Source organism: Uloborus diversus, unplaced genomic scaffold (assembly GCF_026930045.1).
Source record: "Uloborus diversus isolate 005 unplaced genomic scaffold, Udiv.v.3.1 scaffold_634, whole genome shotgun sequence".
NCBI lineage: Eukaryota > Metazoa > Arthropoda > Arachnida > Araneae > Uloboridae > Uloborus > Uloborus diversus.
The window spans coordinates 44,564-113,957 of NW_026558829.1; the positions used below are offsets into that span (position 1 = coordinate 44,564).

At 34.7% G+C, this 69,394-nt stretch overlaps 1 protein-coding gene across 1 annotated transcript; it reads left to right on the top strand.

Moving 5' to 3' along the window:
* Positions 1–30,835: 30,835 nt before the first annotated feature.
* On the top strand, positions 30,836–59,841 carry LOC129233696 (zinc finger protein 782-like). Its single transcript, XM_054867673.1, has 3 exons — positions 30,836–30,888; positions 50,719–50,866; positions 59,380–59,841. Exons 1-3 carry the CDS (start codon positions 30,836–30,838, stop codon positions 59,839–59,841), a joined length of 663 nt encoding a protein of 220 aa, XP_054723648.1.
* Positions 59,842–69,394: the final 9,553 nt, after the last annotated feature.

Genomic DNA, 69,394 nt, shown 5'->3' on the forward strand with positions numbered 1-69,394 from the left:
GCTGAAATTTTCACAGTTTGTTCCTTTAAGTCCTGAGAAGGTTTGCAGACCAGTTCGAATAAAATTCGATTAAAAGTTCTTTTTTTATTCCAATTTACGTCCAATTTACACATACATTCTCGAATATGGGGGTGAAAAATCACTTGCACATATTAATACTACATATCGTTAGAAAGGGTAGAATTTTCCACGTTCTACGCAATTTGTTTCAATGCTTTAACTTCATTACGGCGGGAGTTATTTGCGTTTTTAGCTCGATTTTTTTTTTGTCTTAGCTGAAATTTAGGCACTACTTTCTTCATGAAATCCGTCAATAAAAAGTGAAGGAATTGTCAAACAGCTTTCTTTTTGACGCCATTGGAAAAAGCGATCTTTTTTATTCCAGATTTAACTCGATCTATGGTCGAAAAATAAGCTTTTATCTCGAAAGGAAAAAAAGTTACAAGCCTTTTTAAATCAAGTTAAAGAAATCTCGATTCCATTCAAATTGTGAACCATTTTCTTTCGCATTTTAATTCCTTAAACTTATTTTATTTTGTGTTTCCATGGTTACGCATCTTAAATCCATCCTTCTGGATTTAATTTCTTAAAAGTATTTTAATATCTGTCGTCATTGTTTGGAAAGGAAGTCAGATGTTTTTTTTTTTTTTGTTTTGTTTTTTTTTTGTACGCCTGATTGTTGAATACGTCACTTGACACAATTTTTATTTTCAAGGTGGACCGGGCAAAGCCGGGCAACGTAGCTAGTCTTTATATAAATGAAACTCCGAAGATGTGTGCGCACGGGGTAAAGTCGTAAGTTACAGAAGGGCGATTTTCGAAAAAACGTCCCGTGCGTATCGCTTAATATTTTATTTTATTCAAGTAACTATTATTTAAATATGGGATTAACTATTATGCTTTGATAGTATATTAAGGGGTCACACTACCTTTCAAGCATTTTTTTAAATTTAAGTAAATTCTATTTTTTGTTAAAACTATAACATGCCTACTTACTTTGTAATCAATATTTTTTTTTTAATTTTAAAATATTGCTTACTTTTTTTAAAAATTCAAAACAATTAGGAGAATTTCAATTTTTAAAAATCCCTAAGGCTTTTTTGTTTTTAAACTAATATAAAAAAATCTTTTTGCTAAACGATCACAGTCATCATCTCTAAAAATCTGTGCCTTCATTTGCTTTTGTGTTTACTAGAAAATTTTCTAAGATCAATTACGGAAAAAATCGTAATTTTTTTCAAAACAATTTGGTTTTTAAAGGTATAACATGCTCTAAACATTTGAATAATTTATAAAAGGCTTATCCGATACACAGTTTTGTTAAATATATTATCTTAATTGCAAAAAGTATTACTTTAAAGCTGTATCCCTACATAGTATAAAATGAAATCCCTAAAAAGCGTCTGTGTGTTTGAACTCGCAAAACTCGAGAACTACCCGGTCGATTTCGCTGAAATTTTCGTAATTTGTTTCTTTAAGTCATGAAAAGGTTTGCAGCCCGGTTCGAAAAATAATCGATGCATAGTTCTTTTTTTATTCCAATTTAAGCCCAATTTTCACATAAATTCTCAAATATGTGGGTGAAAAATTACTTGCACATTATAACATTACATATCGTTGGAAAGGGTTGAATTTTCCGCGTTCTACGTAATTTGTTTCAACGCTCTAACTTAATTACGGCGGGAGTTACTAGCGTTTTTACTTCGAATTATTTTAGGCTTAGCTGAAATTTATGCACTACTTTCTTCATTAAATAAATCAATAAAAAGTGAAGGAATTGTCCCACAGCTTTCTTTTTGACGCCATTGGAGAAAGCGACCATTTTTACTCCTGATCTAACTCGACCCATGGTCGAAAAAATTAGCTTTTATCTCGAAAGGAAAAAAAGTTACAAGCCTTTTTAAATCAAGTTTAAGAAACCTCGATTCCATTCAAATTGTGAACCATTTTCTTTCGCATTTTAATTCCTTAAACTTATTTTATTTTGTGTTTCCATGGTTACGCATCTTAAATCCATCCTTCTGGATTTAATTTCTTAAAAGTATTTTAATATCTGTCGTCATTGTTTGGAAAGGAAGTCAGATGTTTTTTTTTTTTGTTTTGTTTTTTTTTTTTTTTTTTTGTACGCCTGATTGTTGAATACGTCACTTGGCACAATTTTTATTTTCAAGGTGGACCGGGCGAAGACGGGCAAAGCAGCTAGTCTTTAATAGAAAAAAAATCCTTAGGGATTCTTATAACACGAAAACACACACACACACACCCAAAAAAAAAAAAAAAAAAAAAGATCATTGAGATGAATTAATTTAAAGTTTTCACTTAGCGAGCATGACCTAAAACCATTCATAACTTTTTAAATATTTGGACTAAAGCAATGAAACTTTTCCCCTGTGTTTGGACTAGTGTTTAGTTTTGAAATAAGCAATAAAATTTTTTTTGATCGTTTGGTCATTTTTGAGGCACTATAACCCCTTAAATCATGCACTGTTTTCCTACAGCTTTATGTTTTGAAGGCTTTGGTGTGCTGGAAAAAATAAAAAACTTAGTTTTGCGCACTGGACATTTTTTCGAGAACCGCCCAGAACCATTTTCGCTGAATTTTCAGTGTTGTTGTAGTTGTTGTGGTATGCTAGTTAGGCTGGCAATTTTGGGTGCGCTGCTTCACTTCTGCAACTGTACCGTAATCTGGTGCGAAGTCCGACTTCTACAGTACGCCATAAGGACCCGTTTATAGGGTAGGCTACCAAGGCCGTAGCCGGGATATTTTTTCGGGGAGGGACATGGTCGAGGCAAAGGTGGTTCCAGAACATGTAATCAAGTGGGAAAACAGCATTTAAAAATTATGTTTATTACGTTGTTTGCAATAATTAAACAACAATGTATTTAAAAAATTTGTGTCAAATAATTATTTTAATTAATTATTTCATTAATATTTGATAACTAATTTATAACCATCGGAATTATTAATTATTAAGTTCACAAAATAAGAGGACTGCGTACGCTTTTACGGTCTATAACACTTGATACAGTGTTTATTACATGTTTGCAGTTACAAATGCATGCGTCGGGGGCTTTTAGAATAACTTTCAGGCAAATAAGTGAAAATAGTCGCAGTTGAAAAGTAATCTACACTCACCACCTCAAAAAATAGATTAATATTCTTAAAGGCTTACTTTATTAAAATCTACAAAATTGAGCATGTAATTAAAAGTATGATAGGATTAAAAATGATCGTTTTGATCATGCAAATCTGTTACGCCTCTTGTTAAAGTGTGTATCAAGGAATGGTTTTAAAATGTTATCCGCTAACAAGAGTCTTTAGCAATCAGTAATGAAACAGGGTGTAAAAAAATGAGGACTTTTTGAAATTTGTAAAAATTGTATGGAGGTGAGGAGGGAGGGGCGAAAAGAAGAAGATGTCTGAATTAAAGAAGATTTGTACAACAAGCCTAAGTGATAGTGAAGGAGTAATCGAAGGAAGAGTTTTGATTGGATTGTCTTCGTTTCTTTATTTTTTCGACAATTTAAAATATCGGGGGAGAATTTGTCCCGACCGTCCCCGCCCTGTCTACAGCCCTGTAGGCAACCATTCACAGCGTAACAACACATTCACAAAGGACAAGGACAAGAGAGAGAGAGTGCGTCCATGCTCGAGCCGGGATTTGAGCCCAGACCCCTCTCGCATCTGACCACTCTGTTTGTGTTATGAAGGTTTGTGTACTATTTCCTAAAAAAAAAAAAAATCGACAAGCAGTTCTTTTTATTACCTTTTACAAAAAAAGAAGTATTGTATTCGAGAAAAAAATTTCGCTCAAAAATTATCCTTAATTACCATTTTTCTCTTCCTCGAATGAATGTTGAGTTTTTTTTTTTTTTTTTTTTTCGACACGACCACACGTGGATACATGTCTACGAACCTACAGACACCCGAAATATCCGTTTTGACAACCCCCGAGTTAATTACAACGAATTGTCTCGTGACGTCCGTATGTATGTGTGTATGTATCTCGCATAACTCAAAAACAGTATGTCCTAGAAAGTTGAAATTTGGTACGTAGACTCCTAGTGGGGCCTAGTTGTGCACCTTCCCTTTTGGTTGCATTCGGATGTTCTTAAGGGGGTCTTTTGCACCTTTTTATTGGGAAATCATTGTTAATTTCGATGTAAACTCAAGTGGTGTTATAATTTGTCGGACACTTGGCGATATATCACCAATCTTTTGGTCGCCAAGTTTTTATCTCCAACTTGGCGACAAATTTGGCATTTTTTTTTTTTTTTTTTTTTTTAATAATTTGTTTCCAATTTAGCCGTTGGTGATATTTAGAGAGTAAACAATTGAATCACATTAAAACTGCCAATAATGAGAAAATGACATTAAATTGGAGTAAAAGGCAGTCATGTGATGCGCACATCACCTTGTTTTTTTTTTTTTTTTTCTGAACATCAAATACTGCAATATACTTCCAATTCCTATACTTTAACTGAATAAATTCTTTCTTTTTAGTAAAGTAGCTGCATTAATCCGGCTTATATATACAAGATAGCCATTTACGACGAGTTCTCAATTTGTACCCCCTCCCCCAAGTAAGGGCATGTAAAGATTTTTCCAAACCCCTCCCCCTCAGAACCCTTACGTAATTAATGAATGGTCCCTTACAGATTAAAATGCTCTCCATGCTGTTATCCGATAAAAGTGCGCAGCTCTGTCTAGTCCTACTTAAATGAATAGCAAACTTTCAAACCCCACATAATTTTGATAATAAACACATCGCTATGCGCAGAGCCTGATTACCGCAGGGGCATGCGGGGCACAGGACCCTCCTCTTAGATTTCATGGGGGGGGGGCGAAATCTCCTTAATTTATCATGCTAGTTAAAATAAATGATGATTTCACTCGGAATCTAGAGTACAATGGTATCATTGATATTTTTGCAAATGCCAAGACAAGGAAAAAATCTCTTATTGATAAAAATTTAATCTCTTTGCAAATATCAAAACCAATCCAAGTTTAGTCTGTATTTACTATTAAAAGTCATATTACAAATAACTTTGATATCTACAGTAAACTGCAACAAGCCAAGTTTAACGACATCTTTTACAATTATCATATGATATCTCTTCTCTTTTTACTTCCTTTTACGAAAAAGAAAGTATTGTATTTGCGAAAAAAATTTCACTCAAAAATCGACCTTAATTTCCATTTTACTCACCCCCGAATGAATATTGAGTTTTTTTTCGACTCGACCACACGTGGATAAGTGCCTAAAAACGTATAGACACGCGAAATACCCATAATGATGATTCCCGAGTTAATTACAGCGAATTTTCTCGTGACGTTCGTATGTACGTGTGTATGTATCTCGCATAACTCAAAAACGGTACGTCCCAGAAAGTTGAAATTTGGTACGTAGACTCCTAGTGCGGTCTAGTTGAGCACCTTCTCTTTTGGTTGCATTCGGATGTTCCTAAGGGGGTCTTTTGCCCCTTTTTGGGGGGGGGATCGTGATGATATCAATGCAGACCACTGTCTTAGTGTAACTGCACTGTACATGCACACAAAACTTGTAAATTGCTTTGGACTGCTAGACACAAAGATTTAGATTGGTAAACCCATCATTCGCTTAACTAGATTGGTGTTTTCTTTTGTTTTGATAATTTAACTCAGAATAAAAAATTAATTGCATTTATTTTGCTGTGTGAATGAGCTTAAAGATTATATTTTGTTAAGATTAAATATCTGAATAAAAAAAAAAAAAAAAAAAAAAAAACTTTTAAGCATGAAAATCTGTTTCTGTGCCATACATTGCACCACTTTAATGTCATAAAAAAGATAGTTTAAAGTGTGTACCAGTGCTTGGATATGCAAAACCTAGTTTGGAATTTAACTAGAAACGCAATCTAATTTTAAGCACTTTACAATTATTTTTATTTTATTAATATATTATTTTATATTATTATTATTATTATTATTCAATGGGAGGGGGGAGGCACTTGTCAAAATTGCCTAGGGCGGCAGAACTACTAGAACCAGCCCTGCATGGTTTCATACCAATCGTATTTCAATGACAAGAATGTGAAAGTTTTGTATATATTAGAGATATTTATTAAACAATGAAAACATTATAGTCGATAATGGGGTTTTTCCTTCAGTCAAAAGTAGTATTTTTAGTCACTGAAATTGATAGAATAAGCAAAAAAACATGGACCAGAAAAATTCTTTCATTTTCCCAACAGTTATTTTTTAATTAGTTTTTTAAAATATCCGATTTTTCAAACAAGGCGTGGTCTTGATGATGTCACAAATGATGCTCTTTGGCGCATCTTTCTATCGCGTTTCCACGTTATGATAATCAAGAAGCGAATTAAAATTGCGCTCTACGCTTGCTACCCACCATATCGTTGCCAACACACGTGAGTAAAGATGCGAATTAAATATTTTGCTCTGTGGATGGCAACAGAGAATGGCATTTCATCATTTGTGATGTCATCGACAAGAAATGTAAACAACGAAAGATCACCGATTTAAGTATTTTTTTTTAAAATATTCAACTTCAACAAATTATTAAAAAATTTGCTAGACCCTATGTTTTGAACCATGTTCTTTCATAAAGAAATAACTTTTAAAATATTGGAAACGACCCCATTATTCTCTGAAATGTTTCAAAACATAGAAGTTAAAAAAAAAAAGTTTTTACTTTTAAGTACTTATCAGTCACTTTTCTTTCTTAAAGTAACTTATCATCCCTACTATTCTGTATACCCATTAAACAAAGCAAAATTTTGACAATTTTCACTGTACAATGTAACGGATAACCCAATAGTCTGAAAAGAAACTATCTGCTATCTACCGTAATCAGTGGCGGATCGTGGGAGTGGCCGGAGGGGGCCTGGGCCCCCTCATTATTTTCAGACAATAATTTATTTACAGTATACTCCCGATTATCCGTGTGCGGATTATCCGGTTTGCGGATTATCCGTGAATCATTTCGGAATCACACTTTTCTAAAGCTTCGATGATGTTATCGATAATATCATTGAGAAAGTTAAAGAAATCGAAGGTTTCGAATCAGTTGCCTACACACATACACAAACCCTTACACTCAACACACATACCCCCACACACAAACACACACGCCTACATACACCCACTCGTCATTGCGAAAAACATAATTTGAATTCAAGATGTGAAAATTCAAATTAATTTTTTTTTATTCTGTGGAACTTGTCTTTCCCAAGCTCTCATTTGAAAGACAAGTTCTCCTACATAATGAATGTCACCAGCCTTTGAAGTAGTAAATTTCCTTTTCTTTCCACAGAAACTGTGACTGTGAACTTTGAAGTGATTCCACAATTCCACTCATAAGAGATGAGATTTCACGATCTGTCGCATCGGTTTAACTTTCGTTTTAGAGCTCCAAAATCTCGGTCGCAAGGGAGGAAGGAATGTCTTTGCAGAGGAAAGTAATGTGGGGCAAATTGAAATAGTTGAGATGACTTAGTTTTTTCAAAATACTCAATTTGGATTTTTTTTAAATTACAGTACATGAAGAAACAGTTTTTGATATGCCTTCAAAAAAAAAAAAAAAAAAAGCGGAAAGTTTTGATTTTTTTTTATGGGAAAAAGTAAAAAAATGAAATATTTTTCTGATGAAATAATTTCTATTCAGTTGTAAAAAATACTCTTGATCCAATGAATGAGTAAATAAAAGGATGAGTGAATAAATGAAACGATAATGGAACAGTCCACTAATGTGGGAACTAGCTGATAAGCCCCAACTCAACTACATGACAAGAGATCGTGCAGTGGCGCTGCCAGCGTCTACGTGTCAGCAAGAGTATCACCTTATCGCGCGGGAAAGCGGATAGAATGCAGGGTTGCCAACTTATGGGTTTCCCCCTAGATTTAGGGGGGGGGGATTTTAGAATGGGTTTTTTTTACGGGGATAAAATTTTTAGGGGTAAATTTAGGGGTTTATATTTTAGGGTTTTATCAGGTAAAAATGTTTTTTTTTAACCTATGGGAATGAAATGTTCGACTGTGTTATTTCATTTTTTTACTTACATACATTTTTTGAAGCTTTTTGAGCCATTTGTTTTGATCAAAAATGACATAAAAATGAAAAAAAAAGCCTTAACTCACTCTGCATAGAAAATAGCAATGGTCACGTGACCTTTTTATTTGCCATGTGTGACGTCACAGTAAAAATCACGTGACTTTATGACGTCGCATGAATCTATCCAATCGCATTTAGGGGTTTTATGAGTTGCGTTTAGGGGGAAACATTTTTAGGAGTAGGCAACCCTGATAGAGTGCGATTGACTGCGGTCTAGAGAGGGGACCTGTGTGGTTCGCGCCCCGTGAAAGACTTAGCTGAGGTCGAGTACCGCTTCAAGTACCAGTGCTGGAAGGTACCGTGGTACCATGTGCCGGATTAAGACCGGATGCCGTGGTATCCAGAAGTAGTTAGAAGACATTCATAGTCATGTGTAAATATATCATCCTCCTCGTTGAAGAATCATTCAAATACAAATACAAATGTGACGACCAGCAACAGGCTCTGGGCCCAGCTAGGCTGGTCCTAGTCAATTAATTAGTCCCCAATGAAGATCAATGGCCCTCATAAAGCTATCCACTCCCTTGCTCATGACCGCCTCTTCCGGTAAGCTATTCCAAGTGCCCACGACCCTGCTAAAGTGGTAGTTTTTCCTGATTTCCAAGTTAGCCTGAGATTTAAATAGCTTAAAACAATGACCCTGCTTTCCCCGCAAAAATTTAATCCATTTACATCTTTCATTTTGATAAATTTAAGTAACTGAATCATGTCCCCTCTGACTCTCCTTTGCTCCAGGCTATACATGTTAAGCCTATTAAGTCTGGTATCATAATTTAAATCTGAGAGTCCCCTTACTAATTTAGTTACCCTTCTTTGAACCCTTTCCAATACAAAAATATCTTTCTTCAGATAAGGCGACCAAAACTGAACAGCGTGCTCCAAATGAGGTCTTACTAAACTCCTATATAAAAGCAGAAGAACTTTCTTAGATTTGTTTGAAATAGATCTATTGATAAACCCAAGCATTTTGTTGGCTTTGTTACTAGCAATACTGCACTGTTGACTAAACTTGAAGTCCTGATTTATAAAGATACCCAGATCCATAACATTTTCTGCCTGATTTGTGACTGAACCCTGTAAGCGATATCTCATACACTCATTTCCATGACCTAAGTGTAGCACTTGACATTTCCCTACATTAACTGCCATACCCCATTTATCTGCCCACTTAGTAATATATCTAAATCCTCTTGCAGCTGTTTTACTTGTTCTTCATTTTCGACAATCCCCATAACTTTTACATCGTCAGCAAAACAATTCATACTTCCAGAAATATTTTCATTGATGTCATTCATAAATATAATAAACAAAATTTATTATAAGTTATTCGTAGATAAGCACCTAATAAATAATTACTCAGTTAACGTGGAAGTCTATGCGCCCCCCCCCCCCACACCAATAAATAAATAAATTTATCAAATTAATATATGAGGAAAATAAATAAGTGAATAAAATAGGGAATGAGTAAGAAAATAAGGGAATGAATGAATAAATAAGTAAGGGAATAAGAAAATAAGTAAATGAATGAATAAATAAGAGATTTAGTAAACTGTTAAATAAGTGAATAAAATAGGGAATGAGTACGAAAATAAGGGAATGAATGAATAAATAAGTAATGGAATAAGTAAATGAATGAGTAAATAAGTAAGGGAATAAGAAAATAAATAAATGAATGAATAAGTAAGAGATTTAGTAAACTATTAAATGAGTGAATAAAATAGTGAATGAGTAAGAAAATAAGGGAATGAATGAATAAATAAGTAAGGGAATAAGAAAATAAGTAAATGAATGAATAAATAAGAGATTTAGTAAACTATTAAATAAGTGAATAAAATAGGGAATGAGTAGGAAAATAAGGGACTGAATGAATAAATAAGTAAGGGAATAAGAAAATAAGTAAATGAATGAAAAAATAAATAAGTAAGGGAATAATAAAGTAAGTAAATGAATGAATAAATAAGAGATTTAGTAAAATATTAATTGAGTAAAGGAAATGAATTATTTCACTTTGTCCCGTATGCACTTGAATAAGGGTGTAAAATATTCAAAATAAAAATGAGTCTCATATTAACTAAATAAACACTGCACCAAATATTAGTAGGCCTCAATATTAATATTTAAAATGTTGATAACTATATTTGGGGCAAACCTAGCCTGACAGCCTCGTAATGCTGTGATTAAGGTCTGCGTAGCTTTCCCAATACTGCCAATTTAGGTTTGCCTCAACTATAAAACTTAATCATTCAAAAAAACAACAATAATTTTTGACTTACGACAAAATATTACAATTTGAGTATCGATACTTGAAAATTGATTGGATTATCATATGCTTTAATCTCTAAAGTATTTTTTCACTTCAATCGACTACATTTGCTACTACATAGTTAAAATGTTAATAGATAGGTGACGCTAAAAGCAGAGTAAATATTTCACCATCTTTTTTTTTTTTTTTTTTGACATTGTCAGGAGATCAAGAGATGAAAAAATCTTACTACCGTGTGGTTTTAATTTTGTCCGGCACATTCTTCCTTGAAAACACACAATTCCTTTCCAATGCAATCGGCCTGGTCGAGTCCTTAAAGTAAGCTACAGAATATCCCTAATTTTAGGAGGATAGGTTCCCCCCCCCCCCTTCCGTAAAATATTTTGAAATGGATGGAAAATTCAACATTTTGAGGCCTTATAAGGGTTAACTGGAACGATAAAAGTATCATGAAAGAAATAGGCAGACAAAATTTTTTATACAATTTTACATTCTTTTACAGAACAATATCAATCAAAATAGAAGTGTCTTTTGATTCGACAAATCGACAGAGAGAAACATCCAGGGATTTGAACAAAAAACGCCTCGGCACCTGCTCATATTGAGTTTCTGGAATGTTAGTTTTTGATCGTGTCACCAACAAATACAACATTGAATTAAATGTAAAAAAGATCAATAGTAAAAAATGCATAAAATGTTTTAAAAGAAATGGTTTAGACACTTATAAAACAGGTTACGATAGAGTAATATCCTGGACATCTGGACAGTAAATGCTTCTGATAAGAAATGAAATTGAAGCATATTTCAAATGAGTTTCAAAGACTTCTTTAATTCTTTTCAAGGACTCTAGAAAAGTTAAAATTATTTAAAGTACTTTCCAGTCTCTGACATTTTGGTTGCATTGTTTTACAGAATTGATCGAACTTTGCAAGAAGCACCTAATATGTATTCTAAAGTGCTATTCCAGGATTCCTTGTAGACAAAATTACTTCCATACTTCAGAGGAAAATGGTTCTTTCTACAGCAAGTGTTCTCGTGCACTTACATGATTGCAAGTAGAGAAAATTCCTATGAACAAATTTCACAGCAATTTCGTTCCTCGCCAGAATAGGTTTTCAGATGTAATTTGAAGTTCGCAACGTGGCAAAATGCCATTGAAGATTATTCACAGGAATACGGTTTCTCGCCAGAATGGGTTTTCAGATATAATTTGAAGTTCGCAACGTGGCAAAATGCCATTGAAGATTATTCACAGGAACACGGTTTCTCGCCAGAATGGGTTTTCAGATGTAATTTGAAGTTCGCAACGTGGCAAAATGACATTAAAGATTATTCACAGGAAAACGGTTTCTCGCCAGAATGGGTTTTCAGATGTTATTTGAAGTTCGCAACGTGGCAAAATGCCATTGAAGATTATTCACAGGAATACGGTTTCTCGCCAGAATGGGTTTTCAGATGTAATTTGAAGTTCGCAACGTGGCAAAATGCCATTGAAGATTATTCACAGGAATACGGTTTCTCGCCAGAATGGGTTCTTAGATGATAAGATAAGTGTGAAGCATTAGAAAATGTCTTTGAGCAATGCTCACAGGAATACGGTTTCTCACCAGTATGGGTTCTCAGGTGACTCAATAAGTGTGAAGCGAGGGAAAATGCCTTTGAGCAATGCTCACAGGAATACGGTTTCTCACCAGCATGGGTTCTCAGATGACTCAATAAGTGTGAAGCGAGGGAAAATGCCTTTGAGCAATGCTCACAGGAATACGGTTTCTCACCAGTATGTAATCTCAGATGTTTCTTTAAAGCGGAAGCATCAGAAAATGCTTTAAAGCACTGAACACAGGAATAAGGTTTCTCGCCAGTATGGGTTCTCAGATGATTCTTTAAATTGGAAGTGAGGGAAAATGCCTTTGAGCAATGCTCACAGGAATACGGTTTCTCTCCAGTATGTAATCTGAGATGTTTCTTTAAATCGGAAGAACCAGAAAATGCCTTTGAGCAATGTTCACAGGAATACGGTTTCTCTCCAGTATGTAATCTCAGATGTGTCTTTAAAGCGGAAGCAACAGTAAATGCTTTAAAGCACTGAACACAGGAATACGGTTTCTCGCCAGGATGGGTTCTCAGATGTCTCTTCAAACCTACAGCGTGGGGAAATGCCTTTGAGCATTGCTTGCAGGAGAACGGTTTTTCTCCAGTATGTACCCTCAAATGTGTTTTTAAATTGGAAGCGTCGCAAAATGCTTTTGAGCACTGAACACAGGAATACGGTTTCTCGCCAGTATGTACTCTCAGATGTGTCTTTAAATGGAAAGCACGGGAAAATGCTTTTGAACAATGTTCACACAAATAATTTTTTTCAGAGGCATGAAGGATCTCAGACTGATATGCCATTGCAAAAGAATGTAAAAAAAAAAAAGTGTTTGTTCATAAAACTCCCAAGATGATGGATTTTTTTACTCAGGAAAAATTTCCTCGTTTCAGTTTTCCTGTGTGAACAAATAGATCTTTACTTAAGCGAAGCAAGAAATACTGCTACACGAATTTTAATGCATGCAAAACTTGAAATAGTTACCCGCGATATCGCGAACATTGAAATCGGACATCCACGGCCTGCACTTCGTCCAATATGCTTTAGTCTTCGGTTTGCTGCTGCTGCAACAGGAATGTATGTGAACTTAAAAAATGGAGAAATTCACCAGACGAAAGCGGAAACAAAGGTGGAGGGCGTGTCATAGCCCAGCACCATACATGCTGCATTCCAACAGCATGTAATCTTGATTTAAGCTGAAATGAAATGAAAAGAATTAAGAGTCAAAGCACATTAAAATATATATACCTTTAAGCGCAAGCAGAGCGGTTAGGTGCTTAATATGCGAGTTTATCTGGTTTTGACCATGGTTTTTTCGTCAAGCCAAAAACTTGCCCGTTAAAATTTTCAAAAGCTTGTTCAATGAGCATTAACTGCTGCTGCCATGAAATTATGTATTTGCATTGAACCTTAATAACTTTCAGGAGCCAGAGATAATTGTCTATATCAGAGAATACAGCACTATAAAGTATGCATTTTTACGAATTATACTTTGTTACAAAGTCTCAAATTTTGAGAACATACTTCATTTAAAAAATGTTCACGTTAATGTATCATTTATGTTTTTTGGTGTAAAATACACTCTATAACAAAAAAAAGAAAAAAAAGACGCACCAAGAAGCAATCATCAAATTGCTTCTTGGCGATTCGAAGATGCTGGCAAGGATGGGTGGAAAATGGCAGAGTTCAGCGCCAGGATGGTAGCTGTCGACCAAGCTACACAACAGATCGTGAGGACAGAGTGATTGTCCGATCAGCTGTCACAGCGCCTTCTTCATCTCTGTCAACCATCAGATGTTCAACCTATTAAAAGAGATAGTTGAGACAGCGAAATCTTCGCTCGCGCCGATCGTTACGCCACCTGCCGCCGACGCCTGCATACTGCCGAGCCAGATTACAGTGGTGCATAGCGCGATCAGGTTAAAATGATGCCGACTGGGGACGTATAGTCCTTAGCGACGAATCCCGTTTCCAACTGTGTCTTGACGATCATCGAAGACGTGTTTGGAGACACCCACGGCGGAGGGCGGATCCTGCTTTCACTATTGCACGCCGCACAGGCCCTCAACAAGTCATTATAGTCTCAGGTGCCATTTCCTTTGATAGCCGGACCCCTTTGGTCGTAATTAGAGGTACACTTACTGCATAGCGGTGCGTCGACGACATCCTAAGACCTGTTTTGCTATCGTTCCTTTTGCAGTAGGGTAGACCGAGGCACGTTTACGCAGTGCCCTTTTTTTCAAGACGAGTTATAAATGGAGAGCCAGCAGTCAGACCAGATGGATGCTACTCCCTAGCAAATATTCTCAAATTTTTGAGCATCAGTCGAGCTTCCGTTTAGCAGGCGGATAGAAAAATCTGTTTTCTACCGAGCCGAGTAAATTTTGTGTTGAACGTTTTAAATCTTATTGTGAATAAATAACGCTTTCTTATAAAAACAAGTAAATATATAAAAAATAGCAGAATTTTATCTTTTTTTTGAGAATTGTAATTATATGGACAGAAAAGTTATTACATTTTGTTGCACGTAAGGAATAAATCCAAACTTTCTGACGGGGCCAGTTTACGCATTTTATCGGGGCACATTTACGCATGTTCTTACTGTGTCTTACTAGTTACTACTCTGTCTTCTAACGTGCTCCGGAAGCACTTTGCCATATTGTGTACCGGCGCAGGGCAGAACAACTAGGCAACCCCTAAAACTACGAGACCTTAAACCCCACTTTTGCCGGACCCTCTGATTGGACAATCTACTTCGCTGCTCCTTGATGGAGGTTACCATAAAAAAATGTTTATCGCTACTTTTGGCACCGTTTTAAAAAGGATAAAAAATGATTTCCCGACTTAAGTTGAGGTGAACGTTTTCTGTTTCTTGCATTATCCTATAATAACAACTGTGGCTTGGCATAGCAGAACATTTTTTTTCATGATTAATTTTAAAACAACGGTATAAGTGCAGTTATCTTTTTTTTTTTTCCATTGCGGTATAAAAATTATTTTGATGCAAATTAATTTATTAACAAACGGTAAAAAAAAATTGAAATTTAATTTAATTATATTTTGGGGACTCTTCTGAATAAATTATGAAAAAAATAGCAACGAAAATATTTCAAATCTTTTGCTCAAAAATCAAAACCAACTATTTTTTTTCTTTTTGAGCAATCACGATTGCTTATTGTTCTCATTTGACCGTTTTTGGCGTCCGTGCCTTTTTCAACTTGCATCAGAAGCCTCTGCAGCACCACCGCCCACCGTCCTCTGCTGGCGGCGCTGCGCGGCTGCTCCGGTTTTGAGCTATCCGCTTCTCCTGGTCGGAGGCGTCCATGTCCTACACACACGCACGTTCACACACACGGCTTCACATTCATACACTCACACACGCCTACGTGCATACACACAGGTCTACGCACACACACAAGCCTACACACTTACACACACGACTATGCCCACGTAACCGCCCAGGAGGAGAGGCAGGCTTGGGGGGACAGGAGCCGTTTCTAGAAACAATAACTCCAATGAGTAGGGTGCTGTCTCAGTTCGTGATTGCGAAAATGCATATTTTGAATTCAAAATTTCAGAATTCAAATTAATTTTTTTTTTAAATTATTATTATTATTTTAGTTTAACAGCAATGTCTTGCACAATATGCACGACGGAAATTTTAATAATACAGAACAACCTTGCCTCAATTTGACGATTGCCAAGGGACTGGAAAAAGTTATCGTTAAATCGAGGAGCATAGTCATTTAATACAGTCAAATGCATCATTAAATTGAGGAATTCGGGTATCGTTAAATCGAAGTTATACTGTAATAGCTCACACACGACCAAATCTAGTACCCTAAGACCCCGCAATACGAAGGTGGGGGGGGGGGGGTACCGAAAATAAATTGTAAAAAAAACTAGCATTATACAAATAGTATATTCTGCTGGTCTCTGGGGAGCAGAATTTTTGCAGAGGGGCCCCAAAATTTATTTATCCTGGCCTGTATTTCTCAAAACGAAATTTTTAAACACAGTAGCTCAATTTTAAACTTAAACGTGGTAAGGACGAAAAGTTGTAGTCTTCAAATGATGAGGAATGTGGGATAAAAAGTGCAGGGCTTAATTACGCCATTGTGAAGCCCTGGGCCTAGAGTTCATATGCAGGCATTACCCTCTCTCATTAGCGGTTTGAATACAACTAGAAGTGTTCTGATTTTTTTCTTTTTTCTTGTCAAAATGCAATATTTGCTATTTGTCCCATAATATCAATGCAATATTATTGAAAATTTTGTCAGGCAAATACTATACTGAATATTCAAGACATGCCACAAATAATAAAGAAATTAAAAAAAAGACACAAAAAATTTAACAAATATTTCGTTCTTAGTAATTGTATTTATATTTAGAACCATGGGTGTATTGAGGCGGGGGCAATTGCCCCCTCACTAAAAAAAATAAAGTGACGTTCAAACTTAATTGCTCATTTTTTTGCAAACGTCAGTTTTAGGGCGCCTCTCCCCCCCCCCCCCCCCCTCCATACCTCCTTTTTTGGCGCACCAGCTTTCTCTGTTTTAAACCTACTGTTAAGAAAAATTCAAACGAAATACCCTTAGACAATCAATTCATTAGTCAATTCAGTAATCAGGCCCTTATTCATACTGTAGCATTATGTATGTTGTTTATGTTACAGTAAATGTGATGAATTGGTGAATGTATATAATTACCAGTGATTATACACAATCGCCAAAAAAATTGGTAAATGTGATCAATTATTCAATATTTATCACATTTACCGGTTTATTCATACAATCCCCGACTCGTAATGGGGAATGTAATAAATTTGAATAATTCTGTAGAGTAACAAGAGATTAATTCCAAAAAATAATATTTTCAACACTTACAATTACTTTGAGCATTAAAACAAGGTTTAATATCTATCAAAGCGCATATAAATATTTCAATCAATAAAAAAAAATAATAAAACTGGTTTTCCTTTGCTTTACTTTAATTAAATATCTAAGAACAAACAAATTAGATGATCTATCATAAATAATGTAATCGGGAGCGTCACTACAGAAGGGGAAGGAGGGAGCGGTCCACTCCACATTACACCTTCTTGGGGGGGGGGGGGGGGCTCAAAATAGTCAGTTTATAAAAAATAAAAAAATACAAATATTGCAATTCTGATAAATTTTCTCAAAAAAATCTTAAATTGCGAAATTTATCGAATATTAAATAAAATTGATTACTGTATTGCGGGGACAATTTTACAAAATACGTTCATAACTTTACTTGTCTTTTATTAATTTAAATTTTCGATTAACCACAAAAATTGAAATTGATTTCTGACAATTGTATGAACTTCATGTTTGCATGAAGATTTTTATTTATTTATTTATTTATTTTTTGGAGCGTTCAGGCGAGGGATTTTTTGTAAATATGCAGGTGAGCCAAATGACATTTTAATTTTCTACTACGGGCAAAGCTGTGCGGATACCGCTAGTATTTAAAATTTAGAATGCCGTTAATGGAGATCTTCAGAAAATCACCCCCCCCCCGTTTGTTCAAGCCAATGAACACGATAAGAAACCAGAACAAACGCATTCTGACATACTTTGACATCGGCCGACTGTTAAGAAAATTAATGTGTGCATAAAAAATGCCAAAATCGAGATATTTCCAATCACGTGGAAAATGTGTTCACTTTTAGAATGTAACAACACTACAAAAATTGAAAAAGAAAATACTGCTGACATTCATTAAGATTACTGTCAACAGTAACAAAATCGTATTAGCGGAAGCGAACTAGGCTTATTACATTTCAATTCTTTAAACGCTAAAAAAAGGAAAACTGGAGTTTTGACGAACGTTAGTTTTGTTTCTACCAGCATTTTTGAGATACAGTGGTCGTGGCTTATTTGAATCACGTTTCTTGTATACAGTTTTGATTCCTTAAAGCGGCTGATTCAATAAAGCAGGATTATTTGTTCTGTTTTTGACATAGTGATTCATTAAAGAAGTTGATTCAATTAAACGACGTCCACTGCAATTATATATATTGAAATAACAGATTTAAAAAAAAAAATACTAAGCACTTTTCATAATGCACTCAAAAGGACAAAATAAGTTTTCTGGGTCAGAAAGTACATTATTTAAGTATTCCTGTAGTTTTCAATTATTCCAAGAAAATGACTCCACAAACGAGGAAAAGTGCACCTCAAGTTAGGTGGAGAATTTCTTATCCTTATCTTTCTCTCATAAATTTGAGTGTTGAAACATGCTTATTTTTCTGGGAATGTTTGGTTTGAAGTGACTTGAGCCGCACTTTTCCTCGTTTGTGGAGTCATTTTCTTGTAATAATTGAAAACTACAGGAATACTTAAATAATGTATTTTCTGACCCAGAAAAGTTATTTTGTCCTTTTGAGTGCATTATGAAAAGTGCTTAGTATTTTTTAAAAAATTCAGTTATTTTATTCTTTGTAGTGTAAATATATTTCATAAATAGAATAATATTACCACCACAAAAGTTCACCTCTTTTTTTCATATATAAATGGAAAATATATATATATACGTGTCTAAAACTGTAAGCATTTGGCACTAAAAATGAATCCTCATTCCCCTCTAGGATTTGTTTGTGTGCTAAATTAATTAGAACTATTTAAATATTAAAGGTTTATGAAACTAATTCATATTTCACAGTATACAAGTTATTGGTAGGTGAAGATAAAAATCCTAAGACCAACGATCATAGTAGGTAAATTTCATGCTTGCTCCAGACAAGACTTGAGTCAAAATTTTTATTATGATTAGTATTAATATTACTGTCCCAACAAAATTTGTAAAAATGGATTTATTTATATTAAACATTTAATGGAGAAATTAAATGAAATTTGCTGTTTTCCATCCTAACCAAAATAATTTTGTTTCGTAATTTTAATTTTTCAGCGTAAAGTTGTTCCTTATTATTAAGCAAATCGTTTAGTGAAATCCCGAAGTATCTTAGTTGTCTAGTTGCTGAGCTATAAGCAAAATCAGGCCTCACATTTCTCTGACAATCAGGCCAAGTATAATAAAAGTGCTTAAAAAATAGTAAATTATTTTTGCACATTTTTGTTCTTCTTCATATTTAAATGAGACAGAAATACTCAGGTTGATGTAATATATCATATTTAAGAACAATTGAAAACTATCACCTGGACATCTTCTCTAGATTGTTCTGGGTGTGTAATAATGTAAATTCGCAAATATGAATCTTGACTTTTTTACCCAATTGAATCTCTGTGTAAGTGTAACCCTGGTAATTCAATCCTCATGAAATTCAATTTTTACAATATTTTATATAACTTTTCCCCATTTATGTTAAGTTAGGTTGATATAAAAACCAATTTAAACCCCACCCTCCAAAAAAAGGTTTTTTTTTGTTTTGTTTTGGTTTGAACTCAGTTTATTTGGTTTTTATCACTATTTGTAAGGAAAACAATTTTATTTTAGGAAAATCATGGACGATTTTATAAATTAATTGTTAAGTAATGTTTTAAGATTCATATTTGTACCCTATTTCTTAATAATTAAATAATTAAGAGTAAAATCTTATAATTTCATTTCCTCATAATTAGAGATTTCTATTGGATAATATTGTTTATGAAAACATTTTGGAGGGGGGGGGGGACAGTAAAATTTTTCAAAACAACCCTGACAAAATGTATATGCAAGTAAAAAATATCTTCTTAGACAGTCTTGGCACGAGAATGATATTTTGGTGTTTTAACACACATACATACACAAATATATGTAGCAACAATAAAAAGACAAAATGAAAACTCTTTTTTTCAATCACATTTTATTTAAGAATTCAACTTATGTTTTTGAATCAAAGCAATTGAATGCAAGAGCAAAGCAAATCATCATTACAGCATTGCTAAAAAATATTACATAGTCTAGACATGAGATCATATCTTTTTTCCTATTCCAGAATTAATAGTAGGTAATGTAACTATTTTAATGCAGTGGCAACAAAAACTTTTATTTGGTGACCTTGAAGCTACCAATATTTACATGCGACAAGTAAAAATTACGAAAAAGAAATTACCTCATCCTTGGTATTGGAATTTGTAATGGGGAATACAATAGGGGTGATTGTGAGTTCAAGAAAATATGCTAAAGGTAAAATGGGGGAGTGTTTTTTTAAACTAAAGCCTCAAACATTAAAGAATAATAATTAACTAACTTAGTGTTTACAAAGACAATTGTGTCTCTAAAACCCAATACATGACAATAAATGTAAAATTAGCTAAAGTTAAGCTATGATTTAAAAAAATAATAATAATAAAAGAACTTTTTTAGTTTTTTGAATCAATTGTTGAATCTAATGAAAAGAAATAGCACCTGCATGCTTTTGGAAATATTCATATCAGTTGTGCTGTATCAAAGTCGTACACATTAAAAATGAGAAAAATCCAAGTCAGATAACAGATGAAAGAGAGATTTTTTTTTCTTTTAGAGATAGGGTCATAAAAAAAAGCATAATGGATGATATCAGCCTTCCAGCATTAATACCAATGTTGGGTTTTGGACATCCTATAGTATCTCGAAGTATGCTGAAACTAAAGGGGACTAATCTAATCAATTTATACTGACAACGATATTTATAATGCATAATCTAAAAATCAATAAATTTTGATCAATGAGTATTTGATAATATATTTTTTAAAACTCCATTACATAAAAACTTCCCTTTAAAAAGTCGGTAGTGCAACGAGAAGATAAAAAAAAGCTTAATTTTTTTTAATGGTCAATAAGTTTTACATTATGTTTTAACAAAAATTCTTTTTCAAATCAGATTAATGAACAATAAATTGATGTTTAAAGATAAGCACTTATGTTTTGAAACGTGTGTACATTTTTTTAAATTCATATTTCTAACTACAATTACGAAATAGCATCATAGTCAAGAAAAAAAATGTACATAAAACTGTAAGAAAGAGACTTATAACTATATTTTTTTTCCCTACAGGTGAAAATTTATCATTTATTGAATTAAAATCAATTATTGCACTATACTTTGAGCACTTTCAATAGCACACATGCATAAAAATGGGCAAATTTGGTTACTATTTTTGTAAAAAAATAATAATAAAAATAAACTCATTCAACAAACAAACTGAAACTTTTAATGAAGAATTCATCTTCTATGTAACTGAACTAGAATCAGTTGCAGAAATGTTAATATTGAATACCTGTCAAATGTAAAATACATTCTTTGATACCTTTTCAATAAAAATATAGTTTGGGACACTTTTAGACAGGAGGGTAAAAACTATGATTTTACCTTGCCAACTTTGATTATCACATAAAAAAAGTGCCCTAATTCAAGTGTATAGCTGACACAATCACTCCTTAAACAAGAAAAAGTTAATAAGTGTGATCAAAGGTTGAATGAATGTAAATTGGATCTTCACCATTAACTGCTGAATCAATAACTGAATTTTTAAACTCTACAGATGGCTTTGATAAAGCACTAGATTGCAAGCGTTTTCTTTTTAGTGGAGAAGAAACGTGGCTGCAATTTAATTTTTTTATTTGCAGGCTCTTTGCACTTTTCTGTTATTTGACCCTTACTGCTGAAAATATTGATAATTTTATCTAAATGTAAGTTAACTTGATGATGTTCAGCATCAGTTAAATTTTCTGGAATGAGAGATAAAGCATATTGCATTTTTACTCTTACATCTGAAGCAGGAATTTTATTGCTGTTAGAATAATCCTGAAAGGATTTACTTTGAGTGATTGCCATAACAAGATCAGGCTCATTTTCTTCACATACAGATGGAATTGACTCTGGCTCAATATCAAGCTGGCACACTGCATGAATATGCTTACAAATATTCATTTTCATTATGTTATCCACACAACTACAAGTGAATGAATGTATGCACATTTTGCAAGCATTGCATATGATGCGACAGTCTGTACAACTTGCATTTATTTTCTCAACCCTATAAGTTGCTTTTGAATTTGAAGTTGAAGGAACTTCCCAAATTTCATTATCTTTGATAACCAAAATAGTTTCCCTTGAGATGTTTTTACTTTCCCTGTGCCTTTGGTTTATTTCTTTTAACTTGGTTTTGCAGCCTCCTTTAATTAAATTAGTAAACCTTTGAAAGGTTTTCCCCCGTACTAATTGAAATAACAAATCAATACACTTATCTAAGCGTTTATTTACTTTTCCTTCCATGTAAATGTGCTTTAAGACTTTGTGCACAGCTTCAAGATACATATTGGTATTAATACCCGATTGCAAGCGGAAGCAATACCCCCAAAGTTCAGGCCTATTTGCATAGTGATTTTTAAAATAAAAATAAAAGCTTTTTGTGTCATCATCATTTTCCAAATCATTAAGAAATCTTTTCATTGTATCGTGAAATTTTTTTTCATCTAAACATTCCAATAGAGTACGAGCTGTCTCGTACACTTGTCTCCTTTTGGATAAAGATCTTATTTTGTTCAAATTGCTACGCCAACTCCTGTCCACATGCCAAGTGCACAAAAGCTGCTTTTCAGCTGTGCCCATTACACGACACCAAGCATTATAATACACAGGAGCATCGTCGGCCATAAAAATCTTCGTGGATATTTTTCCTGCTTTTAAGAAGATACTGGAAACAAATTGTTCCATTTGGTGTGCATCTAGCTTGTTGGATATACAAAATGCAACAGGAAAGCCAGAATTGAATTCATCTACAACCAGCAAGGTTGTCAAATTAAAATCGTAAGCATTGGTACCGTGGGTGGTATCAATGCAAATTTTTTTGTCACCAAAACTTTGGAGCATTTCCACTTGACCAGGTGTCATTAAAACGAGCATGAAGTCACTGTGTGCAAAACCTTCCATGACTGCATTCTGATCTTTGAAAAAAAGAACAGGAGAGTCATCTCCTAAACTCTCCATTTGCTCCACAAATAATCTTACACTATGTGCATCATTTGAATGCAATCGTTCTGGGTGTGATATTTGGCTTGCATTAGCCATATTGCGCAGGTCCTGCTTTGTGGTGAGATGCACACGCTCTAGTGTGTCTCCCAACGAGCTTCTAACTTCATTTAGAACCTTGTCCATTGATGCCCCTTCAGCAAGCTTGGCTGAAACAAATAAATGAACAAAGAGTGAGTAGTTTTCAAAAAGAAAAAAATAAATAAAACATATTTTACAGTGCAAAGTATTCAATATTAGGAACTACAATGCCACAAATAGGCAAAGATACACTTTTAAAACTCATTACCTGTTCTTTTTTGCAACGGGGGGTACAAATTCGCTTCTGAAATAATACCTTATAATTTATATAGGGAGTAAAACCTAATTTAAATGGAATTTAAGAGTCTTTTATTCAAATATTTAAGAATTTTTAGAATAGAAAATCCGTTTAAGATCCGTCAAAAAAGTAACGGATACGGAAACAGATCTTTATTTTCCCTCGGATATCCGGAACACCACTAATACTCAATGTTATTGGAAAACATCAAAAACCACCTTAATCACAAACATTTTACCTGTCTAAATAGACAATGGGAATAGAAAAATCTTTTGAATCACCGAGATTTTGCAATATGTCTGCGGCAATTCAAATTCCATGAAAGGCTTGCACAATGCAAATGTAGGTGAAAACTTTTTAACCTCATGTATCTTTCATTGGTTTAATTAAGCTCAAAAGATGAACAAAATCACCCCTCCCCACTGGAGCAATTAACGTCAAAATTGAATCAGTGCTCGTCTCTGTGCAGGTTTATTTTCATTCCAAGTTTCATTCAAATCATTGAATGTGAATCAGGGTTCGAAAATATCATGATATTTTCAAAAATATCGAAAATATCCAATATTTTCAATTAGCACAAACTAAAGTCTTTAAAATACTAAATGTGTCCTCAAATTACTCTTTATCTTTTATATTATAATTACAATTTGCAGAATTAAAATTAATGTTTCTGAATTTTTTTTTTAAACTAATTTTTCATTTTATTTTTCTATCAATTTTAATGGAGTTAATTTAGAATTGGCTGTTTTACTCATTTTTCTTCTGTTACCTACTTTTAAGTAATATGATTCAGAAATAAATAATATGCATTTTATTAACAGTCTGTGCACAGTCATAAGACATTTTCTTTTTTTTCTGAGCAGTGTTCAATATTTAATTAGGCACTTTAAATATGAATTAAAATTGTTACATTAATAATAATTTTATGAATATAAAATACAAATAAAAAGGAATATTATATTACTTTGTTGTATTAATGATGCATATAATAAATCATAAAACTCTAGTACATAACTTTCTGCCTATTTTTAATAATAAATTAACAATATTGCTATGATTAATATACTTTTTATATTGAAAATACCATAGTTGAAAAAATAAAAATAAAAAATATCATGATATTTTCAAAATAAATATCGGATATATATCGTGATATAGATCAAGTGATATATACTGGTGAACCCTGAATGTGATACTTTGCTTTTCCACTCTGTAGAAATTTCTTAAACTATCTTTTCTTGCAAAGGAAACCTAAATATTGTAAATAAAGATTCAAACTTCCAAAAGATGCAGAAAATTATGATGCTTATTATTTTTGAAAAAAAAAAAAAAAAAAAAAAGTTCATTAAAAGGATACGGCCAAGAAAAGGCAAGGGCTGGAAAAAAAATTCTTGAGAAGGTCAGGGCCCACCCAGGGCTGTCGTGCCACTGAGGAAGGAAGGGAAGAACAAATTTAATTGTTTAAGAAATCAGAATTGTAAGTGTAACTTCTTAAGCAAAAAAATTGTTACCTTTTAAAACTTTCTTTTTTGTGAAATATAGAAACCGTCATGTGCGGGTCAAAATGGCCCTTTTCAGTGGAATGGCCACTTACATACATTTTTTAACGGTTTAAATTATTATTTCTCAACAAATGAGAAATGTTTCCTTTATGTTGGAACCATAGCTTTCCATTTGTTTCATCATTGCTGTATTAATAGAACAGATATATTAAGTAATGCATGAAGCAAACTACAGGTTAACTTTGGATGTGCTGCATGTGACACATGCAAGCAATTAACTTCACTGGTCCAATGGACTACTAAAAATTTATATACTACTGGCCCAATGGACATTTTAGTGGTCTGGGACTTTCCTTCACGCAGGAGGGTCCCCTGTTCTGATTAGGTGGTCCGGGACCAGTGGATCTTTGTTAATTTCAAAATTTGTTTACATGTAACTAAACATTGAGTAAATTAGTTATAACCAGCAGCACTCCCCAGGGTGAGAACTGCTGGTATAAACCATGTTCATGGAAAAGGTAGACCACTGAAAGTAAAGAATCAGGTTGCCAGAAAGTTATCAACTGCTGTTCACCACTAAATAAACACAATGAACTCTATGGAATTTAATTGACTACAAAGGGGGGGGAGGTCAACAGGGTTTTTAAAATACAAACAATAAAAAAAAAAGACTAAGTAATTAGTTTACTAATGCACAATATTCTCTTACCTATTAAAGGCTTTTTATCTAACTTATGAAGAGGCAAATGTTTCAGCTCAATATCATGCCCTACATGAGTTTTGAAGTACGTAACTGTAATAATATCCGCTTCACAGCAATCAAGTGCTGCAGTGCAGTACCCATTAATTTTGCAACTTCCTTGCACCTTTGTCTCTCGCATCGACGGCGCTGCATTATTACCCTTGATGTTAAAATTCGATCGATGACATGCATAGTAAGTTTTCTTTCCAGCTTTGGTAGTTGAGCTTCTCTGTAGTCTGAAGAGAACATTTTCTTTTTTTTCTAATTGTTCCTTCCATTCTATAAAAGCTGTATTTAAAAAATACACCATGAATACAGGAAAGTACAAGTTACTGAAAACATATTATGAAACATTGAATTTGAAGAATCAACATTCACTGCAAATAGTGGGTGATGATTTTCTTGCGTCAATTGGCGACATTTACTGGTGATTGTCAATATTCCAGGTTTAGATCATTTACAATTGCTTAGCCTATTGAATTTGTTATTCCACAAAAATTATTTCTTCACTTAATTGTGCAACAGTATTGCTATTTAGACCTAAACCATTTTTAATAAACAGTATAAAAATAAAACAAGGGTTTACTTATATAGCGAAAGCACACATCTCTTTACTAGGTAAGTATAATAAAATTATGCAATACTTTTTTAGGTTGGAGAGCAAAGCGAGCGAGGGCGAGCCTATTATTTTGATAAAATTAACTTGTTTAGAATTTTGTCAATCCTAATCAACGATTCAATTCTATACTTCCAAAAGTCATTGGAGGCCAATCGTCATTTCAAATTTTTTTCAGTGTAGACTCCCCATGGAAGGGAGTATGTTTCCTTTCTCTGTGTGGTTACAGGTAGAGAAAAGACAAGAGGGGGAGGGGGGGCAGACCCATCATTTAAACATTTCCTAGGAGGGCAAAAGGTATGCACCCAATGTATTTTGTAGGAAAAAAGCAAATTTCATGCATAATTTATAATTACATTACGTTTTCAAATTACCTTGCAACTGCCTTCACCTGATTGTCCAAATGAGGGGACAGGGAGGCTTTAGCCACTGGTTAATCATGAAATTCTGATAAACAATCTTCAAAACAATAACTCAATACTCAAATGCAGAAGTAAACTACAGCGGGCTTAACTTAGTTGAATCACTAGTTAATTGAATCAACCACGTTAATGAATCAAATCCTAAAATAACAGACGAAATCCAGCTATATCGAAATTGTTGCTTTACGAATCATAACTGTTTAGCACAAACTGAATTCATTTCAGTGGTAACCACCATATAATCTTATCAGCATATTTTATCCATTTTAATTGATTAATGTCTAGGGGAGCCCATAAAATTCCTCACTGCACAAACACCCAGTTCCCTAAACCCTACTTGGGGTACGTAGCAGATGACAATAATGAATAAATATGAGAGGTGGTTTGATTTTATTCTTCTAGCATTACATTTTTATGGCTAACGGGCAAACATTTTAAAAAGTAAGTCACCGGTAGGATAGAACAAGAACTAAAAGATTTCCCCCAGTCCATACACTTTTGAACACAACAATAATATGAAACAAAAGTAATATGTGAAGTCAATTTCCAATAGAAACGTTTGAACAAAGGAAGAGAGAGAGAGAGAAATCTTACGGTACACCAATTTTGATTAAGGAAAATTTACAGTCCCCCCTCGCCCCCTAAAATGCCGGCCTGAGGCAACAACCCAGGGGTTGCACCCCCTTCCCCTCTAGATCCGGCACTGAGAAATAATATGATAGTTTAAGCATCGGCATTTCATTGAGTTTTAGAATTGTTAAAACAGGACAGCAAGGATTAAGGGAATGCAGTATTACTCACTATTAAAGTTTTCGAAAACCATCACTTCAGATTGTACGTCAATGTCGTGCTCATCACGCACGTGGTCCCGCAGCTTGGCAGTAGTAGAGTTTACCTTCTGGCAGATCGGACAGAAAATTTTATGTTTAGTTACGACGTCTACTTTATGCACCTTCCTTTGATGTTCATACAAATTTCGCCGCAATTTAAAGGCTTTGCCGCATATATCGCATTTATTTTCGGGATCCATTAGGCAGAGCCGTATACTGTAGCTGTTTATCAAACACTATTGCTTTGATGAACAACTGAAATCGTGTCGCCAAGCATTCATCATCCGCCGCGCCATATCGCCAGTCCACTTTTGCCGGAAATTTTGAAAGCAACCCCACCTACTCTGAGTAGCCAATCAGATTGTCCGGCAAAAGTGGGGTTTAATGCCTCGTCTAAAACCCGTCTTATTTTCGCCACAGTCAAAAGACAATGTGGCAAAGTGCGAAAGAGACATGTGCGCTTGGTGAAATGCGATAATGTTATTTATTGCCGTTCAACTTCGATGGGTTCCTTGTGCCTTTTTCTGAAAACTGCAGGAGGAGGAGGGATTTGTTTCTTTTCTTTTCTTTTCTTTTTTTGAGGGGGTAGGGAGGACAAAAAAAAAAGTGCGTTTAATGTCACTCTTTGCATCTCAGCAAAATTTAAACCTTGATTAAATTAATATTTATAACTGGAAGCCTTACACGGGGGAAATATTATTTCGGAACTGAAATTTTCAATTTAGCATGGAACATGCATTGAATTTTACAGTCAACTTTCATTATAAACTTCTTTATTTCTTGAAATTTGTAAATAAAATAAAGTACTTAATAACTTACAAAATTCGCACAATACATATGAAAAAAGAAAATAAATAATAACAGCAAACATATGTAATTCTGAAAAAAAAAAAAGTATAATTCCAATAGCTGCAGTGCGTTTAGATTCAGTTTTCAATTTCAGATATTAAACATGTTTCGCTTTCCAATAAGTTTTCCAAAAAAAAAAAAAAAATGCGGATTTTTATATTTCTTACAACAAGAAATTTTGTTCGGGATTTTTGAAAGAGTAAACGTGACTTAAAATGATTGGCATGAAAGTTTTAAATAAATATTTGTTTTCATGACTTTTTTTTCTTGTGGTTCCTTTCTGCAGTTTCAATGTTAATGAATGCTAATCAGTGGTGCCATACCTATGGGGGAAGGGCATGGCGCAGACACCGCTAATGAAATTTTTAGGGGGGGGTTGTTAAGGGGTATTTTTCTCACATTGGAGGGCTTCTGATTTTGGGGGATATTTGTGATACTTGGGAGAGGTGGCAACGCTTTTTCTCGTGGAGGAGATGGGCACCCCTGTGCTATTTCACCTTTTTCTAAATTGCAATGATATATCTAGCTAATAGAATCGAGTTGGAGCAAATACTTACAGTTGATTAGCTGCCAAGTTACTCTGCTTGATATTAAATATCCTAAGGGGGGAGGGGGCATTTCTCAACATCAGTAAAGGACTTGCTGACAAGATATCAGTTTTTTTTCTTACTATTTCTTTTATATGTGTTATGTCCACTGGAAATAAATAGTAATAAAAACAGAATCTTCATCAGTATGATTGCAATCTAGTTCTTTTTAAACATTTTGATACAGAATAATTTTTTCAAAAATGTGGTCAAACCCATATTAAAATATTTACTAATTTAACAAAGTATTCAATGCTTTTTCATGGAATGCATTTTTTTTTCATAATTGTAGCATGATATAGAAACCAACAAAGTAGCCCGTTTTATTTTTTCTGAAAATGCTAATTTTTGGACACGTCATGATTGATGATGGGACAACATCAAAGTTTTTAGATTTTCGTTCATTTCACAGAAAGTAACCACATTACTTGAAAATAATAAAATATAAGGGTCATTCTTCAAAAAGTGTAACTTTTCAGTCAAACGATTTAAACTGCAGTAAAAACTTGAAACAATTCATTTAATAACGTCTTTTAAGTTCATCAAAAATATATTTATTTAAACCTACCAGCAACCTGCCAACAGTTTTTTAATAACAATTTATATTTAAATGTATGTTTGGAGCACATCATGTGAATTCTCACCTCCGTGGCATGTCACACACCTGGTGTGACTGTTTGTGTTGCTTGACAACTTCTTTAATTGAAAGTATATATTTATTTATTTATAATTTCTTTCACAGGTGCCTCAAATACTAATTGTTTAAGTACGTTAAGTTTTTTTAATATTCTGTGGCAGTGATGAGATCACAATTTACTTCCCAAGATACAAGGGGGCTCTGAAAACAAAAACCCCCTTGTTCGTTTTCAGCCATAAAGAAGTTGTGAGATTTTTGACGAAATGCAAGAAGATAGATTTTGTCTTAAAAACTGAGTGAAGTTACTGGGAATTCTCACCTCTGAACTCGAATCTCAGGGATGTAAATTAATGTTAAAAAAAATGATTTTTATTTCGTTCAGGAACGTAAAAGCAAAATGGTAAGCTCAAAACTTTGTAGTGAATAAATAAATCAATTAATATTTGCCGTGAGAATATGGATCGAATATACTTTAGATTTAAAAAGGCAAATTTTCATTTGTACAAAACTAAGACTGAATAATAGAGAGGCAAAAGTGCCCATCCGAAACAAACCAACTAACATCCCTATAAACTAATAGATACGTCCATTTCCGCCTGTAAACCGGATATTAGCCTTTCCATGGAATCGATGATCAAACAGTATTTGAGCCGCTTGAAAAATTTACATTCTATTCTATTCTATTCAAGAGTCACAACTGACTACAACTGTATTTATGTCGAGGACTGCATACTAAGTGCCTTGCCTCCATTATTTTATATACCGACAGATGACAGCACTATCACCGGATCGAACAGTTAATGAGAATTTAGAACTAGTCCAAGAGCTAATAGCTACCTGGTACTAGCACCCCCAGAGGTATCGTTTCACTTGGAGGACATTGAGACCACGAGCCTATTTAACGTCGCCCAGTCCCCTTTAATGACGACGGTGGGTCTTCGACCAGCGGGGATCGAACCCGAGCCCCTCCGGCCCCGAGTCCAATGCCCTACCGATCAGGCTACCACGGCCCAAACAGTATTTGAGCCGCTTGAAAAATTTACAGCTTGAATTACTGTGGAAGATGGCACTTCAGTTTGTCAGATGGGTCAGTGCGCTTTACGAATAGTTTTTCCTCCAGATGAGTACTGCACTCCTCTCCTCCGTCCGTCGTCCGAGAATCTCTGCTATTTAACTGCAACCGTACCGTCAGAAAAATGCGTTGTTTACTTTCCAAAGGGAGGAATTAAAATAAGATTGTTTACCGGTATAAATTGATAAATGCTGCATTTGAAGAGTTGAGCATGAAATTTTGATGTCTTCTTTTCGTATTCTGAACCCAAAATTGGAAACATTTTAGACAAAAAGCTTTTTTTCGTGTTTGTTTGACAAGCAACAGGATCGAAATGGGTGTTGTTATTGAACTTTCCATTCATTCTAAACGGTGGCTCACTCTGAAGTAAGTCCTGATATTCTTTTTAAAAAATGATGTTTCTGAAATATGTGGTTTATATGCTGTTTATGTGGTGAAGAATTCGGCAAATTAGTTCAGTGGCGAAGCAGATGAGGGCTATGGGGGTTGCAGCTTCCTCGTGGACCAGCTCCCCTGTTCCCCTCAACGTCCTTAAAGATTGAGTTTAGTTTATTCTCCCAACTTTTCGGGAGAGAGTCCACAAATCCACCTATCCCCGTCATCATCTAAAATCTTCTAGCATTTCATTTTCAGAAGTGCAATTTCGAAAACTTTCTGGGGGAGAGTCTCTGTTCCTCAATCCTTTCCCGAATGTCATCAAAAATGGTCTACAATTTCTTTTTAAAGTTTGATTTTGAAAATAACCCGTTTAAGAGTCTCAAACCCCAACTTTATCAAAAGCATATAATTGAATTTTTAGAGTTCAATTTTTGAGCAATCCCCGGGGAAGTGCTTACTTTTCCCCACCACATGAGTAAAAATCGTCTAAATGTTCGTTAAAAGGACTGCAATTTGAACATTTTGGGGAACATTTCCCTTGTTACATAAGATTACCTTCAATCTGTTTTTTTTTTTTGTTTTTTTAGACTTATATTTCAAAATTTTCTGGCAGTTTACTCCCAATCCTTCTCTCTCCACGTCATTAAAGCTCGTGTAAAATAATTGTCTCGGAATTTAAGTTTTGAAAAATTTCCGTGGAAGAGTCTCGAAATGTAAACTGTTCTCCTTATTATCAAACAAGGTCAACGATTTCATTTTAAACTCATTTTTAAAGTAGACACAGAGGAAGCGTGGCAAATCCCATTCATCTTTCAACTTCATCGAACGATGTCCTGCAATTGCTTTTATCGGACTTTGATTTGAAAATTACATAGAACGGCCTGGATCCCCCCCCTACCACCCCTCTTGTACTCGGTTATAAAATATCATCTTAGCTTCAATTCTAGCACTTCAATTTCAAAAGATTTCCAAGAAAGTTTCCTAGGAAATTCATAAAATGTCAACCTCTCCTACCCCTAACTTTACCCGAGATCGCCGGATTTTCCATTTTTAAAACTACTAGTTGTTGCAAAAATTTTGCGAGGGAAGACGCTTTCTTCTTTGAACACCGCTATTCAAAGACCGCCGTATTATAGCCGTAAGTCAATTCGTGTCCCCACTAGATGGCGCTGGCGCTTAACAGGCTTTGACAATTTTTGACTTTTCTGTGTAAAACTGATGCATCCACCAATCATTGTCAACGTTTCAATCCGTCTCATGCATAGACTAATAATAAGAGTAGATCGAGCTTTTGCAGACTTGCTGATGAACAAAATGGGTTCATGGATACAGCATGTGACTGGTGGAAGGCTTGGCGAAAACTTTGGCGGCATGGTTGCTAGATGGCAACATTATCTATAGTTTGGCACTCGACATGTATTTTAAGACCTAATGTGTTTTCATTAAAATTTTTTTCTAGGTGCAGAGATTGAACTGTTTTTCTTTTAGTTATGCATTATTTTGACATTAGCAATTAGTTTTTGATCACAGTTTTCAGTCACTTTTATTTCATATGGAACTCCTACGTCAGCGTTGGCGTGAACGTATTGGCGTAAACGTTTTGCGTTAACGCAAAAATTTACTAATCGGTATCTTAAATTGAAATTGTAGGTAAAAATCTTACTGTTTGCTGATTCTTTTTTAAGCGCTTGCACCTTTAATTGCTTATAGAACTATTGAAATTGACTAAAGAAAATGCACAATACGATCTAGACGAAAAACTCACTATATTAACAAAATATTTACAACTTAGAATAGCAAATTGACAAATCGGACTCCGAAAAAGATCATTCTTCCGTGTTCCATCAATTCTATTTATTTTATTTCTCGCGAACGTTGATCGTCTGCTACGATCAACGCCCGCTGTTGCTAGGATATCCACCAGTCACATGATTTGGTTTATGAGCAGCAAAAGGGTTGCCATAGCTCGGTCTACTCTTATTATTAGTCTATGGTGTCATACATCCACCAATCATTATCAATGTCTCAAAGTTTGTTTATATTTTTGATTGGACGTCGCCCATTTTGACCACAAGAGGCGCCACTTCGCACCCCTGCATCCACCAATCAATGGCAAAGCATTGGAAACAGGGGTGCACTGTAGCGCCCTCTTTGTTGCCATGGATTTGAGCAATTGCCACGGCCCGTAAGTATTTAGTGGGGCCAGGATCAATTCTATGGATTTACGGCTGTACGTTAATTTTAAAAACTCTTTCTCTCCGTATATAACCTATTTCGGTACAGATGTGATATACCCCCCCCCCCCCCCCCATTTGGCGACATTCGATTTTTTTGCACAAAATTGAGATATTTTTCTCGCCAATGAGGCGATACTTTTTTATGCATGGCATCCCTGGCCAAACTAACCTGTGTTTAGCAACCCGAAGGCAATCTTACAGATCTGTTCAAACTTGTTTATTTGGGTTGTTTGGGTTTCACGCAGGAGAGATACGTGGTGTTGTTTCGTGCAATATACCTTACAGGAATGCTTATTTTGTGTTAGTTTAAATTCAGTAGTTGTGTTTTGAAGTAAAAACAATAGAAAATGCCAGTTTCTTCAAACTTGAAGGTTAATTAAAAGTTAACTCCAACGTGGTGTGTATCTGTAACGCGCCATTGTCAGATGATGTATTGTTTTAGACTGAGTGTGAATATTTTTACCATATAAAAAGGTAAGTTCTTTATTTTAGAATTCAAAAAAAAACCTCTCACTTCCAAAATTCTTTGTTTTTGCAAATCCTTGAGGGGTTCTTGTAGTTTTTAACTTTATTTTTACTGTATGTAAATTAATTTTACAGAAATAGTACGGTTATTTTGTTCTAAAAGTTAATTCTTATCGATGCCACGAATTATTTAGACATTAACGTGCCTCCTTTAGGTACTGAATTTTATGTTAACAATTGAAAGTTGTTTCGGTTGTACTCTTAAAAATGCTGAATTTTATTAATAAATCTGCACAATAATGGTGCATATTTCACACTTAAAACTGTGTCATTATTGTACACTGAACGGAAGGAGCCACCCTTGGGTGTCTCCATGAAAATATGCATAACTGTGACCATACTCCGACTGTAATGTATATTAACAGTCGGAGGGATAACTGGCGAGCCAGAGGTCTCATTGTACTTTCGTAATGAGACCTCGGCTCATGAGACCGAGGGCTCGTATCCCGGAGAAATGATGAAAAAAAAATTAATTTCGACTTGTAATTAATACAATAATTTATTTCATTGTATTTTAATATGTTTACAAAAAACCCTGTACATTTTTGAAGCATATATTCGTCATGTTTTTTGTTGTGCTTTTATGTTGTTTTTATACATATTGTGTTCTGAAGTGCTTTGATCATGTTTTTTTATCTGATTTTTTCCTGTTGGCGCTAAAAAAGCATCGCTAAGAACGATGTATGACATATGTCGTCATACATCGTTTTCTTGGCGACGCATTCTTGGCGCCAACAGGAAAAAGTCGCCAAGGGTGGGGTATATCACATCAGTTCCAATGTCGAAATTAAAAACGAACAAATAAACAATAGATTTTATCACTCAAGAAGTAACTTTGCTTTAACTGTTGGTAATCATGGAAACTAAAAAAATCTGAAACTTCACCATTCTTGAATTTTGTCGTCTTTTATACCTTTCTTCAGAAAACGCTGAATTTTCCAGCTTTTTTTATCAAGACAATTTTTGTGCTTTGTCCATATACTTATGCTACAATATGCTATGAGTACCCCACCTTTCCCCTAAAAAAAGACAAAAAAACCCAGCTTTAGTTGGGTTTTTTGGGTTTTATTTAAAAAAACCCAAAAAACCCTGGGTTCATGGGCTTTTTTAAAAAAACCCGGGTTTTTGCCAACTCTGGCTGTATTTGATATGTTGAGAAATTGAACGCGGATTGAAATTCCGCCCAAGAATAATGTTTGTTCTCTTAGTTTCCGGAATTGAATGTCGAGAGAGAACTTTAAATTGCTGCAGTCAAAATTTCGAAATCTTTACATATTCATCAAAACAAGTAAGTGGTGATTTCATCTAAACAACGTTTTTCCGAATCGCTCGGCTATGACTTTCAGATTCCTCACCAATTTTCTCATGAACTGGATATAGATACAGGACTGTCTACTTGACCTCTTTTTTTACTTTCTTCTATATCTAATATATAGAAGAAAGTATTGGATTCGTGCAAATTTTCGAATTTCGAATTTTGACGGATACGAACGTTTTGAGGTGTGCTGAGTCCATTTCGACCATTTTTGGAAAATGTCTGTCTGTCTGTATGTGTGTGTGTATGTGTGTGTGTGTGTGTATGTGTGTCACGTCTGTGTGTGACCAGTTTTTTGTGGCCGCTCTACAACAAAAACTACCGCATGAAATCGAACGAAATTTAGTACACGTATGTGCCCCTATGTGAACTTGTGCCCATTAGTTTTTGGCGCGAATTCCTCCAAGGGGGGTATAGCAATGGGACGTTTTTCGAGTTATGCATGCTTGCTATTCCTCAGGAAGTAACTGGAGGAATCAAACAAAATTTGGTCCATATGTTGGTATTAACAGGAACAGATGCTGATTCAATTTTGGTGTCAATAGCTCAAACGGGGGTTGAGCTATAGAACGTTTTTTGTCGTCAATTGTGACTGCTGTATCTCAAGAAATAATGAACGGAATGAAAGAAAAATTTATCGGCAAGTAGCCCTTAGTGGGTATAAGAGCTGATTTTCTTTTGGTGTCAACAGCTAAAAAGGGGGTAGCGCAATCGCCCGTTCTTTTTTTCCATTGTGAGTGCCCTATCTCAAGAAGTAATGCTACATTCTGGTTGAAATTTGGAATATATGTGAATCCATATGTAAACAGGCTTTGGTTCAATTTTGACGCCGATCGCTCCAAGAGGTGTTTTTTTTTTTTTTTTTTTTTTGCGAATAAAAATAGCTTTATTAATGCAACAATAAGAAAGATAAATCGTAATAGATTGTCGTCTGCGTATTTCTCGTGATTTTAATTGAATGGAAATGATCGGAAATATTATCTCAATGAATTAAAATTTTTAACTGTTGCCATCTTATGTTTGTTAACAAATAAAATATTTGTAATTAATTCAAGCAAGGCTTTTAAAATAACTCTCAATTTTCGCTCTTTGCTTTGCTTTTGCAATAATTCAGACATTGGGATGGTCGTCAAGTTTTTGCATGTGTAATTTTGTTTTTGTTGGGAATATTGCTTTCTCGTCAAGCATGGGGAGGGATCAGAAAAAAAAAAAAAAGAAAAATATAGAAGAAAGTTTCGTGATGGCCACAACATACTAGTTTTTTATAGTGAACTGTTTCATAGGACAGGCAGAGTCGTTTTTTTTTTTTAAATAAAAATCTTAGTCCCAAAATTAACTTTTCAAATCGTACCCCTTTAAGAAGAGAACCCTTTATTCACAACCCCCCCCCATTTCGAATCATTCCCCTTTATTCCCCACCCCCCCATTTCGAATCATACCCCTTTAAGAAGAGAACCCTTTATTCAACCCCCCCCCATTTCAAATCATGCCCCTTTAAGAAGAGAACCCTTTATTCACCAAACCCACCCCCCCATTTCGAATCATACCCCTTTAAGAAGAGAACCTTTTATTCAACCCCCCCATTTCAAATCATACCACTTTAAGAAGAGAACCCTTTATTCACCAACCCCCCCTTTCAAATCATACCCCTTTAAGAAGAGAACCCTTTATTCACCAACCCCCCCCCCATTTCAAATCATACCACTTTAAGAAGAGAACCCTTTATTCACCAACCCCCCCCCCCATTTCAAATCATACCCCTTTAAGAAGAGAACCCTTTATTCACCACCCCCCATTTCAAATCATACCCCTTTAAGAAGAGAACCCTTTATTCACCCCCCCCCCATTTCAAATCATGCCCCTTTAAGAAGAGAACCCTTTATTCACCAAACCCACCCCCCATTTCGAATCATACCCCTTTAAGAAGAGAACCCTTTATTCAACCCCCCCATTTCAAATCATACCCCTTTAAGAAGAGAACCCTTTATTCACCAACCCCCCCCCCCCCATTTCAAAGCATGCCCCTTTAAGAAGAGAACCCTTTATTCACCCCCCCCCCCCATTTAAAAATTAGAAGGTTGAGGTGCACTAGGGTACGATTTCATATATCTCTTATTAACATTGATAACTGAACGTCCAATCCATGTGCTAATTAGTGCTTGACATTGTTTACTATTGTTGTTTCACTTCCCCTTGTCATCATGTATGCTCTTTTTCTAATGTTTCATTTAAATGGAAGATTAAAATGCAATGATCGAAATGATGTTTATTGATTATTTACGAATAACACAAGAGTGTTACTCGTAACACTTACTCTTAATTCAATTAATTACCGCCCGTTCGGCAGGGCTAAAGCAGAAATACATGGAATACACAGCCAGCTCAGTCATTTCCAGCAGAGGACTGCTGTTTCGTGCTTATTAGCACTCATCAGCCCGGCATAGGAAAGCGACTGAGCCGCAGATGGAAAATCTCTCGAGGAAGCCAAGAGTGGCAAACAAACTGGTAGCTAATGCAGAATCAGTACAGACCAGACGAGTGACCGAAGCAATGGTTCGGTTCAGTAACTTACTGAATATACCATGTCTTGCCTTCAATCTTCGATTTGAACCGAACCGACTAATACCACACCACAGGAGAGTTTTATAATATTTTGAGTTGTAATCGAAAATCCGAAAAGGTCACGGTCCCCCGCATTTTGGATTTAAGGTCCCATTATGGCCTTTCCATGGAAAAGTCACTTTGTCCCACACGTGACGTCTCATATATGTCTGCAAAAATAATACCTCAAAAATATCATTGAACAAGTTTTTTCTGCTTAACAAATTACAAAATTATGTATGATATCTTAAGCAAAAAAAAAATCGTCATTACCATTTCAAAGTATTATTTTAAAGAAATGTTTGAAGCATCACATGCAGGACAACGTCGCATTCATTGTACAAGCTATGCAAGAGTACATTAAATCAAAATAAAAGTGAATGTTCAATTACTTAACTAAAAATTACCTACCTGATCGGGTTTTTTGGGAAGCTACAAATTTTATTTTGACAAACGAGGGTCGAATACACGAGGTTCAACTGTTCCTCGATTTCTAAATGAACATTAAGAGTAAGTACACGAAATAACACCGCCAGCTCGGTCATTTCCAGCCGAGGACTGCAGTTTCGTGCTTATTAGCACTCATCAGCCCGGCATAGGAGAGCGACTGAGCCGCAGATGGAAAATCTCTTGAGGAAGCCAAGAGTGGCAAACAAACTGGTAGCTAATGCAGAATCAGTACAGACCAGACGAGTGACCGAAGCAATGGTTCGGTTCAAATCGAAGATTGAAGGCAAGACATGGTATATTTAGTAAGTTACTGAACCGAGCCATTGCTTTGGTCACTTGTCTGGTCTGTACTAATTCTGCATTAGCTACCAGTTTGTTTGCCACTCTTGGCTTCTTCAAGAGATTTTCCATCTGCGGCTCAGTCGCTTTCCTATGCCGGGCCGATGAGTGCTAATGAGCACGAAACTGCAGTCCTCGGCTGGAAATGACCGAGCTGGCAGTGTATTTCGTGTACTTACTCTTAATGTTCATTTAGGAATCGAGAAACAGTAGAACCTCGTGTATTCGACCCTCGTTTGTCAAAATAAAATTTGTAGCTTCAAAAAAAAAGAAAAAATCCTCAATCAATTAGATAATTTTTAGTTAAGTAATTGAACATTCACTTTTATTTTCATTTAATGTACTCTTTCATAGCTTGTACAATGAATGCGACGTTGTCCTGCATGTGATGCTTCATACTTTAAAATAATACTTTGAAATGGTAATGACAATTTTGTTTGCTTAAGATATCATACATAATTTTGTAATTTGTTAAGCAGAAAAAACTTGTTCAATGATATTTTTAAAGTATTATTCTTGCAGACATATATGAGGGGGCACGTGATGTGAAATACCCGGGTATTTATTTTTTGGGGTAAATACCCTGGGTAACCCAGGTAAATATCCAAAATGGGTATTTACCTGGGTATTTATTTCAAAAATTTATATTCAACTAAAATGCTTTTCTGTATGTATTCCACTATGTATATATATATATAACCAACCATATACAAAACAATATATTTTTGCCCAAAAATTGTATTTTGATTCCATATTTAAAGAATTATTGTGAGAAACAACTTAGCAATCTAATATGATATTCACATTAAATGTGTTGGATATGCCTAATCAATGTTGATACCCGGATTTCAGATATAAAAAAGCCATTCTTAAAAAAGTAAAAAGCTTAACTGGTTACAAAAAAAGCAAACATCAATTTTTAAGGTCCTAGTCTTTTATAAACCAGTAATATGTCCTTGCATGACATCAAAATGTAACGAAATCTTGCTCAATTTATTATTACCATTTATTTACCTATATCTTTTGCAGAATGTTAATGTGAAAACTATTTCTATATTTGCCACGTTATCACGTAAACAGCAATAAAATAAATAAATAACATCATAGTCTTAATAACTTCTCAGTTTATTCTTCCAAACATCCCTCATGCTCCCTTTTTTTTTTTTCATTTTGGGCATGACTAACCTAGTTTGTGATATTGAATTCCTGAAGTTTATCATTGAATTGCTTATACTTCTCCAATTATGACATTGAAAAGAAAAATATATTATAATTTTCTATAAAAAATATTATAAACTGTGCAATACATATGTATGTATCAGTTTTACGAAGTATTTCATATTTAGCTTTAAAAAAAAAATCCCATTCAGTTTTGCATTTTTTTGTAAAATACCCAGTTTTTGGGTATTTACCCTGGCCTTGGGTAAATACCCAAAAAATATTTACCTACCCGCTGGGTACTTACCCGATCCACATCACTACATGGCACGATGGGGATTAAGATTCAACATGCAATGCACTAATAAAGAGAAAATCGCAATTTTTGGACTTCATCAGTCTGGCTCTGAGTTACGGAAATGACAAATTTATTATTTTAAGCAATCCTTCACAGTTAATTAGTGTCGGCCCCGCTTAAAAGAATACCATCAGTTCCAAGAATTGTTATTCGATTAAGCAGAAAATTTTATTTACCTTTCCTGGTTGACAATTTTTGTCTTAAAACATTATAAGAAATCAATATCTATTAGCAAATGAAGAAAAAATGCTATTGATAACAGAGTTTTAAATTAGCTAAGTAATCAACAAAAGAGTATAATAATTAAATATATATAATACAAGTATGTATGAAAATTATAAACATCTAACTTACTATTTGAGGTATTAAATCTTCATTTTGCCACTTTTTTTCAGTTCATATATATATATATATATATATATATATATATATATATATATATATATATATATATATATATATATAAATATATATTTTTTTTTTTTTTTTTTTTTTTTTTTGAGAAAGTCCATAATAGTGGATTCCTTGCTCAAGGTATTTTGAGAACTCATTTCTAACTTCAATTACCGTGTTTTACTTGATATTTATCAATTTTTTATCGTCTGGCAATGTTTATATTTCGTTGTGTTTTTTAAAACTTAATTATCGACTGTCTTTTGGTAATGGCAACTATAAAAGAAACTAGATAGAATAATGGAAATGCTTTGATGGAATATGAATGTTGTTTTTCCCGCCCGTTGTCTGCCGAAAAATACTAATTTAAATTTTTACGTCAATAATTGCTCTTATTGAGCAATCACAAAATGCTTATTGTTCTCACTTGACCTTTGAATGACGTTCCTATGATTTTATTCCCTCCCCCCCCCCCCGCCTTCCTCTGCAGCACCAAGTCGACCAGCTCATCCCGATGCTGCTCCTCTAGCGAGCATACATACACACACATGCCTGCACACATGCACACATACATATACAAACACACACAAGCCTACATACACATACACGTCTGCACACACACAAGCCTACATACACATACACGTCTGCACACACATATGCCTACACACACATGCACACATACATCCACAAACACACACAATCTTACATACACATATTTGTCTGCACACACGTATGCCTACACATTCATTAATGCTTACATACATGCGCGTACATACACATACACACGCGCCTACATATACACACACGAACGCCTACACACATACACACGAGCGTGTACATACACAGACATGCGCCTGACACGCTCGTGATTGCAGAAAACATAATTTGAATTCAAGATGTCAAAATTCGAATTATTTTTTAAATTTATTTTGAACGTATTCAAAACTTTTCTCAGCAAAAATATATGAGGAAGCTGATCACAATTATTTGATTATCTGGGGAAATAATTCGATTGAGCAGGGATATTTAACATTACACTTTTGGGGAAATATTCGGTTCTGGGAGATTTCATTCGTATGAGCGGGGTATTCGTTTATCCGTTACCCGATGAAGCGAGGCTGACAATATATTTAGACTTCTTTGATCATCTGTAATCAAATTTGTGTTTTACTGGGAGGTGGAGTAAGCCGTCCGGGACACCGGGAATTGGTCTGAAACCGGAGCATTTGGCACAGACCATGTGTGATTTAAAAAAAAAAAAACAACAAATATATCGGTCGCTTAGCCAAAGTATCGGATAACTTAATTTTGTAGGGTTGCCACGCCACAGGGGAACCTGAAAAAACAAGAAAAATACTGGGAATTCAAAAATCATTAAAAATCAGGGAATTTTAAAAAAATCTTTAAAAGCTTGGAAAATGCAGGGAATTTTATAATTATTTTAAATTGAAATTCAAAAATCAATGCCCAAAATTTATAAACTTCCAAAATTAATAACTGGCAAAAGTATCCGGCGTTGCCTGGGTCAGTAATAATTGTGAGAAATAATCGCTACATTCATTCGCGTTTCTTGCTTTAACTGAAAGAACTCAAAACACCCAGCTTTGATGTGATTAAAAATCGAGCTTCTTCCTTACCCATAAAAGTAAAATAGCAATGAGTATAAAGAACGAAATAGTATTCAGTTAGAAACGAAATCACGACATTTAAGCCTATAAAAATTTGAAGACTTTCCAAAATATGAAATTTCACCTGTCATACTTGCCAACTCTACTGTTTTTAACGGGAGACTCCCGTTTTTTGCTTCCATCTCCCTATTTCCTGTTTTTTACCATTTTCTCCCGTTTTTGTAAGAAGTCCCCTTATGTAAGAAGTTTCAGTTTCTTCTCAATAGATGGCGCCCTTTTCTTGTCATCCACCAAGGTCAAGGAAAAAGAATTTTTCCAACTGATAACTCATCGAGTAAAAATTTATTTTTGGAAGCTTCCCATATTGCATGTTCAACAAAACATGTGCTTTGCCAAAAGTTGCAGCAGATTTCAATCCCTTTGCATCTTGAAAATGTTTCAATTATTTTGTAAGTTTGAAGTTATTTTGACATGTACTACCCCATACCTACTCATTTTATATTTTATTTTCATAAAGTATTGATTTTTTTTGGATATAAGTAATTAAATTTTTGTAGCGACCTTTTAGGTACAGACTATGGAATGTACCAAACTTTAAGCAAATTCTCTCATTATTTGGTTTTTCCTTTGCAGGATTTTTTTTCTTGCTGCTACCAATTAGCTTAGATCTGCAAAAAATCCCCATTTCACTTTAAATTTAGTATTCATGTTATTTAAAAGCATAATTTAATAATTTTGTTGTGAAATATGTCGCTGGTGAATCACCTATACGTACCTCTAGTGGAATCTCCTTTTTTTTTTCTTCAAAAGTTGGCAAGAATGTCTGTTTAAAAAGATTTATCAGTTAATTTTTTTTGTGAATATAGTCTAAAACTTTTTCTATAAATACAAACGGTTTTAAAAAATGTTGCCGCCGTTGTTCCCACTATGCTTGTCTTAGTTGTTTTTTAAAATTTCAACTATTGTGAGTTCTTGTTGCGACTTGAAATGTTACCAACGCCAAATATCGACGTATTTTTGCTCACCATAAAATGATGCTAAACATTATTTTCATCCGAAATGAATCCGAAGTAAGTTGTTAAACTTGGTGAGTGTTTGAAATTGTGCGCAAAGAGAAATTAATGGACGTTTTTGTGCTGTTAATAGATTTGCCTAATTTAGTTAGCGGATTATTTTACATTTTAACAAAAGTTTTAAAGATTCTTCTGATGGCGATATTTTGGTTACATGGTCAGGGCCGGATTAACTTCTAAGTTTGGCCCTTCTAAGTTTGGCCCAATGCCAAACTTAGAGATTACACCCCATCTCACATATCCGAACTCTATCGAAATTTTATCTCTAATCGATTGCGCTTTTTATACTTCCTCAAAATTTCTTTTCGATTTTCGAACCCAACGGAGACTGCAACTAAATTTTAAATTTACAAAAGATATTTAGTGGAATAATCTGTAACCTGCTTCACAGGAAATAATATTATTATTTATTATTTCAAAAATGAAATTGTTGATTGATTTTTTCGAAAGTTTGAATGGAATTTGGAACAAATACTTGATTGTGTAAAATTCTCGTAATTGAACTATGTAATAGCAGTAAATAAACTATAGTTGTTCAATAACTGCTCAAAAGAAAAAAAAAAGTTGTGTTACGTAAAATAAAAGGAAAATTCATCTCAAACTAAAAGTGTAGCTTTAGCACCCCCATAAAGTTAACAAGTTCGTATTTTCATCTCTGATTGAGAGATGGTAGCTAACTTACAGAAAGATACACTGTGTAATATAACATGAGAAATGTTAAAATTATGATACCGATACATTTTGTTCAACTAAAAAAAAGCTATTTATAAAATTCCACTTACACAGTCAACTAAGGGCATCAATAATGTAACAAATCCGCGATTTTCCGCTTTTTTATTTTATTTATTTTTTTCTTTTTTTCATTTCCCGGCCGCCAAGCATTTTCAAGCGATCGATCGCGATCGCCTCGTCAGGATTTTTGCTGACTCATGTGTTCTTTCTTAGGTAGAAAGAAGAAAGGAACTTCGTTTCGTGGGTGTAGAAAGGAAATGGCTCGAAAATGACGCAGAAAGCGTCAGCTCTTATGCATTTCGAAATCCGATTGCATCTGCTTCCATAACACTCGCTCATTTTTGTCTACTAGTCCATCCCATCACTTAAACCTTTAAAACTTTTTGTAGACTATTATTTTCAACCCTTCTCGTTATTTTTTGCTGAAGACTTGTACGCTCATTGTTTTGCCACGCCCATTTCACAGCCACTTTCCGGCGATCGCACATTCCCCCTCACCTTCCTTCTGCCCCGACCTTCCCATCAGGATTCTTGCTAAGGCACACGTTCTTTCTTGAGTGGAAAGAAGTAAGGAACTTTTTGCTGTTGGTGAAGAGGATGAATTAGGAGTGGAGGTGGAAATGCTGGAGGGTGACGGTGGATGCAATCCTTAGATGTAGCTTTTGAAATCCGATTGCATCCGCTTTTGTAACACTCTCATTTTTATCTGCTATGCCATTCTACTGCTTAGTCATTAATACCTTTTTGTAGACTAATATTTTCAACCCTTCTTATACTTTATTTATTTTTTTTTTTTATGAAGACTGCCACGCCCATTCAAAGATGTTTATCCTATTCCATTCGAGTTAATTTAAGCCAATATCTAATTTAAGCCAAAATCGTTCTTCGAATCTAGTTTTAATGCTTATCACGCTTACCAAAGATACAGCTCTTGAAGATCTTAATAAATTCAAATTTATTTTAACTATACGGTGCTATTTTATTATGACACACATGTAAATATAGGAAATTAAAGATGCTTATATTCTCAAATCATGACATAGTGTTCAACACTTTTTTTATCAATTTCAAAATAATCGTTAATTTTTATGCTAGCGTTTAAAATGACCATCAGAGCTTAAAAAGTTTTAGATTGGGTTTAGTTTTTTAATGATTTTCATAGAATGTACCCAGGTGCTCCCCAAAATTTCAAAATGCTCCTCAAATTGTTTCTTCAAGGTTAGCCACTCTGATAATGTCATTTTGTAATTATGGTGTCCAATGATTCAGCTTGTATTAAGTGTTTAATTATGTGGAAGTTGTATAGCACTAGATGTCACATTATAAAGTTTTAAATTCACCTGATTTGCGGGCTATGGGAAATTGAAAGTGGTAAATGGAATTGATATATGTGTTAAAATCTTAAATAAATGCAAGCTTATTTTATTTATTCATTTGTTAGCATTTCTACTAGTAAAAAAAAACAACAAAAATAAATAAATAAAAAACATTTATCTGTTAATATTTAAAAGACAGTATAGTATCAATGTAATTTCGCGTAATATATATATATATATATATATATATATATATATATATATATATATATATATATATATATTTATATATATATATATATATATATTCAAATTTTAAGTCTCGCAATTTTTCCTCTTTTTTGATTTCGGGCTGTTTTTATCCCTGGCAGTTGAGAATAGGGAAAAAACTTAAGTTCCTGTGTAGAAAAATCGATTATTGTGTTTATTCTGTGATTTGTATTTGGACTGCTGTTGTCGTACAAAACTTGGATGTAATTTCACACAAATATTTCATCTTAAAATTTTCGTTACGGTTACTGAACAATTTTATTACAAGAAAAAAGAAATAAGCAAACAAAATATACATAAATAAAACAAGGAATATGTGTGTATATTTATGTATATATATATGTGTGTGTGTGTGTTTATATGTTACCTAAACAAATCCACAGTTTTCGTCGGATCTGGACCAAATTTGGCAGGAAGTTACTTTTGCACCCGAGAAGGAACGTAGGTGGGTTTTCAAACGCCAAAAAAGAACCGAACCGTTCGAATTTTAATTTTAAGTCCCGAAAATGGCATTAAAGGGCTCTTGCTACCCAATATAATTATCCGATTTCTTTGATTCAGGTCCCATTCGAAAGCCCGTGAAAAATACCCATGAAGTTCCTTCGAATTAAAAAAAAAAAAGGTGTAAAATCACCGGGAAAATATTAAAAAGCACTGCTATGCCTAATAGAACAAAAATTTTAAATCGGAAAATTATCGTTTGCGTGATCTCAGGGCATGCAGCGCCTCCTCTGGACTACCCCTGGTAGATAGCGATCCGTATACAGATCGCTAGCTGCACAATTTCCGTATACGATTTGATTGAAGCAAGAAATCAAAAGAGCTTTCCACCCCAAAGTGGAAAGACGAACACCTGAAGAAGAACCGGTCAAATCTACTGCCTACCTCCCCCAGGTTGAGGACTTCACCAACAGAATTGAAAGACTGCTGCGGAAACACAACATCAAGACTGATTTCAAGCCTGCCCATCGAATCAGCGACTTACTACGATCAGTGAAAAATGAGAGAGACCCTTTGTCTGCTGCAGGAGTTTACAAGATCCCATGTTCCTGCGGATCGGCCTACATCGGAACAACGAAAAGAAGCGTTAACCCAAGAGTAAAAGAACACCAAAGAATTGCCGTCTGGGCCAAACTGAGAAATCCGCTGTCGCTTTTAGTGATGGCACCTATGACATTAAATTCAAAGAAACCAAAATACTTTCAAGGACTTCCCACTATTATGCCAAGTTAAACAGAGAAACCATCAAAAATTTCGAACATCCCAACAATTTTAGCAAAAAGGAAGAAGGAATTAAGATCAACAAACTCTGGCATGCTACACTTTGACGGATTATCCCGAGAGATACTTCTGGCCAATCAGAAACAGCGACGGACGCCCAGCAGCCAATCCCCAACCAGAATGAAGAGGGCTCAAGTTTCAGCCAATTGGAAACGAGGAGGAACGTTCATCAGCCAATCCTGGCCCAGAACGAATAGGGGAGCTATCTCTTCCCACATAAATAGTGACAACATTTCGATATCTGCACCAGTTGCTAGGAAGTCCCTTCCCTGGCTAACACTGTAGATGGCCGCCGCAGGTGCGGCCGAAACGTGTGGAGTAACAACACTCAGACCACTTCACAACAGCACGAATCTTACAACATTATTGACACCGGCCGTGAGAGCCTTCATTCCTAAATGCCCAATTTGTTCATTTTGAAGAAGTTCAGTCATCCTAACTATTTCACTTTGCCCCACATTCCTCTTCTCCAGATAAAAGTTTGACTAGTTAAGTGGTCAAAGTACCTTTCAAACATTTTTTTTAAATTTAAGTAAATTTTATATTTCTTTGAAACCATAACATGCATGCTTATTTCTTAATCAATAATTTATTTTCAAAATTTAAAAATATTGCTTACTTTTTTTTTAAATTCAAAACATTGAGGAAAATTGCAATTTTTAAAAATTTTTTAAGGCTTTTTTATTTTTGCACTAATTTAAAAAAGTTGTTTGCTAAACGATCACTATAATCATCTCTAAAAAATCTGTGCATTCATTTGCTTATGAGTTTATTAGAAAATTTTCTGTGATTAATTATGTAAAAAATCAAAGTTTTTTTTTTAAAATAATTTGGTTTTTAAAAGCTTAACATGCTCTAAACATTTGAGTCATTTATAAAATGCTTATCCAATGCACAGTTTTGTCATATATGTTATCCCAATTGCAAAAAGTATTACTTGAAAGCTGCATCTTTAATAGAAAAAAAATCCTTGGGGATTCTAATGACGTGAAAACACAAAAAACCATCATCGAGAAAAAGCAATTTAAAGTTTTTCTTTTGCATAAGAACGCATAGCGAGCATGGCCTAAAACCGCGCATAACTTTTTAAATATTTGAACTAAAGCAATGGAACTTTTCCCCTGTGTTCAGAATAGTTTTTAGTTTTGAAATAAGCGATAAAATTTTTTTTAATCGTTTCATAATTTTTGAGGTCCTTTAACCCCTTAAGTGAGCAAAAAAACAACTAATATACAAAAGTGGATATCTTGAGCGACATAATTTTATTGCAATAGCTCAGTAAACAAGTTTTTGGTGTTTTTAACGGTCAGTTTTTTGACATAACAAACAACTCAAGTTTGTTAAAACCAGATAGAACCGTCACATATTCAATACATAAGGTACTTACATACTCAAACTTTTCTTCTTCTTCTTGCTTATCTCTCTGTTCTGAATCAGATCAGATCAATGAGATTGTTCGCCTTAATCAACTTCAAGACAGAAGCAGGTCTCTTCAGTAGATCCTCGCGTACCAAACCAACACAAAAAAAATAAGATGTTGTGCAGTGATCTCTTCAGTATGACATTTGGTGCAAATTGGGAAAGTCCTATTACCATGGGAAAATCTGAGGGTTTTTAGATGACCTGTGCTCAGGCGAGCCAAAGCAGTTTGCTCTCTCCTGTCACCCTCAAATCCAAGAGAATTACCAGGACCCTCGCAAAAATACCATGGATGCTCAGGAGGACGTCTCCAAGAGCTGTTTATAGTAGTATAAACTATAAACAGTAGCTTTAGCTGTTTATAGTAGTTCAAGGTACGTCAGAGGATCCCCACTATTCTGAGTCATAGTAGAGCCCTCTTTCGCCAGTCCATCCGCAATATCGTTACGTCTCAAATTCACATGAGATGGAATCCATTGTAAATGGAGGTCACAAGAACTGGACAGACTCTTGAGTTTTTTAACAATTTTTATTCCCTTTTGATCTGCAATGATTCTCCAATTTTGCAAGTATTGGATTGAACTGCGGCTGTCTGGTAGGATCCATGTCTCTCTAGGGAAACGTTGCTCAGCAATATAATCCAGGGCCATGTCAATGGCGATCAATTCGGAGCAAAACACGGAGCAGTAATCAGTGTTTCTACGTTTAAGAGATATTTCTTCATCTCTAAACTTAACAACAACTCCACTTCCAGTGTTCCCCTCAATTCTGCTGCCGTCTGTGTAAATCAGAACAGCCTCAGTAGGAATGCTATTAATCACTTCTAAAGAACCTGTCTTAAGTATTCAGGATGTTGAGTTGTCTTATTTGTGCGGCTAAATAACTCTGTATGAAATTAACCCCAAACTTTTTTTTCTTAATGCTCTATAATTCTTATTTAATTTCATTTGTTTTCAGCTATAATCAGGATTTCATACTGTTGGAATGCAGCTAGTGCGATGCCAGCCTCTGACATGCCCTTTTGACCTTCACATCACTAGGCACCTTTGTTTCTGCTTTCGTCATGTCGAAATGGTCGTCGTTGGGAATGCAAAGATGACGAAATTCCATCAATTTTAAAATCACAAACATTCCTTAGAGGTTACTGCGGCAGCAACAAACAGAAGACAGCTTGTGTGAAATGCAGACAGCTCCAAGTCCGGATTCACTTCTCGTGCCGTCGCCAGTAACATCTCAAGCTTTGCATGCAGTCAAATTCGTGTAACTCTATTTAGGAAAAGATCTATTATTCCTAATAGCATCACTGTATAAAGAAGTTTCAGTATAAGCAAGTGAGTGTTTATCTGTTATGGAATGTAACTTCGCCATTAGGAGGAAGTGTTTTTACGAACGTCAATTTACTTCCTGGCAAGCATCTTTCATTTTGTGTAATACTAATCCACAAAAATTAAATTACACGAAAGAAATGTTCAAAATGCTCTTTCAATTCTGAAACTGAAGATCTTATGACAAGGCAAGCGTCTTTCATTTTGTGTAATACTAATCCACAAAAATTAAATTAGACGGAAGAAATGTTCAAAATGCTCTTTCAATTCTGAAACTGAAGATCTTATGACAAGGCAAGCGTCTTTCATTTTGTGTAATACTAATCCACAAAAATTAAATTAGACGGAAGAAGTGTTCAAAATGCTCTTTCAATTCTGAAACTGAAGATCTTATGACAAGGCAAGCGTCTTTCATTTTGTGTAATACTAATCCACAAAAATTAAATTAGACGGAAGAAATGTTCAAAATGCTCTTTCAATTCTGAAACTGAAGATCTTATGACAAGAAAAAGGATTTACATGAAAACAAACCTCTTTTAATCTGCTGTGAATCTTAATCAAGAAGTTGCTAATAAAAATAAAGCAACGTCGATGTGTGACGGAAAACTTCTTATTTGATCTCTGAAATATATTTGACCGTGTTTCCTAGAAACATCGCTGCTATGAGTAAAAAACTTGTGTGATATTGTGTGTTTGTTTCCACGATTCTTTAAAAGGGAAAATTCTCTAAACACCGACACTCGCAAAGTGAGTATTTCTGACATTTTAAAAGGCATTTAATTGCATTAAAATGTAAAAAATCTCAATACACCAAATAAAAAATCCTTTGCAGCATACCAGTCACTTTGGTTTTTGAAACTAAAAATAGAACTTTAAAAAACTGAAAATCGATGTAGTAGTAATTGTTTATAGAGGAAATTATATTGAGAAACGACTATGTGCATATACTTATTAAACTTACTTTAAAAAACTTAAGTTTGTGTCAATTTTACGACACAAAAAGATCTTTATGACAATTTAACTATCAATGCAAAGTATGGCCGCTGGCGCTCATGGAAACTGAAACAAAAAACGTTTTCGTTTGTAAGAAGAAAATCCATCATCTTCTGAATTTTATGAAAGAAGACTTTTATTTTCTTCCGCAATGGAAAATCTGTCTGAGATCCGTCTTCACTCGAAAAAAAACTATTTGTGCGAACATTGTTTAAAAGCATTTAACTGCGCCTATCATTTAAAAAGGCATCTGTACATACATACAGGCGAGAAACCGTATTCCTGCGAACATTGCTCAAAAGCATATTCCGAGGCTTCAGTTTTAAAGAAGCATCTGAAAACACATACTGGCGAGAAACCGTATTCGTGTGAGCATTGTTCAAAGGCATTTCCTTGCGCTTTCAGCCTAAAGTCACACCTGAGAACCCATTCTGGCGAGAAACCGTATTCCTGTGATCATTGTTCAATGGCATTTTCCCTCCTTGGGAACCTAAAATCACACCTGAGAACCCATTCTGGCGAGAAACCGTATTCATGTGAGCATTGTTCAAGGGCATTTTCCCGCCTTGGAAACCTAAAATCACATCTGAGAACCACCCATTCTGGCGAGAAACCGTATTCAAAACCGTATTCATGTGAACATTGTTCAAAAGTATTTTTCCACCTTGTTCGCCTGAAATCGCATCTGAGAACCCATTCTGGCGAGAAACCGTATTCATGTGTACAATGCTTAAAGACATTTTCAACCTTTTCAGATTTAAAGAAGCATCTGAGAACACATACTGGCGAGAAACCGTATTCATGTGAACATTGTTCAAAGGCATTTTCTCACCTTGTTAGCCTAAAATCACACCTGAGAACCCATTCTGGCGAGAAACCGTATTCATGTGAGCATTGTTCAAGGGCATTTTCCCCGCCTTGGAAACCTAAAATCACACCTGAGAACCCATTCTGGCGAGAAACCATATTCATGTGAACATTGTTCAAAGGCATTTTCCCTCCTTGGGAACCTAAAATCACACCTGAGAACCCATTCTGGCGAGAAACCGTATTCATGTGAGCATTGTTCAAGGGCATTTTCCCGCCTTGGAAACCTAAAATCACACCTGAGAACGCATTCTGGCGAGAAACCGTATTCAAAACCGTATTCATGTGAACATTGTTCAAAGGTATTTCTCCACCTTTTTAGCCTAAAATTGCATCTGAGAACCCATTCTGGCGAGAAACTGTATTCATGTGAGCACTGTTCGAAGACATTTTCTCAGCTAGGAAACCTGAAGGTGCACTTGAGAACCCATTCTGGCGAGAAACTGTATTCATGTGAGCACTGTTCAAAGGCGTTTTCTCAGCTAGGAAACCTGAAAGTGCACTTGCGAACCCATACTGGAGAGAAGCAGTTCTCCTGCGAAGTGTGTTGTAAGGAGTTTTCTCAATTTGCACACCTGAAAAAGCACTTGGAAACCCACCACTGGCCTTTTTAAAAAGAAACAAATAAATACTATGGCCGTTATGACAAAATAAATTGTTGACATTTTTTATTTGTTTTCCAGACTAAGTGGGTAAGGATTAAAAACATTAAAACTCCTCCTTACATACAGTTCTGGTACGGGCCTGTACTGAGACCACAAAGACTGTCGCATCTAGCTGCAAATCAGTACTGGAATGACTGCAATGTCTGTGAAGGTGTCTCTTTTCTTACTGGCAAGAGACACTATTTTGTTTACAACAGTTTTCTTGTGGTCGCCTTTGATGAAGACATTAATATCTATTCTAGCAAACTGTCGCCTTCAAGTAAATTTTGTTTGAAAACATTGTTACAAACTTTCACGAAAAGTAAAGTAGGCTACTTTTTTTCTGTTTTTTTCTTCCTTTTTTACTTCTTTTTACAGAAAACGAAGTATTGTATTCGCGAAAAAAATTTTCACCCAAAAAATCGGCCTTAATTTCCATTTTGCTCACCCCCAAATGAATGTTGAGTTTTTTTTCCAATCCGACCACACGTGGATATGTGCCTAGGAACATACAGACACCCGAAATATCCCTTTTGACAATCGCCGAGTTAATTACAACGCGTTTTCTCGTGACGTCTGTATGTACGTATGTGTGACGCATAACTCAAGAACGGAATGTCCTAGAAAGTTGAAATTCGGTACGTAGACTCCTAGTGGGGTCTCGTTGTGCACCTTCCTTTTTGGCTGCATTCGGATGCTCTAAGAGGGGTCTTTTGCCCCTTTTTGGGTGAAAATCATTGTTAATTTCGATGTAAACTGAGGTGGTGTAATAATTTGGTGGACACTTGGCGATATATCGCCAGTCTTTAGGTCGCCAAGATTTGCCGCCAACTTGGCGACAAATTTGGCGATTTTTTTATTTATTTATTTATTTTTTTTTTTTTTAAATCTGGTTTTAATTTGGCCACTGTTTTGTGATATATAGAGAGTAAACTATTGAATCATATTAAAGCCGCCAATAATGAGAAAATGACATTAAATGGGAGTAAAAGGAAGTCATGTGATGCACACATCAGCTCGTTTTTTTTTAAAATCTGGTTTTAATTTGGCCACTGTTGGTGATATTTAGAGAGTAAACTATTGAATCACATTAAAACTGCCAATAATGGAGAAATGACATTAAATTGGAGTAAAAGGAAGTCATGTGATGCGCACATCAGCTCGTTTTTTTTTTAAATCTGGTTTTAATTTGGCCACTGTTGGTGATATTTAGAGAGTAAACTATTGAATCATATTAAAGCCGCCAATAATGAGAAAATGACATTAAATGGGAGTAAAAGGAAGTCATGTGATGCACACATCAGCTCGTTTTTTTTTAAAATCTGGTTTTAATTTGGCCACTGTTGGTGATATTTAGAGAGTAAACTATTGAATCACATTAAAACTGCCAATAATGGAGAAATGACATTAAATTGGAGTAAAAGGAAGTCATGTGATGCGCACATCAGCTCGTTTTTTTTTTAAATCTGGTTTTAATTTGGCCACTGTTGGTGATATTTAGAGAGTAAACTATTGAATCATATTAAAGCCGCCAATAATGAGAAAATGACATTAAATGGGAGTAAAAGGAAGTCATGTGATGCACACATCAGCTCGTTTTTTTTTAAAATCTGGTTTTAATTTGGCCACTGTTGGTGATATTTAGAGAGTAAACTATTGAATCACATTAAAACTGCCAATAATGGAGAAATGACATTAAATTGGAGTAAAAGGAAGTCATGTGATGCGCACATCAGCTCGTTTTTTTTTTTAAATCTGGTTTTAATTTGGCCACTGTTGGTGATATTTAGAGAGTAAACTATTGAATCATATTAAAGCCGCCAATAATGAGAAAATGACATTAAATGGGAGTAAAAGGAAGTCATGTGATGCACACATCAGCTCGTACTAATTTTTTTCACATGTATAGTAGGGCAGGGTGGCGACAGATCAGGGAGATCAGGGAAAAGTCAGGGAACTTTATCACTCAGGGAAAAATCAGGGAATTTTGAAAAAATAGCAAATATTCAGGGAAAATTGATCAAATGAAGAAAAAAAAAAATCCTAGCAAAATGAAGTACTTTTGATTCCCTACGAATTTTCCGCCAATTATTTGCTTTAAAAAAGTAAAATTAATGAGATGGGATTATACAGTGTCGCATATTTGTGTATCTTTTTTCCTCAAGGTCAAAGTATTCAATTTTAGGATGAGCTTCCTGAGATTGCTTCTGTGTCTGTAAAGTTTTTTTTTTTTTTTTTTTTTTTTTAAATCTAGCTTGAATTTTCCATCACGCATTCCATGCTACTTAAAATAAACAACCCTACAGGCAAAGAGGAAGCCATCATTAACGACTGTGCTCCCTTGCTTTTACTCATTGTCTTGAAGTAATTAGCATACTGTTATCACGATTTCATGAAAGAATCTTTGTTTTTTAAATTAATGCTGAAAAAATCGTAAAAGTTATCACTTGTCATTTTTAATTTAATTGCTAAAATTGAATTTTTACTTGAAATCAATTTTTTTTTTTTTTTTTTTGCCATTTTATTATTTGCTGTTACTTTAGATTACACGAAGGGTTTTTTTTTTCAGACTTTAAAACTTTTTTATTTTAAAACCATGTACATATACATTTTTAAATTAATAATTGTTTTTGCATTTCAATGTTATTTGTTACTAAAGTAATCTAAGATTTTTTTTGACAACTAATGAAATCATTTGAAACTGAGTTGTGTACATAAGTAAATATTTTTATTATTATTTAATAGTTAAAATGTTGTATTCATTCATTAAAACCTAAGTTCTTAATTAGAGAATAGCTCAATATGACTGGTTGTTGAAAGATTTCAATTTGTTTCACATAAATATGTCGATTCTGTCGTGTGCAGGTAAAGGTCAGAAATTGCACATTTTTCTTTTCTTTTTTTCTTTTTCTTTTTTTTCTTTTTTTTTTTTTTTTGCATTTTTGTCATATATGGTACGTTACCTTTATTGTACATACTCGCTTATTTAATTTCCGCTGAAAAAGAGGTGCGAAAAAACGTCTAATTCCAACATTTTCCTATTGTTAGTACTGAAACCACCACACATTTCTTCAAGTATCTCGAAAACTAATTTCTGCAGATACTGCCGTTTGCTTGCACACTGTAGTATTTACTTAAGTAAAACTACATTACTTCCATACTTTAATTATCACTTGTTTGTTATTCTTGCGGCAACAATTATACTGCTACAAAATTCAGTTGAAGATTATTTCCATTTAAATTTTTTAATTTTATCTTTATTAGATATGTCTTTAAGAGTGGCTTTAATAATTTCTAAGAATTCTTATGTTAACTGGTTCCTGGGCGTTAAGTATTTGTTTTAGATTTCCTACAATATTTCTCTGTCGATAATTTAATATACAATTTTTACTAAAGAAAAGGAGCATTTTTTCAAGATATTATTTTAATTAACATTTTAAACCGTTTTAAGCACTGCATTTTATTTATTATGCAATGCTTTTCAGGTAGGGCAAAGAAAGGAAACCATTATCATTGCTAACGTAAATCAGGGAAATCTGGTAAACTTAATCAGGGAAATCAGGGAAAAGTCAGTCTTTTTTTTCCAGTTTCTGTCGCCACCCTGTAGGGGAACGTCAGGCCGTAAAACAGTTATTTTTCGATATGAACAAGTTGGAGTTGTTTTGAGGGTTAGAAAACAAAGAAAAAAACCATGTGCTATGTTTTAATGGTGCATTGAAATATTATTTTCAATTTTGGGCGAAGTGAAAAATAAAAGATTCTTCCAATGAAATACTTTTTTTTTTTTTTTTGGTTCTTAAAAACGTTTTTCACTAAATGAATGAAACATAACCAGATGACTAAATGAGAAAATAATGAAACAAGGAAAAAAAGAATTATTTTATGTATGAGAAAAAACATACGAGTGAATAAAAGAAGAAATGTATAAGGTAACGAAAGAAATTATTACAATCGAATCTTGATAACTCAAAGTTAATATCTTGCATATTCCTTTATCTCGGAGTTTTCATCGGGTCCCAAACCCTTAAACTGTTTTGGAAACTTCTATTGACTCCAACTACCGGTTACTCGAACGTTTTAGCCGGTCCCTTGGGACTTCGAGTTATTGAGAGTTGACTGCATTTCATTTTGCCCCGAGTGTAGCTCATAACTTTATTAAACATTTAAAGTAAAAAAAAAATGTCTGATATTAACTAAACCGTGCATCAGTAGGTCTCAATTAGTATTTGACATGTATTTGTAATTGTCTGTAAAAAAAATTATGAGACAGTATTTTTTGGGTAAACAAACTGAAACATGGTTACTTTTGGCTTCAATTGTCAATATCTTTTGAAGAGGCAGGTTTAGGCAAGAACTGAAACAGGATTAAGAAAGCTGAAACTCTTTACAATATACGGTGAAACTTGCATATGACGATACTGTCTATAACGATAACCTGTCTATTACGATCCTTTTTTTTTATGTCCCAGCAGTATCCTTGCAGACAGGTTTTACTGTGTAAGAGGTTTAATAGTTTTGTTAGCGATTTTTGTGATTCAAAAATACGTTCAAAATAAATTGAAAATTATCTCCAAAATTTTCTTATTTTTTAAGATACCTTTTTGGGTATTTTTTTTTTAATTTATTTATTAGGGGGCGCATAAAGCATGGCATGTCACAGCATTAAATTTTTCGAGCTTTTGAACAAATTACCTATCGGTATATTGCATGAAGTTACCTACTCTTTACAAAAATGTCTACAAAGAATTAATTCGCGTCCAATAGACAATAGGAAAACTTTGGAGATAATTTTCAATTTATTTTGATCTTTTTTTTGAATCACAAAAATCGCTAACAAAACTATTAAATCACATATATATTGTAAAGAGTTTCAGCTTTAATAATCCGGTTTCAGTTCTTGCCTAAACCTGCCTATTCAAAAGATATTGACAATTAAAGCCAAGTAAACATGTTTACATTTTTCAGTTTGTTCACCCAAAAAATGCCGTCTCATATTTATTTTTGCAGACAAATACAAAGACATGGCAAAATGAGTGAAAATGAAAATCAAGGAACGGGCATATTTTGAACCGATCAAAAATATTCACATTAAAAATATTATACACGTACATCAAAAAAAATTTTTTTTTTCAAAAGCAAACGTGTGTTTTTAATAAACATTTAACTTCGTTTATTACACATATCACTAGACCTTACAACAAGCTATTTAGTTTTAAAGCTTTTTAATTTTAGTATTTTATTATTTTTACATTTTGGACGCGAATTAATTCTTCGAATCCAAGGTATTATCTTCGGGTAATAATGCTAAAAATTAGTCAGATTAGTCGGAATATGTTCTCAGTTTGTCAGTAGAACAGTAAATGTGCAATGTTAAATGGTTTAATTTCCCGCCCAATATCCAAAATTACTTTAGGGTCGCCCCACTGTGCGTCCCACACCTTCCTCCCCTAACTACAGCACTGTTTCTATATAAAAAAGAAAGTCTTCACAATCTATTGCGTGTGTCGTTGAATGTAAAGCATTTTTTTCATTTGTTGTTTTTTCACACATTGTTTTTTCCTGTTGTCCGAATGGTTTTCTTTCTAATGCACAATTTTAAATGTTCTGTGTCCCTTCTACTTGAAGTTTTTCTCTTTAATGTATTCTAATTGTTTTCATTTTTTTCCAGCAATAATTTGAAATACATGCTGTTGGATTTGCAGAAGTGTGATGCCAGACATTGACGCTCCCGATATTCACCAGTGTTTGAGCGTTCTTCTCAGGAATTGTGTCGAAGTAATTGTGTGAAGAAATACAAGAACAGTTATTTCCCTCTAATTTTTTTAATTTTAAACTCATGAAGAGCTTTGTACATTCCTAAGCAGCAGAAACTTGCAGCGCATCTCGAAAAGTTTAAGCTTTGGCTGCTACTAGTCTCGACTCTTGATAACAGGGACACAAACCGAAAAAGTGTTAAGAACTGTTTCCGACTCTTGGTTGAAAAAACTTAACTTCTGCGACAAAGTCTAAAAACAATTGCAAGCACAAAAAACTTGGTTTGTTTTATGTCCTTGAAAGCCCATGTTGAAATTTAACGGACGAAGTAGAATTGGCGGAATAATTTCGCTTAATTTTTTTCATCTCAAATGTGAGACTTAGTACTAAAAAAACAAACAAACTACTACCATCTTCTGATTTCTGATTAAGTACGCTTAGTGACTGAAGGAATTTTTGAGCATTTATTGTACCAGAAATAAAGCGTCTGGTGTTTTGTTTTTTTCATTCATGAACACTTTCTTACTGTAAAGCAATGGAATGCCATACGCATATCCACAATGCTAAAAATTGTTATTACTGTGAACAGTGTTCAAGAGTATTTGCTTATGCTTCACAGTTAAAGATACATCTGAGAACCCATACTGGCGAGAAGCCATTTGCCTGTGAACATTGCTCGAAGCAATTTCCCACTCCTTCACAATTAAAGCAACATCTGAGAACCCATACTGGCGAGAAGCCATTTGCCTGTGAACATTGCTCGAAGCATTTTTCCAGGGCTTCAAGTTTAGAGACACATCTGAGAACCCATACTGGCGAGAAACCGTATTCCTGTGAGCAGTGTTCAAAGGCATTCTCCAGGGCTTCGCATTTAAAGCAACACCTTGTAACCCATACTGGCGAGAAGCCATTTGTCTGTGAACATTGCTCGAAGCAATTTTCCAGGGTTTCGAATTTAGAGACACATCTGAGACACCATACTGGCGAGAAACCGTTTGCCTGTGAACATTGCTTGAAGCAATTTCTCACCCCTTCGCATTTAAAGCAACACCTCAGAACCCATACTGGCGAGAAGCCATTTGACTGTGAACATTGCGCGAAGCAATTTCCCACTCCTGCACAGTTAAAGCAACATCTGAGAACCCATACTGGCGAGAAACCGTATTCCTGTAAACATTGTTCAAAGGCATTCTCCAACGCGTCAAATTTAAAGCAACACCTGAGAACCCATACTGGCGAGAAGCCATTTGCCTGTGAACATTGCTCGAAGCAGTTTCCCACTCCTTCACAGCTAAAGCAACATCTGAGAACCCATACTGGCGAGAAGCCATTTGCATGTAAACATTGTTCAAAGGCATTCTCTAACGCTTCAAATTTAAAGCAACACCTGAGAACCCATACTGGCGAGACGCCATTTGTCTGTGAACATTGCTCGAAGCATTTTTCCAGGGCTTCAAATTTAGAGACACATCTGAGAACTCTTTCTGGCGAGAAACCGTTTGCCTGTGAACATTGCTCGAAGCAATTTCCCACCCCTTCACAATTAAAGCAGCACTTGAGAACCCATACTGGCGAGAAGCCATTTGCCTGTGAACATTGCTCGAAGCAATTTCCCACCCCTTCGCATTTAAAGCAACACCTGAGAACCCATACTGGCGAAAAGCCATTTTCCTGTGAACATTGCTCGAAGCAATTTTTCAGGGCTTCAAGTTTAGAGACACATCTGAGAACCCATACTGGCGAGAAACCGTATTCCTGTGAGCTGTGTTTAAAAGCATTCTCCAAGTTTTCGTGTTTTAAGGTACATCTGAGGATCCATACTGGAGAGAAACCGTATTCATGTGAAGGTTGTTCAAGAGCATTTTCCAGCGCTTCAGATTTAAGGAGACATCTGAGAACCCATACAGGAGAGAAGCCGTATTCCTGTGAACTTTGCTTAAAGCGATTTTCTGGATCTGGAAACTTAAAAGAGCACATGAGAACCCACACAGGCGAGAAACCTTTTTCCTGTGAAATTTGTTCTGCGGTCTTTTCTCAACCGACTCGTCTGAAAGTCCACCTGAGAACCCATACTGGCGAGAAGCCGTATTCGTGTACAGTTTGTTCGAAGGCATTTTCACAAGGAGGAGCCCTCAGAAAACACTTGAAAATGCATTCAAACAAAAAAACACATTTATCTAATGTCGGCACGTATGAAGACACTGAAAAGTCTTCTACACTTGCAATTGATAATTTGCACCCGGAGAACGCTTCGTTGTTATAAATTTTATTTGAAAAACATTCCCAATATATATTTGAATGAACTTTTCAAAGTCTCTTCTGGGGGAAAAGCGAACTTCCTGTGAACAACAGTGTTTTTAGGAATTTTCTCGACTGACTGAACACTTGAGAATCGATTCTGACAAATCCAATCTTCTAGTAAATTGTGTTCAAAGCCAAATTCTCAACGCGGGAAAGAAAAAGTAGGGGAATATGGGGCAAAGTGAAATAGTTAAGATTACTGAACTTTTTCACTTTGAACCAATTGGAAATTTGTTTTGAAAATTACAGTACATAAAAGGGAACATCGTAATTTGTAATAAAAATTACATTGAAACAGTATTTTTAATTTTTGGCAGCAAATTTGCGCCTTCAAAAAAAAAAAAAAAAATGGATTTTTTAACTTTTTTTTTTTTGCTGGGCAAAGTGAAAAATAAATATTTTCTGTTCGATTGTAAAAAATATTTTTGATCAAAGGAGCAGTAAATAAAACACTGAATTAATAAATGAAAAGATAAAAACAATAAACAAACAATTGAATTAATTAATGTGAGAATAAAATATAATGATTGAGTAAAAGATTGAATGAATAAGAAAATAAGTGAAGTACTAAATAAAGGAATGTAGAGGTATTCATTAATAAATGAACACGTAAGTTATTTAGTAAATGATTGAATGAGCGAACGAAATACACTATTTCACTTTGACCCTCATGCACTTGACTAAATGTACAATGTGCCGGGTTTTTATAAAATAACGTGAGATGTTCAGAGCCCTCTAGCGAGTGAAGAATTGGATGAAACATTGCCTAATTTCATGGGCATACGTAGTAAATCACGAGATTTTGATTTCGGAAAAAAAAAAAAAATGATTTCAAAACTTCTCCATTTTGAGAAATTTCGAGCATTGAAAAGGTGTATTACTCTGAATATTGAAGGAGTAGATGCTAATTGACAAAACATGCATCAGTTTTATTCCCAAAATATGATTTTTGCTTACAAATGATGTTCAATATGACCAATCTCGAGATTTTCCAGGTATTGCATAAACTGCACTTTCCATACATCGGGGGAAGGGGGGGGGGGGTATTAGTTTCTCCTACCTGTTGCGTTATTCGAGTTTTCGAAGTTGAGATATCAGGAACATGTAGTAGGTACACAACACCGTTAAGAGATCCCCATGGCCAAACGCATAAGGTGAAAGATTGGGCGACCAAGGTGGCCAAACCGCTGGAAATGCATGATGACTAATGACACTGCTATCAAAGAAATATTGCAGCCATACACTCGGTACCTAAAGCCCAACGTGGGTAGGTTCACCATCTTACATGAACATAATTCAAGAAACAAATCCCGCTGTTTTTCTTTCTGACGACTTTTGGTATTATTCTCTTGTTACAAATTGAAATTTCTTTTTGTTTTCATTGAACCTCATTTGTAAGCAACAAGCATTATTGTAATCAAAAACTTGATGTACGCTGCTTTTTTTTTTTTTTTTTGCATTTCATTCTTTAGTATTCGCCTGTAATACACTTTCCATACATCGGGGGAAGGGGGGGGGTATTAGTTTCTCCTACCTGTTGCGTTATTCGAGTTTTCGAAGTTGAGATATCAGGAACATGTAGTAGGTACACAACACCGTTAAGAGATCCCCATGGCCAAACGCATAAGGTGAAAGATTGGGCGACCAAGGTGGCCAAACCGCTGGAAATGCATGATGACTAATGACACTGCTATCAAAGAAATATTGCAGCCATACACTCGGTACCTAAAGCCCAACGTGGGTAGGTTCACCATCTTACATGAACATAATTCAAGAAACAAATCCCGCTGTTTTTCTTTCTGACGACTTTTGGTATTATTCTCTTGTTACAAATTGAAATTTCTTTTTGTTTTCATTGAACCTCATTTGTAAGCAACAAGCATTATTGTAATCAAAAACTTGATGTACGCTGCTTTTTTTTTTTTTTTTTGCATTTCATTCTTTAGTATTCGCCTGTAATACACTTTCCATACATCGGGGGAAGGGGGGGGGTATTAGTTTCTCCTACCTGTTGCGTTATTCGAGTTTTCGAAGTTGAGATATCAGGAACATGTAGTAGGTACACAACACCGTTAAGAGATCCCCATGGCCAAACGCATAAGGTGAAAGATTGGGCGACCAAGGTGGCCAAACCGCTGGATGACTAATGACACTGCTATCAAAGAAATATTGCAGCCATACACTCGGTACCTAAAGCCCAACGTGGGTAGGTTCACCATCTTACATGAACATAATTCAAGAAACAAATCCCGCTGTTTTTCTTTCTGACGACTTTTGGTATTATTCTCTTGTTACAAATTGAAATTTCTTTTTGTTTTCATTGAACCTCATTTGTAAGCAACAAGCATTATTGTAATCAAAAACTTGATGTACGCTGCTTTTTTTTTTTTTTTTTGCATTTCATTCTTTAGTATTCGCCTGTAATACACTTGTGCAGCGCTAAAAATCTCCCTGGTTGTGACTTTCTGCTATATCTAATATACAGAAGAAAGCATTGGATTCGTGCTCATTTTCAAGTTTTGTCGGATTCTTACATTTTGAGGTGTGTTAAGTCCATTTCGAAACTTTTTGGAAAATGTCTGTGTGTGTGTGACCAGTTTTTTGAGGCCGCTCTACAGCAAAAACTACCGCTTGAAATCGAACGAAATTCGGTATAAATATATGCTGTCATATGAACTTGTGCCCATTGGCCTTTGGCGTGAACTCCTCAAAGGGGGGGGGGAGTGGAGCAATGGGACGTTTCTTGAGTTATGCGTGCCTGCTATTCCCCAGGAAGTGGCAGGCGGGATCAAACAAAATTTGGCCCATATGTTTCCCCTTAACAGGTACAGGTACTGATTCAATTTTAGTGTCAATAGCTCAAACGGGGGTTGAGCTATAGAACGTTTTTTGCTTCAATGGTGACTGCTGTATCTCAAGAAATAATGAACGGAATTAAACAAAAATTTATCGACAAGTAGCCCCTAGAGGGTATAAGAGCTGATTCTAATTTGGCGTCAATAGCTGAAAAGGGGTCGGCGCAATCCAACGTTCGTTTCTTTCCATTGTGAGTGCCATACCTCAGTTAGTAATGCTACATTCGGGATGAAATTTGGGATAAATGTGAATCCATATGTAAATAGTCTTTGGTTCACTTTTGGTGCCAATCGCTCTATGGAGAGCTGATTTTTTTTTTTTTTTTTTTTTTTTTTTTTGTGAATAAAAATAGCTTTATAATTGCAACAATAAGAAAAATAAAGCGTAATAGACTTTCGTCTGCGTATTTCGCGTGATTTTAATTGTTGGAAAAATGACCAGAAAATCGCGATGATTTTAACTTTTTCCTGTCGCCATCTTGTGTTTGTTAATAAATGAATGTTTGTAATTATTTTAAGCAAGGTTTTAAAATAATTTTCAATTTCCATTCTTTGCTTTGCTTTTGAGATAATTCGGGAACCGGGATGGTCGTCAAGTTTTTGCGTGTGTAATTTTGTTTTTGTTGAGAATATTGCTTCCTCGTCAAGCATGGGATGGGATCAGAATTGTAAGAAAGATATAGAAGAAAGTTTCGTGATGGCCGCAACATACTAGTTTAATTCTAGTTTAATTGTAGAAACCGAAATCCCATGGTCTGCTACGTACGTCCATAAAATTCGGCAATGTTTCATCCAATACTTCACTTGCTAGAGGGCTCTGACCACACTATTAAAACTAGGTTTTTAGAATAGAGACAAAATCGCTCATTTTTAACCGACTTCAAAAAGGAGGCGGTTATCAGTTCATACCGTATGTATGTTTTTTTTTTTTTTTTGTCCACTCATAGCGTCTCACCTAGTGAACCGATTTTGATGATTCTTTTTTTGATGGATAGGGGATGGCTCAACTTAGGTCCCATTACTTTGTTTGACCATATTTGTTCTGTAGAAAAAAAGTTATGGGCAAAAAACAGTAAACTTTATGCAATTTCCCTATTAAATTGTAGCGAACTTCGCACTTTTCATCCGTGGATAACGGTGGCTCAGTGGTAGAATTCTCGTCTCCCACATGAGCGACCCGGGTTCAAATCCCGACTGGGACAAAGAATTTTACTAAAATTTCGTTTCTACTGTTTCCCGTATTTTCTCGAATGTTCTATCAATTTCTGTATCTTTCCAAGTCGCTTGAGTATTCGCTTCATTTGGCTTTCACATTGTCTTCGCCATCTTCATCTACGCGACAACATGAAACTCATTGTTATAAAAGTTTGGTGCCATATAAGAGTAACATTAATAGTAATTGTAATGATAATTTTGAATAAAGGCTTTTCTAAAGCAATACAGTGATATAGGGCCGAACTTCTTACTAGGTGACTTCTTACTTTTACTAAAATATCTACATTTACACTAAAAAGAATGAAATAAAAATATTTTGAAAAAAAAATAGAACCTACTTCAAAATTGCTCTAAAAAGTGAAAAATAATTTTATTCTTTAAACACCATCGATAATACTTTTAAACATAATTTTTGAAGTTGGCGCAAAAACAAAAAGTAAAATCCATTGTAACCATGCTTCGTTCATATTTTTATCAAAAAATCATCCAAAGTTAGGAACGAAACATTTATATCGTTACTCAAATATGCTGTCATCAATGAGTAATGCATTTGGTAATGAAGAAACTGGACGTGGTTAAATTTATACTTGTAGTTGAGTTATGACTGTGAATGATTTTATCGATCGTTTTTGCGCCAGCTTCAAAAATTATGTTTCAAAGTATTATCGATTGTGTTTAAAGAATAAAATTATTTTTCACTTTTTAGAGCAATTTTGAAGTCGGTTCTATTTTTTTTTTCAAAATTTTTTTTAAAACAAATCACTTGTTCAGAATGGCTCCGAGACACTTTGACTCAGAATTAATAAACTTGACTTGTTATTTCTGATATACACCCCCGTTTCAGAAATGATTCAGCAAGATCTCATTTTTAAGAAGTCACGTCTTCGGTTTCGAAAAGACATTATCCATTTTTAAGAGGACAAATGCTCATTTTTTGGACGTCAATCGCTCATTTTTAAGCAAATCACTTGTTCAAAATGGCTCCGAGACACTTTGACTCAAAATTAATAAACTTATTGTTATTTTTGATATACACCGCCGTTTCAGAAATGATTCAGCAAGATCTCATTTTTGAGAAGTCGCGTGTTTGGTTTCGAAAAGACACATGCTAATTTTTATGAGGACAAATGCTCATTTTTTGGACGACAATTGCTTGTTTTTTGAGACTGAAATGAGCTTATTTCTGAGACACACGTGCTTCCAAACGTGACTTTTAATATTCTCATTTGTAAGCAGGGTTTGTTATTCTTTTTATTTAAAAAAAAATACGTAAAAGTGATTTTTTTCATTTGAATCATTTTTTTCTTATATTTTAAAAACCTTCAAAAACGTGTAGATATTAATTACTTTACATTTATTAACATTATATTTCGTACAATAAATGAAAAAGCAACTAGTAATTTTCATTTTATGACAGTAGCTATTTTTTAATAATGGGTATAAGTGGATTAGAGAGAGAGTTTTGAAACAAATGAATGATTAAAATTAAGTCTAAGGTTCGCCCTCCTCCCTCCCACAGCTACAAACACCAATCCTTCTACTATAATTCTTGGAAACAGTGGTACAACTATTTCCCAGAATCATAATTTTCAAACTTTTTAAGAGAAAAATTTCTTAAAATTTGGCAGTTTTTCATGTTAGCTTAGATTTAACATAATTTCTGAAATAGATTTAATTCTCATATTTGGATGAAGGTAAAGTCAATGGAGAAATAAACTTTGAGATTGCGGGTTAGAGATATCCACAGTGTGAAAATTACATTTTCTGTTAAAGTAAAATATTAGATATTTGATGATTATGTATAGTTGAAACTTCTTTTTAAAGTTTAGCATTGTAACCCAACTTTTATGATTTTGTTCTAAACTTACCTTGTGTTTGAAAAATAATAGCTAGTTTTCTCGAAAAATACGCTCTACAAAAAATAATAATGTGATGTTTTTAGTGGAAGCTTTCTTTTAACATTATATGGAATCAGTAATGTTCTAGAATGCAAAAAAGTTATATTTCGTGAGGTAAACTAATTTTTTTATATGTGGTAAGAATGGAAATATAACAAATTTAGATGATAATGATAAAACACATGTAACAAATAAATTATTACTGAAAAGTATATGTGGATATTTAACTTAACAAAACGCTGTTAAATGCGAAGAGACAATAATTTTTACAAATATCAATGATAAAAACAAGCACTGTAAAACACATAGAAGGTTTATTTACGATAATTACAAGTTAAATAATGATATAGAATAATCATTACACAGAAATCTTCAGTTATTTTTGATTTGGGAATGTATTTCCAAATAACCTACAAAGAAAACTCAAAGAGAAAAACTAAGTTTTGATTTAAGATATTTAAAGCAGGGGTTCCTACTAAACAATGAGAATAAAAAAAAAATCATATAATTTTCCTAGTTTATGGTAGTCCCAGGAGAAACTCGATTGCAGGATAAAAATACGAATTCATTAAAACTTAAACTATAGTAAAATTAAGTGTCAAAATCAAGATTGGAACAAAAATGCAAATTATCGTCTAAAATAAATTTTGAGCCTAATGCATAAAGCTGGTTAATGTGGAATTATTTTTAAAAAATCAATACAAATAATAAGGAAAAGCAAATTTCTTGCAATTCTCTTTTTAATTTAAAATACATGGTCTGTTTTGAAAATAAAACAAAATGAGACTGAGAAGGGCGACAATTAGGAATCTTAGTGAATATCTGCTTTGAAAAGGGGGAAAAAAATCAATTGAAAATCGTAAGCATGATCATTAAGAAATATAATTAAATATTTAGTGCTTTAGTGTCTTTTAAAGAACTTGTGGGAGTCCTGTAGCCGTAGTATAAGCAACAGGAAAAAAATTTCAGGACAAAAACAATTTGGCATCAAGTGCCAATACTGACAAATGTTTGATGTCCGTAGTTAAAAAAATTAAAATGATTTAGAATTTTAGACTAAAATGCACGTTCTCTATTTTGTTCTAATGCTCTCAATCAGCGCGGCAGCCATTCAAAATGTAAACAGTAGTTTCACGGCCTTTTAGCGCAAAAACAGAATACGACCGGTCACGCGACGCCCAGCGAAAAAGCGTGGTCGCGACCCAAACGACCACAATCGGAGTTTGTAAACATGAGTGGGTTTCGTCCGGAGTACCCAAAGTGAGTTTATAAACACTCCTTGGTTAAGTTGTTATAAACTCACGAAGTGAGTTTATAAACACTCCTTGGTTAAGTTGTTATAAACTCACGAAGTGAGTTTATAAACACTCCTGTCTGGAGTTTAGAAACGTTCCCTAAATTGGTGTAGCGGGCAGACAATAGCAATGATGATGTCGCACTTGGCCGAAGCACTTGAGGCATATTGGACTATTTCGGAATTGGAGGGAATTGGGTGAAGAATTGCCTCGTGTGATAAGGGCTTAAAGACACAAGAGAATCGAATTTTCGTCTGCTTCAGTTAGTACCCTAAATATGTTACTATGGGCATGATCGGATAGATTAACCGTTGACTAACCAGGTGCCTTTTAATAGAGGCGCCGACAGCAGGGGCGGCATTTCAGCATTTCATTTGGGGGGTCAAGTTTCTTAAATACGAATTACCTCAGTATAGAAACAAAACACATATTGGCTAACAGAAAGTAATCTTGATGTTGGGGGGGGGGGAGACTGCATAGTTAAAGAGCCCCCAGAAGAGATATTTGTTGATGCAAAATATTTTTTTGGGCAATCACGATTGCTTATTGTTCTCAGTTGACTGTTTTGATGTGCTATCATTTTATTTTCCCGCCAGCACCCTCTGCAGCATCACCGTCACGATGCTGCTCCTATAGCGAAAACTGCCTCCAGGTTGCATCAATATCCTACACACAAGCGCATACATACACAACTACACACAAACACACACATACACCTACACACAAACACATACAGACACCTACACACAAACACATACACCTACACATACATACACAAACACATACACACACACATGCACACAACTACCCACACATTCATGCCTGCACACAGACACAAACACATATGCCTACACACACATACACATACCCCGCCCCCACGCACACAAACACTCATACACACAACTACCAGCACTAATGCCTGAACACAGACACAAACACACATGCCTACACACACACATACCCCCTCCCCCACACACACAAACACACACACTCGTGATTGCGAAAAACATATATTGAATTCAAGAAGCCAAAATTCAAATTATTATTTTTTTATTTTTAAATTAGTATGTATTTTTAAAGTGTATTTATGAAAACATACCATGCATTGTGCAGCTGAAATGAGTTTCTAGCAGAAGAAAGTGATAAACGTTCATTAAATTGACACACTTAAAGAATGAGCGTAACAATGAATGTAAAATACCAAGGCATTTTCTTGTGAAAATCATGCAACAACACCCCTTCACGGGCCTAACCATCGTTACTCTGAACACACAAGAACGAAATATTTAGCCTATATGAGGAAATTATATCTTTCGTTAAAATTAACCATGATTCTTCATCGTTTTTTCTTTCTGTTCTGAAAAGGCCGGTAAAGGCTTGATGAATTTCTAATAAATTAAATAACGGAAAATACTTGCTCTTGTAGCGAGATCACAAAGTCTGTGTTGGCCAGTCCGGTCGTGTTTCATGTTTTGAGTAACGCTTTGATTGGAGTGTCGTTTGCTACTGAACTAGAACTACCACGAGCGTTCGAAAACACAGCTGTTCTACCGGAATTCCTAGAGAAATTCCAAATACGTCATAACCACGCGGTGTAACCGGATTATTTCCGAACGCAGCCTATGTCTCAAAATCTCATGCGCATCGAAGAGGAGAGACCAACAGCGGGAGTCTCACAGTCACCCTTTGCACAAATGCGTCAGCTATAATGTAATGCAGTGGATTTTTCCGCTGCTGGTTGCGTTGCATGCTGGTTTCTTGGTTTATTGTGTTTATTTCGAAAAAAATTCTGTGATTTTGATAGTTATTATTGCTTCCGTTGAACAGTTCTGCTTGAAAATAACATTCTTTCTTTCTCGTACTCTGGAATGAGAAATATTCGCAGACTGAAATTGTGCTTTGGAATTATATTCGTTTGACGCATCGCCGGAATTAAAGGATCAAAGACTTTTCCTCTGTTCGGCATCTGTAACGCAGTCATCAAAACAAGTAAGCTTAATTTTCACATAACGTTTCTTGTAATTATGTTGAGAATGCATGCAATTATTTAAATTTCATTTATAGGGTCGGGTGGGGTGAAATGGGTCATGCTGTGTATTTTTATTAATAAAAATTTTTGGTCTGGCTGAATTTTTCTCAAACTTTACACAAGTTATGAGGGGCTTTTTGGCTACAATTCTGATTTTTAAAAAGTTTCTGTGTCAATTGCTGGGAGCACTACACTGACATTTTGTTTCTCAAGTCGCATGCGA

What these genes read in the sequence shown, in the direction of transcription:
- LOC129233696 (XM_054867673.1), top strand. Translation starts at nt 30,836, where the DNA reads ATGGGTGTTGTTATTGAACTTTCCATTCATTCTAAACGGTGGCTCACT. An exon ending in AAACGGTGGCTCACTCTGAA is followed by an intron (nt 30,889 to 50,718) that starts GTAAGTCCTGAT and finishes TTGCGCTTTCAG; the next exon opens with CCTAAAGTCACACCTGAGAA. An exon ending in CATGTGAGCATTGTTCAAGG is followed by an intron (nt 50,867 to 59,379) that starts GCATTTTCCCGC and finishes TCGTGTTTTAAG; the next exon opens with GTACATCTGAGGATCCATAC.